This window comes from Gossypium hirsutum, chromosome D06 (genome assembly GCF_007990345.1).
Source record: "Gossypium hirsutum isolate 1008001.06 chromosome D06, Gossypium_hirsutum_v2.1, whole genome shotgun sequence".
Classification (NCBI taxonomy): domain Eukaryota; kingdom Viridiplantae; phylum Streptophyta; class Magnoliopsida; order Malvales; family Malvaceae; genus Gossypium; species Gossypium hirsutum.
The window spans coordinates 33,602,687-33,674,775 of NC_053442.1; the positions used below are offsets into that span (position 1 = coordinate 33,602,687).

At 34.5% G+C, this 72,089-nt stretch overlaps 1 protein-coding gene and 1 non-coding gene across 2 annotated transcripts; one reads left to right on the top strand and one right to left on the bottom strand.

Moving 5' to 3' along the window:
* The first annotated feature begins 9,698 nt into the window (after window positions 1–9,698).
* On the top strand, window positions 9,699–9,805 carry LOC121218905 (small nucleolar RNA R71). Its single transcript, XR_005915388.1, has one exon. It is a non-coding gene; the product is annotated as a small nucleolar RNA R71 (small nucleolar RNA).
* Window positions 9,806–25,217: 15,412 nt separating this feature from the next.
* On the bottom strand, window positions 25,218–30,148 carry LOC107901684 (ATPase 9, plasma membrane-type). The gene is made up of 15 exons (XM_016827768.2): window positions 29,525–30,148; window positions 29,301–29,420; window positions 29,118–29,216; window positions 28,893–29,030; window positions 28,450–28,764; window positions 28,018–28,344; window positions 27,811–27,930; window positions 27,612–27,734; window positions 27,415–27,519; window positions 27,008–27,317; window positions 26,408–26,922; window positions 26,153–26,326; window positions 25,879–26,061; window positions 25,624–25,793; window positions 25,218–25,523 (listed from the first exon to the last, which is right to left on the bottom strand). Exons 1-15 carry the CDS (start codon window positions 29,576–29,578, stop codon window positions 25,427–25,429), a joined length of 2,850 nt encoding a protein of 949 aa, XP_016683257.2. The 5' UTR covers window positions 29,579–30,148; the 3' UTR covers window positions 25,218–25,426.
* Between the last annotated feature and the right edge of the window lie 41,941 nt (window positions 30,149–72,089).

Genomic DNA, 72,089 nt, shown 5'->3' on the forward strand with positions numbered 1-72,089 from the left:
TTACCGCGTATCGATGATTTGTTTGATCAACTAAAGGGGGCCTCAGTGTTCTCAAAAATAGATTTGAGATCGGGTTATTATCAGTTGCGGATTCGAGATTCAGACGTACCCAAAACTGCTTTCAGAACGAGGTACGGTCACTACGAATTCTTAGTGATGCCGTTTGGGCTCACTAATGCCCCGGCAGTATTTATGGATTTGATGAATCGGATCTTCAGACCATATTTGGATCGGTTCGTAGTTGTGTTCATTGATGACATCTTGGTCTATTCAAGAGATGAGACCTTACATGCTGAGCACCTGAGACTAGTGTTGCAAATTTTACGGGATAAGCAGTTATATGCTAAGTTCAGTAAGTGTGAGTTCTGGTTAAGAGAGGTTAGCTTCTTGGGTCATGTGGTATCCGCATCGGGTATTCGAGTTGACCCGAACAAAATTTCAGCCATACTTGACTAGAAACCTCCGAGAAATGTTACTGAAGTTCGGAGCTTTTTGGGGCTCGCCGGTTATTACCGACGATTTGTGAAGGGTTTCTCGATGATAGCCACACCAATGACGAAGCTACTTCAAAAGGATGTTAGGTTCGAGTGGACGGAGAAATGTCAGAAAAGTTTCGACCAACTGAAAACTCATTTGACTGAAGCTCCAATTTTGGTGCAACCCGAATCAGGTAAAGAGTTTGTCATTTATAGTGACGCATCCCTACTTGGGTTGGGTTGCGTATTGATGCAAGAAGGTCGAGTCGTGGCCTATGCGTCGAGACAATTGAAGCCACACGAGAGGAATTATCCGACCCATGATCTCGAACTAGCTGCCATCGTATTTGCTTTAAAAATATGGCGACATTATCTGTTTGGTGAGAAGTGCCATGTATTTTCAGACCACAAAAGTCTCAAATATTTGATGACTCAACGAGACTTGAATCTGCGACAAAGACGTTGGCTTGAGTTGTTGAAAGATTACGAGCTTGTCATTGATTACCACCCGGGAAAGGCTAACGTGGTTGCGGACGCCTTAAGCCGGAAGTCATTGTTTGCTTTGCGAGCGATGAACGTGCATTTGTCTGTTCTACCAGACAATGTGTTAGTAGCTGAATTAAAAGCTAAACCATTATTGACTCACCAAATTCGTGAAGCTCAGAAAGTCGATGATGAATTGGTTGCAAAACGGGCTAAGTGTTTTCCGAACGAGGGATCAGAGTTTCAAATTGATGACGATGATTGTTTGAGGTTCAGAAATCGGTTGTGTGTTCTAAGGAATTCGGAACTCATTTCGATGATTCTGAACGAAGCCCATTGTAGCCGAATGTCAATTCACCCGGGGAGTACGAAAATGTACAACGATTTGAAACGTCAATTTTGGTGGCATGGTATGAAACGGGACATCTCCGACTTTGTTTCGAGATGTTTAATATGTCAACAAGTGAAAGCGGAACATCAAGTGCCTTCAGGATTACTCCAGCCGATCATGATACCCGAGTGGAAATGGGATCGAATCACAATGGACTTTGTGTCCGGACTGCCCTTGTCAGCAAGTAAGAAGGATGCGATATGGGTTGTTGTTGATAGACTGACTAAGTCGGCTCATTTCATCCCCGTACGTACGGATTTTTCATTGGATAAACTAGCTGAATTGTACGTTTATCAAATTGTGAGATTACACGGGGTACCTGTTTCTATCGTGTCGGATAGAGATCCGAGATTCACCTCACGATTTTGGAAGAAATTGCAAGAAGCTCTGGGTACCAAGCTGCATTTTAGCACTGCTTTTCACCCCCAAACCGATGGTCAATCCGAGCGGATAATTCAGATACTTGAGGATATGTTGAGATGTTGCATCCTCGAGTTCAGTAGTTCATGGGAACGGTACTTACCTTTGATTGAATTCGCTTACAACAATAGTTTTCAATCAAGTATTAAGATGGCACCCTACGAGGCTTTGTACGGTCGTAAATGCCGTACACCATTGTTTTGGACCGAGCTCGGTGAAAGTAAAATTTTCGGAGTTGATTTGATTAAAGATGCCGAGCAGAAAGTAAAGGTAATCCGTGAAAGTCTGAAGGTAGCCACAGATCGTCAAAAGTCGTATGCGGATTTGAAAAGAAAAGACATTGAATATCAGGTTGGAGATAAAGTGTTTCTTAAGGTTTCGCCTTGGAAAAAGGTACTCAGATTCGGCCGTAAGGGCAAATTGAGTCCGAGGTTCATTGGGCCGTATGAAATATCCGAAAGAATTGGTCCAGTGGCATATAGATTGATTTTACCCCCTGAACTTGAAAGGATTCACAATGTTTTTCATGTTTCGATGCTTCGACGTTATAGATCCGATCCGTCACATGTGATTAATCCCTCGGAAGTTGAAATTCAATCTGACTTGAGTTATGAAGAAGAACCGATTCGTATCCTAGCTCGTGAAGTGAAAGAGTTGCGAAACAGAAGGGTTCCGTTAGTTAAGGTGTTATGGCTCAAACACGGGATCGAGGAAGCTACTTGGGAAACTGAGAGCTCGTTGAAAGAACGATACCCAAACCTATTCACCGGTAAGATTTTCGGGGACGAAAATTTCTTAAGTGGGGGAGAGTTGTGACAGCCCAAAACTGACCCTAGTCGGGAAGTGGTTTCGGGACTGCTAAACCGAGTCTTATAAATAATTAAAAGTTATATTCTGTGTTTATGATGTGAGTAAATGCATGTGTGAAAGTTTCATGCATTAATTTGATCATCTTTATGTGAATTTATTAATATGGACTTATATGAAACTTTGTTGGAAAGTGAGAGGTTAATTTTACAATGGTCTAATAGTACATGCATTGAAAGGAGTGGTTTTGCATGTCAATTTACCCATGATAAACATGGTGGCCGGCCAAGGAAGGAATATGCTCCACTAATTCAAAAATTAAAATAATTTTGTATTAACAAATGATTTAATAATTGAAATTAAAGGAAATAAAATATGAGAAGTGGGAGGAGAAACCAAAGTGTTCATCTTTACTTCTCCATTGCCGAAACTAGAAGAAAGAAAGAAGAAAAACTCTTGTTGAATTTCGGCTAAGGTGTTTTGATACAAAAAGGTATGTTTTATGCCACTCTTGAAAATGTATGCATAATTTGGAGGATTGGTTTAAATTTTACTTGAATCTTGGATTGAAATTAGGTTATTTATGAGGGTTGAATTGCGGCCTAGGAACTTAAAATTTTTAGTAGAAGTTTTGATGACATTAGATGGATAGTTAGGTTGGATGTGTTAAATTGTTAATTGTTTTAGCTTGAAAGTTAAGGTTAATATGGTTTATGGGATTGCCGAATCTAATGTAGGGAGAAAGAAAAATATGTATTCGGTTATGCTATTGATTCTTGGGGAGATAATGTTTAATGTATTTTTGTTTATGTTTTATAAAAGCACTAGTAATTGAATTTGAGAAATTTTAACTTGTTGATGGGAGGTGTTGAACGTGATATTCGGATGGGTTTCAAGGAATGACATTAGGGTAGCTAGAGTCTAAGAACTTTCGGTCAAGGACTATTGTGTGAGCAAATTCGGTATAAAGGTTTAAATGTTAATTGCATTGTATTTAATGTTTAAAGAATAGGTAGTAGCTAATTAAAGTTAAGAAGGCTAGAATTTCTTTTAAGGGAGGTGTGACCTTAATATGAACAAAATAGAATCAGCCTTAAGCTTGACTAAATGGTTCGGTTATTATTAGCTTAGAAGAAACCTATATGAAATTGTTGTATTAAGTCATAATATATAATTACATATGAAGGCTAAGTTTAAGTAGTAAGGCCGAATAGGTTATAAATTAATTATAGACGGTTCATATACATAGGAGTATGTATGTATTTGTGTGTGCGGCATTGTTGATAAATGGTGAATTGGTGATAATCTACTTGGGACAGCAGTAGTAAGGTGATTTTCGAAAATCGCCATAATTTGTAGGAGTTGAATTAGAAGCTGAGTGAATTATGTCATTAAAGCTTCAAGGGTCTATTTTCTTACAAAAGAAACTATAGAAACAAAAGAGTTACCGATCTAGAGATATTTGAAGTATTGTGGGGCTGAGTCAAAATGACTGCTGGATTCCCTGTTCTATTTTTAGAAAATCATTATAAATTTTACAAAAATGGTTATAAGATAAAATTTATATGCTTAGACTCCTTAATGAGTCTAGTTTCAAATGAGATTAAATACAACACATTTGGAATTCTGTAAAGTGAGAAATTGGATTCGTAGTGAAGAGTGGTCAGAATAGTCAAACAGTGAAACAGGGGAAACTTTAAGAAAAATCTGGTATTGATTGGCCAAGCCTAAAATTCTGAAAATTTTATGGGTGGAAGATATACGAGTCTATATTCAGGGAAAATTAACGGCAAGTGATTTGGAGTCTAGTAGCTCCAGTTATAAGTAATTTAGTAACTACTGCTCAGGAAAACAGCTCGTAGTGAATATGTGATTTTGTTGTAAACATTAATGAAGGTTTGCCGATGAATTATTTATTGATTAATATAAAGCTTACTATAATCTATGTGTGTGAAAGTCGGATCAATATATATATTATTCTGAAAGTAATACTTGAATAGTCGATTAATGACTATTTTAAATTTTGTTGAACTTAAGCTCAAGAGCAAGGGGGAACTAGATCCGATAAAGGGAAGGAAAAAGTAATTGAATAGCCGTTGAAGTCGTTCGACGACATTTGAGGTAAGTCTTCGAGTAATGACCCTACTTGAATTATATTGAAATGAATAGTCATACTATGACGGATAGTCGAATGTGCTTAGAGACTATCTTATAAAGCCAATTGAAATCATGCTCTTTGTGTGTGGCTACTGAGCCGAAATTTGAAAGGTTTAATAAATGTTTCGTGTTTGAGCCTTAGTAACGAAGAAATGATATGGATGTGTTATGATTATTGATATATGTGTGCGTGAACATTGGATTATATCCGGGCTAAGACCCGAAGGCAATTATGCGAGTTGATATATCCGGGCTAAGACCCGAAGGCAATTATGCGAGTTGATATATCCGGGCTAAGACCCGAAGGCAATTATGCGAGTTGACATATCCGGGCTGAGACCCGAAGGCAATTATGCGAGTTGATATATCCGGGCTATGACCCGAAGGCAATTATGCGGGATGATATATCCGGGCTAAGACCCGAAGGCAATTATGCGAGTTGATATGTCCGGGTTAAGACCCGAAGGCAAATGTGTTTGCGGCTGTATTCGGTTAAATACCGAAGAAACTTGGGTTTGAATGTGAGCGTTTTGTGCTGTAACTAATTTAATAAATATGCTCGACCAACCCGAACGATACGGTATGTTTGCATGTGCATTGGAAAAGTCGATTCGTTTTAAATAGTATTCGTGTGATCGGCTAACGAATTTTTTTGGCTTTTAGAAAGGTTGATACCTTGTGTAAATATGTTGATGAAGTGTGAAGTAAGTATGATTATGAGAATGTGTGTTAATAAAGTGACTTAGTTAGCTATGAGAATGTAATACTGTAGTCAAAGCCGATTTCATTACTTGAGACTTACTAAGCTTAAAATGCTTACCCGGTTGCTTTGGCTCTCTGTTTTATAGATTTTGTTCGTCAGCTATCGGATTCGGGATCAGCGAAGTCGAAGTCATCTACACTATCAAAGCTCTTTTGGTACTCTTTTAGTTGAACTCTGGATATGGCATGTATAGGACTACCCCATGTTGTTTAAGTTCTTATTGTGATGTATGTGTGTAAAGCCATGCGAAAATGGCTCGTAGAAGTGGAGTATGGCATTAGACCATTTGTGTTTATGTATGTATATATGGTTTCACGATGTGACTATGGTTTGAAATGGAAGTGTTGGGCTAATGATCAGCCATTGGAATGGCTAATTATGATCACATGTGGACCTATGTATGGCAAAACCCTAGTTGGTCCATGGTAACCACAGAATAGGTAAAGTTTACCTTGAAAACAGATGCTGACAGCAACAGTGGTGTAGATTTGAAAAATCACAACAATTAGTAGGAGTGGAATTAAATAGTGAATAAATTATGTAATCGAACCTTGATGAACCTACTTTCATATGGAAGTAACGAAACAATCATATGAATAGTACAGTATGAGATATTCGGGTTCTTGTGGAATGGGGCCAGAACAGTTTCTGGATTCTCTGTTCCGCCTTTGGAAATTCACTATAAATTGACCAGAGATAATTAGGGGTCATACCATATATGCATGGTTTCCTCTCTGAGTCTAGTTTCCATAGAAACAAACGGCATCAGTATTGAAGCTCAGTGCAGAGAGATATCCAGGTCGTAATGAGAAGAGGTCAGTGTAGTCGACCCCTGTAACTTGGGAGACTTTGACTAATAAACTGTACTAATTGGCCTGACCAAAAATTCTAGAAAAAAATACATAGGTGGGGACATGAGTCTAGTTTCGGGGAAAAATCACAAAACTGATTTTCGAGTTGTGAAACTCAAGATATGATTTTTGAAGCGACTAGTACTCAGACTGGGCAGTGTCTGGAAAAATTTTTAAAAGTCTGTCAACACCTCGTATTCGACTCCGGTGACGGTCTCGGGTTCGGGGTGTTACACTAAGTCAATTCTAGAGACTTAAACTTTCATGCTTGCCTAACTTTCCTAAGGAACTAAAATTTTATGGTATGATTTACACACTTTATTAAGAGTACATTTGTGTCATACTTCAGCTAGCAACAATTATTGGAATAATTGAACTTTATTCATACTAAAGTTTAGCATACTTAACAAAATTTCAACTTTTTCGGTCCCCCTACTTAAGATGAACAATGTCCTCATTGTTAGAAGTGAATAGATAATATACACCAGGTAAGACTCTAGAAAAGAGGAGGTGAGTCAAATTAACTACTTAAGTAGCAAGCTTTCTTTAGATCCAATCCTAAACATGTATTTATCTATTACCACACTTTGTACTTTGCAAAATGTTCATTTTTATTTATAATTTCCACCTCTTATTTTATTATGCGAAAAATAAAATCCTAATAGAACCTAATCCTAAAACATTAAATAACCTAGGAAAGAAAATGAAATAAAGTAAATATCCCTCCTTTTTATTTGTTTGCAGATCCCTCAGAATTTGACTCATCGTTTTCCTTCCTCGACATTGGATTTCATGGTTCGAGTATAAAGTCTAGAAATTCAGGCACAAAAACAAATGGGTTATGAAATATATATTTAAATGCATCTTTGATTGAGTCATCCCTTATTTTTTAGTATCTCCAGTAATCTTATTGCTGTAACTACATGTGTTGCAGCATAGCTATTATACCAAACTGTTCACTTCGTGAAATGGTGCTAGATAAATGGACTCTTAGTGTCGAATTTAGGAAATCTGTTAAGGGTGGTTTTACTTTTGGACAAGTGGGTGAGTAGCTGAGGGTAAGGTTTAGAGTTGAAGAGGGTGGCAGTTTTAAGGATAGTTTAGGTGCGGTAGTTGGTGACTTCGAATGGATATGTCTAGCGTGGTGAATCAGAGAGTTAAGGGCTGCAACATTAAACGGATAAGTGAGATGCACTATTGGGCTACTTGGGAGTGGCGGTGGAGCAAGGTAAGGGCTATAGGTTTGTGTAGAAAAGGGTTGAATATTTCCCTTCTTAGTAGTGTCTTAAGCCCAATGGCAGCTCCTTTTTGGATCCTAAGCTCCTGTACCGAAAATAAACTTAAAAAACTCAAAGAAATTAGTGCTTGGGTTAAAAGTTGATCCTTTATTTAACAAAAGAAATACTTAAATTCTTTGGGCTACTTAGAATTTTTTTTTTTGAAAAATTACATTAAATTAAACTCTCAGGAAAGACTCGAGGGGTCACGGATGGTCCCCCTTAAGTCCCAATCTCTTAGACATAGTTTTAATTAATGTAATGAACCAAAGAAAATTTTATCTAAGTCTATCATTTTATTCAAATGAAAAAAAATTAAAATATAAAATAACGATAGAGAAAATGAATAGAACTCCCACCATTTTATTTAGGATCGTTATTAACCATAGTGATGTCAAATGGCCATTTGTCATACCAACCATAACCATTTAGGAAAAAATCATATTCTTTCCCATCAAATCTATCCAACATCTTATTAGGGAAAGAAAACCTGGAATGATCTTTCCTGGTGGCCTTGTTTAACTTTTTGTAATTCCTACAAATCCTCCAACCCTTGAATCGAATATCTGCTATAATCCATCCGACACCCTTTTTGTGCTTTTCCAAAACAAAAAATGACTCTTCTTCTTGATTCTTGGTGAACTCAACTCAAATCATGATAGGTAAAAATGGAGATAAACCCAAATAATCATATTTCAAATGAAGAGGCAATGTCTTCTGTTCCAATTAGACTGGCTCTTCAACACTTTTGGTTGTGTGTACTCCCGAGATAATAACTCTAATGATTCCAATGGAACTTCCTGTGTGAATCCCTTCGGTTTAGCTTCTAACAAAGCCAAACATTCCTCGTCTTTATCATCATTTAGCGAATCCGCTATTAGAATACATTCTAACAGATCATCTACAGCATTGAGCTCCAGCTCTATAGAAGCTAGCGATTCCATCTTCGAAATAGTACAACAGACTTCAACTACATCTGGGGATTTAGCAGCATCGAAGTCATTAAAAGTCACCTCTTCATCAAATATTTCTTTCAACTGAGTATCATTTTGCTACTTCTGGAATCGTTGAGTATATGGCAGTGGTGGAATCTTAGCTTTAACCAGACAACTCATCTATGGAAATTTTTCTATATCTGACAAGGGTGTTAGGTAATCACAACTAACAGGATTAGAGTTTACCTCATCAAGGATCACCGTATCTGACTTTTGTGGAATAGGAGTTTCAACACTCAGTTGAACTTCCTCTTTGCCTTGAGCTACAATAGGCTTATCTTCAACCTCGACAACTTTGGGTTCCCATGTCTTCCCACTTTGTAAAGTGTCGATTTTCCAATGCTCTTTGCCCATGCTTCTCAGATTTTTTGTATCACTTGGCCAAATACCTTGGGGCTTATTTCGAAGTTCTTTGGTTAGCTAACCCATTTGATTCTCTAGATTTCTTAAAGTGGTATCATTCTTCGCTATGTATTCCTTCAGCAGATTCTCAATATCACTTGAAGATTCAGTAGGTGGGGGTTGTTGGACTTGTTGAGAATATTCCAACATATAATTTGGTCGAAATGGCATAACAGAGTCGCTATGGTCCACCCATTGGTTACTTCATGGAGAAATTGAATGATTATGCCATGAACAATTGTAAAAATTTGATTTCAGACCATTCTAATTCTGATTTCCCATGTAATAATTTGACTCTTGTTTCAATGGGCAAGTTTCAAAGAAATGGCCATCTCCACACTATGCACAAGAAATATTCTCGAACTGGTTCAGCTTCTGACCTGACAGATTACCATTGAAACCACTAACAATTATGTTTTTAAGCATAGAAGACATAGAGGATACTTGGGCTGCCAAAGAAGCAAGTGTGTCCGCTTCATGTACCTCTGCTCCTCATCTTTTTGAGGCTATTCGGTTGGTTGGCCACTGATAGTTATTGTTGGAAATTCTTTCAATAATCTCGTAATCATCGTTATAAGACTTAGAAAGAAGGGCTCCATTTGCCGAAACATCCACCATCATTCTAGTATGAATATTGAGACCAATATAGAAAGTTTAGATTTGAACGTAGCAAGGAATGCCATGATGAGGGCACTTTCATATTAACTCATTAAACTGCTCCCATGCCTCATATAAAGATTCTTCATCAAGTTGCTAAAAGGAAATGATTTCATTTTGGATCCTGGCGGTTAAAGATGGAGGGAAATATTTCATTAAGAAACGTTCAACCAACTCTTGGCATGTAGTTATGGAATCGAACGGTAGGGAGTTCAACCATGCTTGTGCTCTATCTCTTAAGGAGTATGGAAATAATCTCAGTCTCAAGGCATCCTCAGTCACCCCGACAAGTTTAAATAAGTCACTCACTTCCATGAATAGCCGAAGATGAAGATGTGGATCTTCAGTAGTAATCCCACTAAATTGACACATATTTTGCAACATTTGGAACATGATCGGCTTCAGCTCAAATTGTTATGCCTCGATTTCGGGTCTCCTAATACTCGGATTGAGCCTGTGCAATAGAGGAATGGCATATTGTTGAATGGCACAGTTTCTATCATCGACAATATTAATCGGATTATGAGTATTATAAGCGAATATTCCTCTTGGATTTTGGTTTGGATTTTCAAAAAACATATATGCAGTCCTTCTTTGGTTCGCTTGTTTTCTCCTTTGTCAGAAAGTTCTTTCAATTTTAGGGTCTATGGGGAGTAAGTCAATAATTTGATCAATACTCAAAAACACCTTAAACAAATATAAAAAAATGGAATTAAAATTTAACAAAAAAAATAGACCAAAATGCAAAATTAACAATTTCACAATTTAAAACAGTCCCCGTCAACGGCACCAAAAACTTGGAACGACAGAAATGTGCAAGTGTACACAATCGCAACAAGTAATAAAGTGACAAGTAAATGTCAAGTTATTGTACCCACAGGTACTGTGAAAAGAATTATTTATGAATGCAATTTTAAGATCACTTTGGTGAAGAAAAATATTTTGATTTGAGGAGGTGATTAAAAACTAGGATTTTAACTAATTAAAATAAAATAAATAAAATAAAAGTTCCAATGAACTATTTCAAAAGATGATTTTAATCAAGATGACATAATTGTGCTAGATTAATTACATTTCTTAACTTAGAATTATTAAACTAATGTTCATGTCGTTACGAATAAATTTACGGGAACTCGGTAATTTGCTGACTTATGAACATACTTACCTACCAAAATCCATTTATCTCTTGACTATATCTCTATGTCAATTCAACCGATTAAACAAGTTTTATTAAGAAAATGTATTAATGCACATACATACTTATGAAATTAAAATAATCTCTTGTACATATCTCTATGCCAATTCAAACAATTAATTCAATCTCATAAGCACATAAAAGATTACGTGAGGTAACAATGTATTTCTACCTTCAAACAATTTAATCACAATAATCTTGCAAGTTATGCAAGGCTAATGTATCGTTAGATACCGTTGCTAATTTAACCCTCAACTACCTTAGATGATTAAACATGCACTGATTAAGTATTGTGTCAATTAATTACAATTTCAATCCGTTTAAATAATTAATTCATTAGTTACCTTACAATTGTAATGCAAGAATAACCTAGTTATGGTTTTACTTAATCAAACATCTTACCGAGGCATATAACAACACAAACACAATTTTAATAACTCAATTAAAAGAAATGCAATCAACCTAGCACAAATTAAATTTAATTCATATTAATTAAATTAAACATATCAACATCACCAATATTCATAGACATATTCATAACAACAACAATAAAATTAAAAGGATAAGGAACAAGAATCAAATCCGGTGTTTCTCCGAGGCTTGACTAGTTTGCTTCGCTCCTCCTTCTCCGCTTGTTCTTGTTGAACCGTGGCTTCCACGAACACTTGAATGCTGCTCCAAATGGTGGTTGAATGAATTTCTTGCAAGGGGTGAAACTGGCAAGGGAATGGGGAAGAAAATAAAGAACAACGAAGAGGGAAAAGTGAGAGAGAAGTGAAGAATGAATGGTTTATAGATGTGTTTGAAGTGAGAAGCCAAAGGGGTATTTATAGGTTGAGAAGGCTGCTAAAAATAGCCAAAATCAGTAGCCAAAGTCTCCCCCATGGCCGGCCACACATGTGGCATGTTTGAAGATTTCAAACATGTTATTTTTAGGTAGGGGCAAATCTTGAAAGGCATGAATAGTAGAGGGGTTTGAATGCAAATTATAGGAGTCTTCAAGGGCCATTTTGGAAGCCAAATAATCAGCCAAACAAGCTGATTAGGTCAGAATGTGGGATGATTTTGGGCTGCCCAGTGCTCAGTTGGATCGATTTTCTCGGTTCAACTCAACTGGGCCACTTTTCATAATTAATTAATAATAATTTATTTAACCCAAAATAAATTGGATTAACTTTTAAAATTAATTATATTATGAATTAATATTCATAATTTGATATTGTCTTCAGCTGAAAAATTAATTTGCCTCGATGCTTCAAAAATCACTTCTCGATTTTATGCTTCTAACAGTGTTTATCGAGCCAATTTTCGCCCTATGTGAAAATCTGTCAAAAATGATCAAAATCAATCAAAATTTACTATAAAATTAATTAAAATTTAACATGTTAATCATTTAAGTACAATTTAATTATTTTATAATTATTATCTTTTTTCGACAAGAATTTTATCAAAACTACATGAATTTGAGTTAAAAAGGGCATGAAAAAGTGTTCATATTTTTGTGTTTCAAACTAACCACCAAAGTGTGCCAAAACAGATAACCTTCAAACTATTTGCCTTTCTCTTGGATTCACCAGATTTGGGATGTTACAAATGTGATCCATGAATTATTTTATTCATCAATCTATTCAAAAAAATTACAAGTTTATAAACGAATATGCTACACTTAGAGTACTAAATCCAACACATATAACCACAAGCACATAGCATATTCATTCACTTGGAAAGCGAGAAACAACTCCATTATAAGTATAACAAGACCAATTTTGCAAGTGACAATATCTCACTAAAGGTATACAAATACTTATCATCAAACACATATATCAACATGCTCAAAAGTAAACCTCTCCATCATATGTATCAAAATTACAACTTGGTCCTTACTAAGGACCAATTTAAGGGTTAGGTACATGACAATTGTAACTAACACGCAAAAATGTACAAACTTTTTGAGTCAAGAGTTGGTTCTGGATGCTGCCAAACACTTTGAAAGTTTGAGATCTATGGTATTGGTGTATGGAAATAAACAAATTGTATGCTGAGTAATAGGGCTCACTGGTGCTAACATGATTTGAATCAATAATTCAAATAGAAACAAGATAATTAAGACAATCAACTTGTGATCTAATTTTATCTAGTATCAATTTTACATTCCATATCTCATGTGCACAATCTTATACCACATTTCATTTTGCATGTCATATATAAACATATAATCTCATTTATCATCATATCACAACTACGTATGAACCATAGCATATCATCAAGTAAATTTCTTTTTCTCATTTCCATCACAAATTTATTGATTTGTTTTGTATCCATATCAACCCTCAGGGCTCGTTTTAGTTGGTTCGCATGATCTTTCACATGCCATCTTTTGTTACTTTGTTAATATCTACAGAAAGTTGAAAGAAAATAGAATATGTATAGAATGATTTTTGTATTGTTATATTTTTTAACCAGTACATCAATAGTATTTATAAAATGTGTATGAGTAACTGCTGCTAACAATTTCACTTAATAGCATAACTTCTTTGTATAACAAACTAACAACTAATTGACTAATAGAGTCAGTATCTATACTCTAACATTCACTCATCTTCACGACAAGCAAAACTCGAACAAGACTGTGAAATTTAGCAAAGGGCAAAATATATAGTGGCTTGGTAAGAATGTCGGCAACCTAATCACAAGCAGGCACCTCATCAACAACAACAGAACCATCAGCTACCTTTTCGCGGACAAAGAATAGGTCAAGCTCAACATGCTTGAACTTAGATGTAAGACGGGATTAGCAGCAACTGCTACGGCACTAGACTTGTCACACCAAATAGTAGGTGGATCATTAGAGAAAAGTTGTAATTCCTTTAGTAAAGAGACTAACCAAGTAATATCACTGGTAGCCGCAGCGAGACTCTGATATTCTACCTCAATCGTAGAACACGAAAAAGCTTGTTGTTTCTTAGAACACTAGGAGATGGTTGTGTGCCTATATACAAACAGTAGCCCGTTGTAGACCGGCGATCATCAAAATCCAGCCCGCAGTTGGCATCGGAATAACTGACTAAAGAAAGCTTATCAGATGGATGGAAGACTATCTCATAATCAAGAGTGCCACTTAAATACCGCAAGATTCATTTTAATGAAACCAAATGTACAGTTGTAGGCGCATACATGAACTGACATATACGATTTACCACGTATGCAATATCAGGTCGAGTCAGGACCACATACTGGAATGCACCAGCTAGACTCCTATATTCAGTAGGATCACTAAGACGATCCTCATCATCTTCAGACAAGACAGACGATTTGATCATCAAAGTGTGAGCACTCTTTGCATTAGTCATGGAACTCCTGTTAAGCAGATCGTGGATGTACTTTTGTTGGCAGAGATGAAGACACTCGGTGGACGAACGAGTAACCTCAATCCCTAGAAAATAATAAAGATCACCCATGTCTTTAAGGGAAAACTCATGATGCAACTGCTGAACAAAATTACTTATACAGTTAGGCATACTCCCAGTAATGATAATATCATCCACATAAACGAGAACATAAAAAGTGGAGCCAGGCGTAACCCGAACAAACAGAGATGCATCAAACTTTGATAGGAGAAAACTAACCGAAATGAGAAAACATTTCAATTTATCAAACCAGCCACGTGGAGCTTGACATAGCCCATACAAAGCTTTCTTCAAATGACAAACCAAAGATTCGCCATTCAGACCACACTGAACATATCCTGGACGTTGTTGTATAAACACTTCATCAGCAAGATTGCCATTTAAAAACGCATTATTCACATCGACCTGACAAAGCTGCCAACCCTTGGAAACAACAACAGACAATATGGTTTGAATAGTAGCAGGTTTTACTACTGGACTAAATGTTTCCTTGAAATGACACTCGGGTACCTGAGAATAACCTTTCACCACCAACCAACCCTTACAACGAGCAACAGTCCCATCAGGATTTTACTTTACTTTGAAAAGCCATTTACATCTGATCACCTTTTGACCATTTGGTAACGGAACAAGTTCTCGAATGGAATTATTAATCACGGCATCATACTCAACTTGTGCTACTGCATGCCACTCCGCAGTAGAAAAAACCTCCTCAATTGTGTGTGGTTCATAATAGACAGGTTCAACAAACATGGTCTTGGGTTTAAAAATGCCGGTCTTAGACCGAGTAACCAGTGGATAAGTATTCCCCATTGGTAGAGAAGAAGACTGAATATTGGAAGTAATTGTGGTTGGACTGGGAAAACTGTCTCTTGTGGGAGAAAAAGAGAGATGATGTGGCCCACGATCAGAGCCCAAATCAACCTGTGGAACTTCCGAGGCAGAGGGCGTGGGACAGAAGCCAGGAGTAGGAGATGATGACTCAGCATATTGAGCGGACGAGGACTTCGTGAGGTGACAAGGCAGAGGCTAAATAATAGGAACATATGTTGAGACACACTTACATGACTGAGATGCTAAACTCTTAGTAGACACAGGGAACAGAAACCTTTGTTCATCAAACACAAGGTGAAGAATAAGTTAAAAATGTTAGAAATAAATCAAATTGGAAATAAATAATTTCATGAAAAAAATGACTATGGCAACAGTTGACAATCCCCGGCAACGGCACCAAAAACTTGTAACGCATAGGTTTGTGCAAGTGTACATAGTCGTTATCAAGTAATAAGTAAGTATCGAGTTATCGTCTCCACAGGGATTGTACTTGTGCTAAATCACTTAATTTGTAAAATTATATTAACAATTTGGTAAAATAAAAACACAATATAGTTGAGAAGTGGTGATTAAAATATATTAAACTAAATGAAATTATTCCTAATGCAAATTATCCTAAGTACGCAAACTATGTGAATGAAATAGATTTTACTAAAATTAAACACAATTTACAACAATTATAACATAAATAAACTAGGACAATTACTTTAATTAAACTCAATTTATTATCAACATGCTTAATAACACTCGAAAAAACATTCCATGGCAGCTCGATCTTTCATGAGTTTGGAAACCACATTAGGTCCTTTTGGAATCCTTTACTTAGTAAATACGCATTTTACTGATCCTTATTTACTAAGGGTTTCTTAGCATTCATTTGAGATAACAGAGACATGTTAGGCTTGAAACAATTTAATCACACAAATCTAAAAACTATGCAAATAACAGAGCTTGGTTAGAGTTGTTATGCAACCTACAATTTAATCGGGTTAGGATCTAAATTGAGCATGCACATTTCAATTATGCATCCATTAGCCGTCGTCTGGTTAGGATCGCTCAGCTAATTCAGGTTCATTTTATTCACGTATGAACGAAATACAGACTTGATTTTAATTGAAAACATGATTGATTGAGGCACAAACATTATAAGCATGAATCAAATAAATATTATTTAATCAAAGCAATCATCCTAGCTTAAATAAAATTAAGCTAACATTTTTGTAAACAATAACAAAGAACACATGGCAATCATCGTTAAATTAAATTAAAGAAAAGAAAGATTAAACCCAATTCAGAGTGGTTGTCACCCAAGACTCTGACGACGAGATTCCTTCGTTCCTTTGCTTTGCTCCTTTGCTGATGTTCTCCAAGGTGGCCGACCAAGGGTTCTTCCAGAGGCTTAATTGCTAAAATCTCTATGAAGAGATGATGTTAGGCTTGGGAATGGAAAAGGCTAAGAGAGAATGATGCTTAAAGGATGATTGAAGAATGATTGTGGGATGCTTGAAGAATGAATGAGAGGGTCTTATTTATAGGTGAGGAGGAGGGGATAGTTTACTAAAAATAGGAGTTTTCATCCTTTGAAGAATCTTCCATGGGTGGTCGGCCATAAATCAAGCAAAATAAGCTGATTTTCCTTGATTTTTGGTCCATTTGAGTGCCACAACAACTCAGGACTGAGACTCGGTCAAGTGCAAATCTTTTGGTAAATCTCTAATTTTTTCAACTCTCAAGGACCTTGTGCAATTAAACCAAATAGTGGTTTATGGACAGCCATGTGCAGTCAAATTTTGGGTTGACTTGGTCTCTAATTTGGAAGGTTTCGAATCCGAAAAAGCCATCAGACCTGTCCAGAATAAATCAACAAGTTAGAGGACCAAAGAATAAAATTTATCCAATTTAATTAATTAATTAAAACCCAAATTTATTAATGAAATATTTAAAAATGAATTATTAAATATAATTTTATATTTTATTATTTAATTTAGTCATACATGACCTACTTTATGTCTTAAAAAATATAATATATTCAAATTATATAAAATAAGCCATTTATTGCATGAAAACTATATAATAATGCATAAAATCACATTTTAATAATTTCTATGTCCTAATTTCATATTTTCACATATTTCATTAATTTATTAAACAATTACTTAGTTTTGACAACGAATTTAAGTAAAAAGGTGATCATTTACATAGGAAAAATCTTAACCTTTAACTTTGTCTTGGTTTTCTCGTAATACAACCTTTTCCTTTTCCTTTAAGTGAACCTTTGGAACACCCCCAAACTTATTTTGGACTTAAGCTCATACATATTTCCTTTTTGGAGACTGAGCAAACTTTTCTTCACTTTTTTTTTAAGCATGAGCACATACATCTTTATGAAAATTTCCTCAAATGTTGATTCACAGGACAACTTTAGTTAAGATAGGTGCACAAGATTAGGATAATTTTAAAAAAAATGGTAACTAGCTTATAATGTAGGTTTATTGCAAAAACAGGTCTTTAAGCTCAAAATTACAGTTTCAAGGGTCTAATCTCATAGGGTTGGCTCGAAAAGGCTCAAACGATCCAAAGAAATAGTGCCTATATCATTTTAGATTTTTATGTCCCCTAGGATTTCGCCTCAAGAAAGTTACTAAGTCAATTCTAAAGATATAAACCTTCATGCATGTCTAATCTCAAAAGAAACTAAGTTTTCATGGCAAACATTACTAAGGCTAAGATCATACAAGCATTCCATTCTTCATGATAACATACTTTCACTTAGACAAAATCATCATTCATACTTGCATACAAACAATCTCAGTAACAAGAATATCTCTAAACATTCATTTATTAAAACATACTTATGAAATAAATGATTAAAACATATTAAAACATACTTATGAAAGAAATGATTAAAATATACTTGAAAAAAATTTAAAAGTTTGAGCAATTTATTTGCCTTACCTCCCTTTTAAAAAGAAGCAATGTACAAAGTAATGAATGAAAACTGAGCAGCAGGTAGGGTTGTAAAGAAAGAGGGGTGAGTCATTAAGACTGTTTAAATACCAAGTCTTCCCAATAACCCAATCCTAGACATGTTCATTCTCATTACCACGTCACTTAGTCTTTATTCTTTTTAAAGAAGTGTTAAGTTGTTCATGCTTGCTATGTTTTATTTTGCAGAAATTAAATCCTAATTACGAAAGAAATAAATTCCTAAAGACCTAGAAATAATTAAATAAATAACAGGACAAGAATCCCCCCTTTTATTTTTCTGACTCATTCCCCTTGTCTTCTTTAGCTCCGTCTCCACTTGCATCGTCAGTATTTTCCGTCATGTCTCAAAGATAGCATTTGGGAACTCAGGAACAAAATTACTAGAGATATTCTTAAAGGTATTTTGAATTGAATCATCTCTAATTTTTGCATATTTCTAGTAAGTTTGTTATTGATTGTGCATGAACTTGCACATATCCATCAAAATTGACTACTCTGATTTCCTTGAAGTACTTGCAGAAGTCGGCATAGGAGTTGTATATTCAGGTTCAACACTTAGCTTGACTGGTTCTGTAATACCTCGAAAATTACTACAGTAAGAAAGTAGGTATCCTTGATAGTAAAATAAGAAAATAAAGTAACAAAACGGGAAATTTTGAGTTATGGAAACATTAGGAATTATATTATGACATATTAATTCAAGAAAGGATTAAATAGCAAAAGTGAGAAAAGTTTTGTTGCCCAAGAATAAATACTCAAAATTTGAGGAATTAAAGTGTACATACGAAAAAGTTGAAGGACCAATAGTGTAAATATTTTAAGGGCGGAATAATCTAGAAACTAAGGAAAATGGATGAATTAGGACCAAATTGAAAAGATAAAGAATTTTGAGGGACTAAATCACAATTTTACCAAATTAAGTGATAACTCAATGATGAAATTTTTAAAGATTATAAAGGTCAAAATGGTCAATTAAAAGATAGAGAAATCTAGAAGATAATGATGATGTTGGAGATATTTTATATTAATTAATTAATTAATTATTAGTTTATTAATATTTTAATTTGATTTTTAAATGATATTTTATTATTTTATTAGTATTTTATTTAGTATATATAAGAAAATGAAGATGAAGAATCATCCATTCCACCATATTTCCATGAAACTAACGTGATAAGAGAGGAGAAGAAAGAAAGTTTTGCTTTCTTTACAATTTAGTCCTTCCACCAAAAATTTACCATTTTTACCTAGAAATCAAAAGAATTTCCATAGCTTTCAAGAGAGAAGAATAACATGGAGACAATGGGGAGCTAGAATATCAAGTTAGATTTAGGAAATAGAAACTGGAGGAGAGAGAAAATCAAGTTAAAGATTGAAATCAATAGCACAAGGTAAGAACATCAAGATTTCAATATAGTTTTAAGTTTGATATTATTGAAAAAGCATGGAAATAATGTTATAGTAGAGTTTTCTTATATAAAGTCTTATGTTCTTGATATATTAGTGAAGAGAAATAAGTGAAAGTGATGGGAAATATTATAGAGAAAGGGAACAAGGGAGTTATACACCTAATAATCAACATTTTGCACTAAAACAGTTTTGGACAGCAGCAGTAGGTTAACTTCGAAAAATCACCATAAATTGTGGAAATAGAATTAGAGTATGAATAAAATATTTAAATAAATCTTCTTGAGTCTAGTTTCTCATAAAAAAAACGGTGTAAGCAATGGAATTGTAAATCATGAGATATAATAAATTTTGTAAGATTAGGTCAGAATGAATTCGGGTTCCCCTATTCTGACTTGGAAAAATAATTAAAAATTGTAAAAAAATAATTATGGGTTATAATTTATATGATTAAAATATTTAATTAGTATATTTTCAATATAAAAAAATGGGAACATCATCCGAATTCTGTACGAAGAGATAATTAATTTTTAGTGAAGAGGGGTCGGAACTGTCAAATAGTGAAATAGGGGAAACTCTAAAGAATAAACTGTACTTATTGACTAAACCAAAAATTCTAAAAATTTTATGGTAAGAATATATTTGAGTCTAGTTTCAAATAAAATTTTCGGATCTCAATTCGGAGTTCTGTAGATTAATATATAATTAATTTAGTGACCATGACTCAAGTGAACAGCTTGTTATGAGTAAACAAGTTAATAGTGGTATTATGTATATATCAAGGATGTGGAATGAAGTGGAGGAGGAGGAAAAATATATGTGAATATTCAGCTAATATGATTTTATTTTAAAATAGCTAATTTACATGTTTTAGGTTCAGGGACTAAATTGAATAAAAGTAAAATTTTAAGGGTAATTTTGTAAAAATATAAAAAAGTGACCAAATTGCATGAAATGAATTGTTTTATTATTTAAATTAATAAATTGAATGAAATATTGATTTATATCAAGATTGGGTGGAAATTCGAGAAAAATAGAAAATTACCAAAATGTCCCTAAATTTTGGTATTTCTGCAATTTAGCCTGGTAAGTTCGTGTAACTTGAATTTTATTCTTAGATGATTGAAATATATATATTGGATCGAGAAATTGATTTGAATTGTGATGAGAAATTGTGAATTGAATGGAATGGAAATGAAGCTTTGAATTACATGAGTAAATATCGGGTCTCGTAGGCCCTATTTGTTATGAATATAATATTTCGAGGATATGTTGTAAAAAATTATAAAAGCACGTTAAAAATTTGAAAGTTTTAATTCAGATGAAATTTTGTAACTCGGTTTAATACGTATGCAAACGTATGTCTTCTAGTAATGCCTCGTACCCTATTTCGGCGTTGAATACGGGTAAAGGGTGCTACAATGTGACATCGCCAGATTCGGTCATAACGTTTAGACCGGGTTTAGGGTGTTATAGGTTCTTCTTCTGGCTCAACCCTTGATTCAGGAATGTTCGGTTCCTTATCAGATTCTTCCTCTTCAGTGTCTATAACTGAATTAGCTTCAGTTTCAGTTCCATCTGTTGACTCCTCTATATCTGACTCAGTTGGCTCTTCTTGCTCACCTTGATTCAGCTCATGCACCGTCTTTACTAATCTTTCAAGATCATAATTTGTAATGCATCCTTGAACATATCACCACTTCAAATTTGCTTGTGTTTTAACACGGGCCCTGAAGCAAAGTGAAGTGATTAATGATGGGAAATAAGCACTTCCTGCCTTCTTTTTAGCACAATCGTGAATCTCCTTGAGGATAATTTTCCCAACATTAATGGACTTTTCTATCAAAATTGCGTATAACAAAAGCATCCGTTCCATCGAGATGATGGAACTATGTGAGATAGGCATAAAACTGTAGCGAACAAAATAAAATCGTACCTTTGCTACTGGTTTTAAGTATTCTCTTCGACAAGAATGACTCCTATAGTTTCTTATAATCCATTGGGATCTCGGATTTGTCACAACATCAAGAAATTGTTGAAGAAAATCCCAATTGATATTGTTCATCATTGGGTAGTACTCATCTTCTTCAACATCAGGTAAATTAAACAAATCATTGATAGGCTTAGAAATAAGAGGTACCTTTTTCTTTCGAACAATGACTTCAGTAGCATCTTATGTAGTCAAACTAGCATAGAATTTTCGAACTAGGTCATCATTGGGAAGTGAACGAGCATCACAAAATCGTTCCCACTTGAGAGCATTGATCTTCTTTCTAATCGGTATAGGAACAACCATCAAATAGTTACTCTTCAATTCAAAACCTTTTTTCAGCATCATAGGTTGATGCTTAAAGATTGAGTCAAATCTCTCTTTCACTTCTTCATTGATCAAAATCGGGTTTTCAGGAGTAATCTTTGAAGATCTGGTTCTTTTGCGAGACATGGTATCTTTTCCTAAAAATTTGGCAGAGTTTCTGCACAAGAAAGAAAAGAAAAATCGAAAAAGTAGGTTCATCAACAACTAAGATCTGAGGAAGATTAACAAGCGAATGTGGGAGTAGTTAACGACTGCTTTAAGGTTTCTTGGCGGACAAGTTGGTTTGGGTTGAGAGAGCTTAAACCCTAGGCTTGACAATCCTATGAAGTTTATTTAGATAGATGAGATCGAAAGAATAGTCTATCGAGCATCACTTTGTCTGTCCCAATCTAAATGGTGAGGTTGAAAGATAAGTAGTTCTTATCAACTAGTTAGATTAGTTAAAGGCCGAGAGATAATAACTAGGTTAACTATTAGTTGATTGAATAAAACCCTAGATCAGGAGTTAGCTATGAACATTGAAGCGAATTGGTCTTCTGTTTCTATCGATAGATTTACAAATTATTTTATTTCTACTATTTAATGTCTTTTGCATCTTTTATTTATATTTAATTCTTATCATGAATTATCATATTATGGTTTCGAATTAGTACTGCTTAGACTTGTTGGTGTATGAATTAAAAGTAATCTAATCAAGCTTCCTTTGGGTACAATTCTCGAAATACTTTCATGTTCCATTGTAACAATATGTATTACAATATGACTCGTATAGTTGTGGACACAGACTAATTCCACATTTTTATAGCAGTATTCTCACTCTAGACATTCGCATATCGGGAGGTGGTCAAACGTTCCAACAAAACTAGCCCTTACGCTTCTTAGTGGATTATAGTAATTGTGGTCCTTAATTTCTTTTCTTTTTTCTTTTTGGATTTATTTTACAATTTTTTATTTTTTTAGTTTTAATTATTTCTTAAACATAAATTATTATAATTTTCATTATTATAATTATAATTTTTTATTTTTTATTTTTTATTTTTAGACATTTCAAAAGTTTTATTTTATTTTTTAGGAAATTATCCTACATAATTTACATTTTGCGCATGTGGTGCTTTCCCAATGTTTTTTTTTAATAGAGGAAAAGGTTAGATTAATTGGTATAACAACATGCAACTTTAGGTATCAAATCGAATAAATAATTTTTTTAATTATTAAAGTGACAATTAAAATATAACTTTGAGAGCTAAATAAACATTTAAATTGTTTTCTTTAATGAGTTTACAATTACAATTACACTATAAATTACAAATAATATATATTCGATCAATTATAACTAAAAATAACTCAATTTAAAAATATAACGAATTGAAAATCAAAATACATCTAAATTTAGACCAAAATATATTTAGAAAGACACACGTACTGTGGGACTTGAAATAATTTAAAGAAAGACTTACATATGATATTTACCTATAGTAATACTCAAACTTAGGTGATTAAAATCCCTATTCCTCAATCCTTAGCGTGAAACACAAGGTGCATAGTGCCAATGGATTAAAAAAAAAAAGAAACTAGATTTGTGTCAAACTGGTAATACCTCTAGATTATACGTCCAAATAGTTTAACCAATTTATTAAATTATATTAAAAATTCAATTATCAAAAATATTATTTTAATATTAAATAATTATTAAATAAAGTAATTTATCTGTAAAAATATGCACAAGGATCACTAGTTTTTTTTTTTAAAAAAATTAATGATATTATCTTCAATTTTTTAAAGATGGGTTAAAATATGAACAAAATGGTTACAGTTTTTCAATTGTCAAAATAATTTTAATAAAAAAATTAAAATTTTGTTTTTTTAGTTTACAACTAGAGTGCAATTATAATAGAATTACAAATACACATTTAAATAATTCTAATGTACAATCAATTATTACAACATAAATGGATTATTTGATTAATTACAAAATAGAATTAAATTTTTAAATTACAAATATACTAAAAATTGAAACAATCCAAATTAAGATTAATTAACTAAATTAAAACTCACACAGAATGACAATGTTATTTAAATCGAATCAGACTGATTGATCGAACCGAAAACCGATCAATATACCGATTTGAAGTAAGGAAAAAATCTTTTGCACCGAAAACTACTTTGAACCACCAACAGTGGACCGGACATATCGGTAAAAATCACGTAAACCGATTTTTTATATTTTATTTTTTGCCAAAATTTTTAACTCAACCCGAAATAGAAACCATATCCATTTAAAAACATCAACCTTGATCCCTTAAAAGTCACTGAATACAACGACCAACCCAGTCCAAAAAGTTTAATAACAAATTTGGTTATTAAAGTTTACATGTTTTTATTAAAATGACCTTAATTATATTTTTAAGCTTTTTTTTTAACCATCAACTTTTATTCTTTTTTTTAAATTATTTTTTTAACAAATTTGATGAAAATGCCGTTAAAAAAGTTATTGGGATGATGTAGAATTTCATAAGTGAAATATTTTAAATGAGATGTAATTTATTATTTGTATAACTTAATAAAATAATTACATGTGAAAATAATAAAATAAATAATTCATGAAGCTAAAAAATAACTCTTAATTTAAAGAAAATAAACATATTTTTTTAGATAATTACATTTATTTTCTTTAAATTTAGAGTTATTTTTTAATTTTATATATAATTTATTTATTTTATTATTTTTACATGTAAATTAGTTATCAAATCCAAAAAAGCAAATAGACAAAAATTTAGCCTTTATGCCTTGTTGCCGTTCGTCTCTGCTTTGATTCTGTCTAGTCTTCTCAAGTCTCAAGCAAAGCTTGCCCATCGTCATCGTATCCAGTTGCTGCTGTCGTCGAGGTGAGGTCTCAGCTGCGCCTCGGGTCTGGGTTGTTAAGGGGTGAAAAGAAGAGTACAAGGGTGGGAGACATCTGGTAAATAAATTTAGGTAGAAGAGACGCCTGAGATCTTGATGAATAAAGTACAAGGAGATAAACAGACAGAGATGCAATGGTGCTTATGCTTTTCATTTTTGAAGATGTAAAAGGAAAGTAGACAGTAGGCCAAGAAGCTTCTGTTTGCTTGGGTTTACTTTGAAATTGTCATGGGAAGCAAAGGCTAGATGACATCCATTATTATTGGTTTTCTGTATTGAGTGTTGTTAAGTTGTAACAGTTGTTAATATTTTTTGAAGCGGTTAAATTAAAAATCTATAATTTGACTATTCGATTGGTCTTAAATATGCCAAACAAAAATTGGTTTGCATTACCAGTTCAACGATCTTCTATTATTAAAGAATATTTTGAAGTGATTGGATTGTTTTCATCGCTGCGGTTGGAGTTTTGAAGAAAACACAATTATCATGTACCAAAATCTTAGGGATACTTGGATTATTCAAAACATTATTCCAATACCATGCGTTGGCCTACTACCAAAAAGAAAAATGAAATACATAGGATAGATGCTGATTTAAGAAAAAAGTTCAGCCTAATTTCTACCCCAATCTCTTCCGGCCTTCATGGCATTAATAATAATTAGCTTACAACAACCCCTGTTCCACATATTCTTTGTTTCTCAAACAGTGTAGTGTTGTTGAATGGTATCAATGTCGAGTCCTTTGAGCTTCACTACGGATTCAACGTGTCCTTTGAGTGTGTGAAGCTCCCTCAACCTGGTCAAACCCAGAAATAGTGATTATGAATATGGGTTGTAAACCCTAGAAAAATGTGATTATATTATAGCGGAGTGGAGTCAAAGTAAAGAATTATCACCTTGCAACTTCGGCACGCTTCCTGGCTTGCTCAGCAATCTCCGACAGTTCTATATAGTTGCTCTTCTCGGTAATTTCAGGAGGTGTCAAGCCATGAAGGGTGCGTTGAGCCAATGCCCATTGTGCTTCCCTCTCTCCTTTTCCGTAATCCTTCTTTGTTGTGAAGGCAGTCTGCAAATTTTGATTGTGAGATTAAACATCCAATAGGATCACAGGGAAATTAATTACCACTTCTTATCCTTCACATTGGGTTTACCTTGTTTTGAAGCAAACTATTCCAAGCTTTTCCACTCATGGCATAGCGGATCAAGAACTTGATTACATCAAGTGGGAAGTAAAAGACAACACTGTAGATCCAGATTACACCCGCCCAACCCCATCCTATGCCTTTGATTCTTGCAAACCCCCAGTTTGCATAAACTGCAATTACAGTAGCCACCTACATGGTTGAATAAAAACAACAATTATATTCCACCAATTTTAAGTGGAATTTTTTTCTTTATTCATTTTTTGGGGGTTAGGGAACTCACGAGTTGTGCCAAAATGAAGGCAATCACGAGCAAGAACCCGGGACGTTCGATGAAAGACCAGCTTCGAGAACGAGTGACGAAGATGAGTGCTTGACTCACTATGCTCACTTGGAGGTAAACAGCTGCTGTAAGCTCGTCTTGATTGTGTCTAATGGATCTTACACCAAATTTATCCTGCAATGAATATCATCCTTTAGTTTAGCTTCGCAATTCGATTATGCTGGTTTAAGGAGGCAATAAAGGGTTTTTGCATACCGAAAAGAAGTTCGAGTCATTCGCAGCCCAGAAGAAAACAACAGTCATGCAAGCTAGATAGGTGCCGAGGACAATGCCAGTGCCAAAAATCTCCTTGAGCTTCCATGAGTCAGGCATGGGAGATGGCTTAACCCTGTCCTTGGAAATGGTCATAATTGTTCCATCATTGAGTATGGCTATGATCAAAACCATGAAAGGTGAAAAATCGAACTTCCAAATAAGTGCAAGGAGCATAAATCCTAACACTATCCGGATAGTAATGGAGACAGCATAGATGGTATAGTTTTTCATTCTCTGGAAAATTGCTCTACTTGTCAGAACAGCACTCACAATCACACTTAGTCCTGGTTCTGTTAATACTATGTCTGACGCACTACGAGCTGCATCGGTTGCATCATCGACTGCAATCCCAATATCTGCCTTCTTAAGAGCTGGTGCATCATTCACACCGTCTCCGGTCATGCCACATATGTGCTTTCTTTGTTGTAGCCTCTTCACAATTTCATACTTGTGCTCTGAGTGGTAGCCATTAGTTAAAACAATAGTGATAGATTTCTTTAAAGCCTCGAATTAATACCGGAATGTATTCAATAAACTCACCAGGAAAAACGCCTGCAAAACCATCAGCCTTCTCGATAAGCTCATCAACACCAATTGTATCTAATGCATCACCCTTATTTTCACCAAGGAGAACTGATGATGGATACATGTTGGTTCCCATGCCGAGCCGGCGACCAGTTTCCTTTCCAATGGCTAGTTGATCACCTGTGATCATCTTGACATTGACACCAAGACTTAGAGCACGGCGAATTGTCTCTGCACTATCATGCCTTGGGGGATCAAATAGAGGCAATAAACCCACAAATTGCCATGGATCTCCTTGGCCATCCTTGGTTTTCTCAGGCACTTTCTACAATATCAAAATGTTTATTTCATAATAAGATTTTCTTTCCATTTACTTGAGAATTCCATATATGATTAAGGAGAAAAGTAGCATAGAAAGTTACTTGTTTTGCCACTGCAAGAGAGCGAAGCCCACGATCAGCAAACTTAGTAATGATATCATGAGCTCTCCTCTTCGCATCATTTCGGAGGTTACATAGTTCAATAATCTGATAGGGATGTCAAACCCTAGGTATCAACATAAGAAAATAACTTTGTTGATAAGAAAAGCATTGGTACGATGGTAAACCAATCCATTTACCTGTTCTGGAGCACCTTTGCTGGCTCGGTGCCAACTACCATCAGCCTCGATATATGTCATGGCTGTACGCTTATCAACAGGGTTGAAGGGAAAGAAATGAACCTCTGTAACCCCTGCTCTGGCCTGCAAAATAAATTTCATGTTACCAGTTGATGTATAATGATGAATAGGATTTATTTTTGTCAATCTTGACACTCACCTCCTTGGGATCACCTAGCATTCCAACAATGCAGGCATCAATGGCATCTTGATTCTCAACCCGGGAGGCCCTTGCCGCTAGTAGAAGAACCATTTCCTTGTCAATATTGTCCATGAACACCTGAAATTTAACATGATCATTATGTGATATGATCAATGCAAAATCAATATGCCATAGTAATTTTTAAGTTTTAATTCAAGAAATAACCTCAATCATGCTCTTGTCCACTGTAAGCTTGTTAAGAGTGAGTGTCCCTGTCTTATCACTGCAAAGTACGTCCATTCCAGCCATTTCTTCAATTGCTGTCATTCTCTTAGTGATGGCTCCTTGTTGTGAAAGCCGGTGAGATCCGATAGCCATGGTCACAGATAAAACTGTTGGCATGGCAATTGGAATCCCTCCAATGAGAAGCACCAATAGATTATCGATTCCATCTCTGTACTTACGGCGCTGGATTGGATACATCACAACAATCTCGATAAGCATCCCTACTCCAATTGAGCATATGCAGAAGTTCCCAATTGCTGTCAGCACCTAATAAAACAACCGGCATCCATTGCACATCATCAGGTAACAAGTAAAGAACAAGTGCAAGTTCCAAACTTGGAAATACTGCTAAGTACATTAAATCTTCTTTACCTGCTGGAAGTGCCCTACGTTATTGGTGCTATCAACAAGGTGAGCAGCTTTTCCAAAGAAGGTGTGGACGCCGGTGGCAATAACGACAGCCTCAATCTCACCTTGCTTTACAGTCGAACCAGAGAATACCTCATCACCTGAGTGCTTATTTACAGGCAAAGACTCACCGGTAAGAGCAGACTGATCAATCTTGAGTGCATCACCTTCAAGGAGACGTGCATCTGCAGGGACAATATCTCCCAATTTAATACTGATGATGTCTCCCGGTACCAAAATCGCTGCTTCTTGCTCATTCCATTTTCCATCTCTTAGGACCTTCAATCATTGAAACAAGTAAAAAGGGTTAGAAAGGCCTTGCCCCCCTTTTCTTGCAACACAAGCAATTTCGACATTAAAGTTTTGAATATGGTGTTTGCAAGTTATTTTTTGGGATCCTTAAGCACCTTGGTTTTGGGAGCAAGACCAGCCATAAGTGCAGCAGCAGCATTGCCTGCATTATTTTCTTCGATGAAGCTAATAGTTGAGTTGATGAAGAGCAATGAGACAATTCCAATAAAATCTTGCCAATCTGGGGGTTTGCCCTGTCATTTTATCATACAAATACAATAAGAGATTGCTTATTTAAGCCTATTAGTTCAAGTAAAAGAGAGAGATGAGTGTAAACATACTCCTCCATTAGCCAAAGCAATGGCCATAATAGCAGCAAACTCCATGACCCATGAAAGAGGATTCCACATAAATCCCAAGAACTTCAAAAGCTTGTTTTCCTGTTTAATGTTAGAAGATTTTTTTTCCTTTTAGTTTTATACATTAATCTATAAGCAAAAAGGTATAAATTAGAAAACTTTTGCCTTTTTCTCTTCAAGTTTGTTGGGACCAAAGATTTGAAGCCTTTTTTGGCCTTCTTCACTTGTCAGGCCGTTCCTGGTGCATTTCAACTGTTGAAACACTTCTTCAACGGGAATTCGCTCCTACAATCACCACGTTCGAGTTTATATATATATGTATGTATAAAAGATTAGCCTTTTTACACGGAACACTTTACTGGCTGAATACAAGGGAAAGAAATACTGACAAGATCAACAGTCTCATTCTTGATTTCTTCCAAGCTGATGCTCTTATCCGCCATGTTTCTCTCTGATTAGTTTCCCAGGACCATATAATTAAATTAAAAGAAAAAGAAGGAAATACAGTCTCTTTATTTATCTTTCCATGCAAACCAAAAGTACGTTATAAGTTATAAAGTGGGAGCTGAAACTACTCTCATAGAAACCCACATCTTTTCTTTATATATGTTGAGCTTTGTGCGGCTTGTTTTTATCTTCTACCTCAAAAAGAAAAATAATTAAGAACAACTTAATAACTAGGTATTATTGTGTTAATTTATGGGGGAATTTTAAAGTTTATTACGGTTAAAGCAATAGTACAAAATATACAAAGTGGAAACTCAAAGTTAAAGTGGTGTGTTAGTTGGGTTATCTATATAACTGAGCTTTGGGAAAATTCGGGACCGTAAATGAGCGAAGGAGCGGGAGAGTCCCTTGGTCGACGCTGGCCAAGTCATTAGGCTATAAGATATTTCACTACGTATTTCTTTTTTTTCCCCTTTCTTTCTCTCTCAAACCATAAAACTTGCCAATTTGTTGGTTCAATAGTTTGAGATGTAAACATTTACGGGAATGGTGGAAACAACCTAGGGGCCACTTGTCATGTCATTTTATGCATGACAAAAAAGGGAGGATTTTTGGGGTCTCTTCGAATTCCGAATTACAATAAATAACATAACATGTTTAAATGCTTGACACTCTCTTCAACTGTTTCATGATCATTCCCAACGAATGACTGCATAATTCTTTTTTATTTTATTATTCCCTAAACTATAACCTTATTCTAGTTTTATAAAAATGCTTATTTTAATAATATTACTCAATAACAATAACAAAAACAAAAAACAAATTAAAATTTTTAATTTTTAATTTTTAAATAAAAATAACATGTATTTTAAGTGTTTTTTTTTAAATAATATGGACAAACCAAAACAAATTTGAGTTAACTATTTATAAATATGAATAAACTCAAATAAAATTTGCAATTCATACTCTTAGCTTAACAAAGTTGTGAGGAACTTTGACTATCTATTCCATATAGTTCCCCATTTGAATAGTAATTAGGGCAACAAATTGGGACAGTCGAAGTGTTTATATATTTGTTGGTATTTTTTACTTGTATAACTTATGTAATTAGATTAAAAGTGTTTTTAGTCAAAAAAAAATTAAGAAAATTTTGTGTAGAAAGGGATCTAGATATAATGAGATTTTAATATTATCTTTTGGATAATATTCTTGAAGAGAAAAAGGAGAGTGATTTGTCATAATTTAGTACATCAAATCAGGCTCTTTCGAACACTTGATTAGTTTGTCTCAAGCAATTTACGAATTTTTTTATGTTTTTTTTGTTTTTTTAGTTTTTAGTATTAATGATTGTTTTTCTTTTGTTTCAATCCTTTTGAGATCCGATTTGGCAAATTTATGCCATTGGGAGTTTATTGGTGTATTTGAGTTTGTGTAGGGAGACATCTATGACCAAACTGTGAGGAAAATTGCAAGTGATGTGGGTGCCATAACATTGATGCCTGGATGTCGTGACATTGACCCTCAATCACATTAGAGGAGCAAAACTTCAATGAGAAACTAATCTCCCACGAATTACACTATTATTTACATTCCTTTTTCACATAAATTTAGCTTGTTTAATAGTTAAATCAAGTCATTTTAGTATATATATATATATGTTTTTATACTTTGATTAGTAACTAATGTCTTTTAGTAGTTGTTATTACATCTTAGGTATCTAAATAAGGTTGTGTGGTTATGTAGCTCAAATCGGGAGCTAAAGATGCACATTTGGGTCGAAACTGCTGCCCATGTCGCAACACCATGACACTGATGTTGCAACACCGAAGACAGAAGCAAAAACAAGTCATGGAATGAAACTATCTACCGTGTCATGACACGCCTCCTGCTATGTTGCGACACGATTCCTATGTTGCAACACGACAGGTGGATGTTGCAACACAACTTCTGAGTGGCCCAAAAATCTCTGCACGTGATGGTTGCAATTTTGAGGGCAATTAGGGTTCTTTTGCCAACATAAAACCCTAATTGACATTAAACGAAAAGGCACTTTAGTCTTTTGGATTTTTGCTTATATAAACAACATTATAACCAGATTCAATGGGGGATTGAACATAAATTATTATTTAGTTTTCATATTTGATTTCGCTCTTAGTTTTCATATTTGATTTCGCTCTTAGTTTTTTACCTAGTTATTTTTATGTTCGTGTAATTGGAAGATCCTATTCCAAAGTGAGACTTTCACGAGCGAAGATTTTTCCGGAACCGTGCTTTTACATTGATTAATCTAAGAGCTTTCTTCATCTCTTTTTCTATTTTATTATTTATATATCTTTCTTTAACTTGGTTAATTGATTGTTTGTGTAAAAATTAGAATAAGTTTATAATTTATATAAGATCACACATGTTTCAACTGTTTAACCTAATTAATTGATTAAGTAATTAATAACCTAAAATTGGATTTTTTTCAAGAGTACTTAGTATACAAGGAAGTGACGCTCCTAGTAGAAGATCTAGACAGGTGAGATCGAAAGGGTATCCTATTGAGTAAAACTTGTGCCAAGCGATGAAACAAAAAAGGGTATATGTGTGCCTAGGTGGGACCGAGAGAGTATCTTAGGTGGTAATCCTTAGTGAAAATGATACCGAGAGGGTATTCGTAGCTAAGGGTGGTAAGTATTTAATTAAGAGTAATTATTGACTTAATTAATAATTGGGCAACATATTCTAGACTAAGAAGCTCGTGTAGTTGAAACAAAGAATAGGAGAAATCCAAGTAACTTAACCTAGGGTTAGATTTAGTGTTCGTTGACTCTAATTAGTTTTTATTAGTTTTATTATCTTTAATTGGAATTGACACTACTAATTCATAACTCAACTAGATTAGTAATTATTTTAATAGCAATTTTCTCTTATCTGCAATCCATTGGGTATGATCATCAGAATACTTACCAAGCGTTCTTGTGTAACACATCTATATTACAATTTGATCTGTAGACTTGAAGAAACCGCACTTAACACTTATCTTTATATTTTTTTCATGATTTTACACTCTCAACATTCGCACATCAAGAGGCGGTTAGAAAGAAACCTGGAGCAGTCTTCTGTGGATGTTGCGACACTAAGTGTGTTGTGTCGTGACACCGAGCCTGAGGTCTTGACTTCAAGCCTTTGAGGTCGTAACTCAAGATTGTGCCACTGTTTGCGGTGCCGTGACACAAGATAGGATGTTTCACGACATCGAGAACCCCCAAAGCCAAGATTGTACCACTGTCAAGGATGTCGCGACACTAAATCTTAGGTGTTGCAACATTAAAGTCTAACAATATGAATAATACTACAAGGGCAATTTTGTGTCCAACACCAACTCAAGTCAACTCATGTACTCTAAGGGCATTTTTGTCAAAATATTAGGGTTGTAACTTTGCTATATTAAAGGCACACTTGATGCCAAACATAAAGGAGCCACATTTATCATCTTTTTAGCTTCTCTTTTATTTTTCTTTCATCTTTTTAGGTTTTGAGTTCTTTCCTTTCTTAACTTAGTTGGTGGCTGTCAGTTTCTTTAGTTTTACTGTAGCTTTAACTTTCTTACAATTGGATACAAAAACTCTTGCTATTTTGATTTCTCTTTAAAAGCATCCTGATACGAGCTCGTTTCGGATGTAAAGACGAGTCGTAATCTTTCCCGATCGAAATTAGGTAGTGTCGGAATTGAATCAAATTCAAGTCTTGGTGTTTGAAGTTGGATGGCTTTAGGAACAAAGGAGTTTGATGGGTTGTTGTTTGCTGGGTAATTCGATGAAACAAGATCGAACCCTTATTATCAAATAAGGACCCGGGCTTAAGGTTTCAAAGAAAGAAATGGAAATAGGATAAAAACCGAGACCCTCTATTTAGCAAAATAGGAACCTACGGTATGAAGAACGCCACACCAATGGGTGAAAGTTCGAACAAAGTCAGATTGACGCCACTCGTTGAAGATAAGTCAATTTGAGCTTTGGAGAATAAAGAGAGTGAATTTCTCACTAAAATTATATTTCATTCAGAAATTTGGCAAAAAGTCCTTTTACAAGAAATTCAGCAACTATTTATAGCTTGAGTGACTAGTAGCCGAATAGACAAGTTCAAGACTTAATATCTAAGCAAACATTGAAATAAATTCAGCTTAAATCCATGTATATTGGCCAATGTAGATTCGGCTGAATGGTGACCAAAAATTAAAGCTTCCAAATTGATCAAATGAATTTCGGAGATTCATGTAGCAGCCAAGTTCACCTAATGAGTTTAATTGACTCATTCATTAGGCAACTCTTGATGAAAAACGACCAGCATTAAAAGAGGAATTGAGCAGCCTTTTTGGGGTGTGAATGGAAGGTTTTGAAGAGTCCCCATGGTGTGAACATGGCTGAACCGAACAGCCATGGTGTGAATAGCCTTTATGCTCCCTTGAGAAGAGAATCGGCCAAGCTTGGAGGGATGAACAACTTGGACACTTTTGGCCGAATAGTTGCCTTGAAAAACACTAAAATTAATCAACTTTAATGCATTAAACCAGCTGCACATGCACCTTCACATTCATTGAATCTACATGCATGAATCTGCCCAATGTATCTTCAAATTCGGGTGCACCTACATAACACAAATGAACTTAATTAAAAACATAATGTGAACATCCTAATTATCATTGTGACAACTTGAATATTAATAAACATGACACATAAATTCGGCTGGACAGATTTAATGCATGTATAAATTTAGACAAACTAAATAAAATCAAGACATCTTTAATTTAACTAGATCAAGACAAATTAATTAACTCAACTTATTAATGCCGAAAATAATAAGACACATTAAATGACTTAAAGGCACAATTAACACCTAGTTAAATTAGTTAATTAGCTTAAACTAAATTAACTAAAATTTATTCCAGCAAAATAAAAAAAAATGCAAAACTAAAAGAAACTAAAATGAGTTTATTGAGCTAGTTCGAGCTCATTGAGGTTGTAAAGAGCTGGAAATAAGCTAATTGAAGCTCCACAAAATAAAATTGAGCTACGTCCAGCTTGCAAACACGATGAGCCTCGCTTGTAGGCTGAAACAATAGCCGTTCCCGGGGGCGGGTCGTATCACATCCAATAGATTTCAGCTTTGTGAATTTTCAAAAGTGTAAAAATCTCAATTTTGGTTGTGCTTTCATCACCATTAATGTTGCTATCATCTCGAACAATGACTCTCTCAAGAGTCACTAAGACTTTCTCAACTTTAATTTTTATGTCTTCTTTAATGAATTATTCAAGCATGAATTTGACTGATATTTGTATTTTGATGATGTGTAGTCACTAAATCTTATGGCGGTTGGTTGATTGAAAAGTTGCATGGTTAGTTTTAGGGTCAGTGACTAAATCATAAAAAATGGACTAAATTGAATAGACTTCAAAACCTAGAATTTAAACCTCTAGGTGACCATTTAGATGCGTGATCAAGAAGAGAGCCTATTACGAACCAGTTAGATTGTCCCGATTTAGTTTAGTGAGACTAAGAGATAATCCAGACTAAATCATTTAATTGGGTAAAATGGTAACCGAAAGGTAAAATTAGACCAATTAGGAGTTTGAACAATTTAGATCCCTAATTCAAGAATTGACTAGCAACATAAAAATCAATTGACCACTTTATTCCAATGATTGATTTTTTTCACTTTTGACTGTTATGCAATTTAGTCCTTCTAGGTGTTGTTTAGTGTAATTAACCTTTGTTGACAATTTGTCGTAATATAATACTTAGGATTAGCTGGCTAGACTTCTTAGTTGCATGCATGATCATTGTTAGTCACCTTATTACCTAATATATCTTGGGTTCGTTCCTTAGAATACTCCAAAGTGTTCTATTGTAACACTTACAAAAATTACAACTAACCTGCCACACTTGCAGTTAAGCCACCTTAATTCTTGATTTTTTGTGTTGATTCTCTGCTCAACATTTGTATGTCGTGACATGGTCAAGTTGTCTTTGTCGAGATCTGTGTGTGATAAGTTGATTTGTGTGATTGTTTTATGCTTTTCTAGGAAGATAATTGGTTAAAGCTAGGTGTATAGATTTTATGCTTTTCCAGGAAGATAATTGGTTAAAGCTAGGTGTATAGATATGACGCTTTACTTTTTTGTAGTTATTTTTGTGTTTGTTTGATTTATTATTTTATTTATTTGTGTCTCTTTTAGTATCTCCTATTGTATGACTCAAAGCTTCCCTGGGATACTTCCAATTGATCTCGAGTAAAAAGAGCCAGACAGCACATAGACCGAAGGCCAACTCTCATTGAGGTCTACCTATCAAAGCTCTTCTCTTTAGAGGTCCAAGGTCCATGTATGACATTGTTGTATTTTGAATTGTTAAGTTTCATATCCTTTCATGCTCCCATATAGAAGTTCTTATTTTACTTACATTGCCTATTATAATGATTTCCCAATTGTGATCATTGGTTGTGAATGTGGTGGTTGTGGATAACTAGGATTGTTAGTTGTGGATATTTAGGATTGTATGTCTGTCGTGCATTTTTTACTTGCAAAATGACATCGTTACTCGACATAATGTTGTACGACTGGACTTGGCTACACCTTAGTGTTACCACGCTGCACATTAATATTCCTCATTTTGAACTCAATCCTTCATTGATAAAATGGGTGGTGTCTAACCTACAATTCAGTGATGCCAAGTCTAAAGACCTAGTAAGATTTCTTTGCCAATTTGAACATGTATGTAGTACTGCCTGTTAGAAAATCAAGTTTGGAAAATGCAACGAAAAATAAGTTTCAGGGAAAAACCAGAGTTTCAAATTTTTTTTCCAAAAACAAGAACTTGGTTGTGCTATCTAAAGTAATAAACACTTAATCAAAATTGTACATTTTCGATTTGTCTAGAATGAAAGCTTCGATTAAGAAGTCTTCTCCGCTATCCTCAAGCTCACGTGTGCCAAGTGTGGGCTCACTTCGAATCAAAAAATTTTCCACAAATTACTAGTGGGGTAATTTCATAATTTCTCTAAACTTTGAGGCAAGTTGTAAATAAGAAAAATAACTTTAGAATTCTTCTGATAAAATTTCTTTAGGGAATTTTCTCTATACAACTTTCTATTGAATTCAAGTGTGTGAAAAATAATGACCTATGGCTTTATTTATATAGAGAGAGTTTAGAGAGTTTAACTATGATTAAACTTAATCACTTTAATATTTAATTATTATAATAATTATCAAGGTAAATATTAGATTTAATTTAATATTAAATCTATTAAATTAATATATTATTTATCTACAAGATAAATATTAAATTTAATTTAATATTAAGTTAATAATATACTATCAAGATAAGAATTAAATTAAATTTCATGTTCAATTTATTAAAATAATATTATTTTTGAAATAGTTATTCTGGAATCAAATTATCTAGTAGAGTCCTATTAAGAGTCTAATTCTTTCATTACTCAACCATCGAGGAACTACCACCATCGACCACCCGACAGCCACTAAAATGCCATCATTGCAGCCGCCGACACCGCAGTGGCCGGTGGTGTAGGCACGACACCCTTACAGCACCCTAAGCCAATTTGACTGTTGTTAGTTTAGTCTGTGTCAATGATGGCCCAACTAATTTGGTCCAGCCACAGGTTAGACTATCGGTTCAGTTTCACATACCGAGCCTAGTTCGACCAGCTTTGGATCTCAATCTCAATTTTTGGTTCTTGGGCCCAATTTTGATCTCAAGTCCAATTTTCAAGTTTAATTACCTATTGAGCCAATTGTCTAACTTAAAGATTTATTTCCAAAAATGTCATATTTATTTTAATGAATTTGATTAGTTTAATTTTACTTGATCAAAATTAATTTTCCTAAAAATCACTGAGATTTTCCAAAATTAAAATTTCAAGAAAATTCTTTAGTCAAATTCTCTAGTTGAATGATTCTCATGACTGCCTAATTTAATTCCACATCAAATAAATCGACTCAATTAAATTATTTCCAAAGTCATAGAATTTTCTTCTAATTCAAATGCAGTCCGATTGAGCTTTGTTAAGGTAGTAGAGGGACCAATCAGACATATACAATTAGGCTTGAGTAAGTGAAATTATGTCCAGAAGCATCATTCCAATAATTCGCAATTTACTTAATCACGGAGTTATCCAAAAGAAGTATCATGATTCAAAACTCCTTATTATATACTCTTTACGAAAGTAATTCATCCAACTATTTTGCCCAATGACCTCGTCATGTGTGTGTTACTCCCATATGATATCCTTGATTCCTTTAAGTTAAATCTATTCACTCAGTAAAATCTTATTTTATCCCATTGTCACCATTGTGTCTTTTTAATGATTAATATGATCACTATCAATAAATGGTCGTGATAAATTGTTTGTTCAAGAACAAGCAACCCATCACTACATTTCATATTTATCAATCGGCACAATGCCAATGAGAGGATATCGTTAACTTTTTAATTGAGTTATGAGTTCCATTGTTGCTAGTAAAGTGATGTCATACACAAGTCATGTACCCGACATACTGACATGAGCTCAATCATCTTTAGAGCATAAGCCTCCACTTATATCAAAGCACATGAGTAACATACACATTGTCAGTGATTAACTCAGGATTAGGTAAATAGCACCATGAACGTCACAAGTGAATTAATTCACAAACGAGCTTAGAATTAATTCATCTTGGGTCCAGTCCAATGTATCACCCTTCCAATGAATATATCTATGTATCTACCCGTGGAGTCAACTGCTCCAACAGCCAAGACTAGCCATCTCCCCAATTGAAATTGTAGACGACATAATAATCTTTCTAAGTATTTAAATAAAATACTCGCTTTGATTCTTTTACGAGATTACAAACTCGTTTAGATTATCTACCGAAGTAAGTTGTCTTTCTCGCAATGTAAATGTTCTTATAATGCCACTTATCATCAATTTTAACTTAGACAATCAATGAGTTAATATTTTCTTGTCATAATTTATTTATTCATCGTTCAAATACATAAAAAAAACAATTACATTTTTAATACAATATGAACACATTTCACAACAATCTTTCACTTACCCTAATGAATTAAATGTGCCATGTTTCGCATTCTCATATCCTCGATGTGTTTGTTAAAACTCCAAGTTACAATAATTTTAGCAAGTAAATCCGCAAAGATATATTCAGAAGCTACTTTCACCACATTTATTATTTCTTCAGCTAAACAGATATCTAGACATGTGCAAAGCATTGCATACATAAGGCTTCCAACTATCAAAGTATATGCAACCTTACTCATATGCTCTTTTTCTTCTGTTGTCTTTGGACAGTCATCCAAAGAAATATGAAAACCTGATGCATTCAGTTGAGCACTTGCCTTCACATCGATCATTGCAAACTATTCCAATACCATATCGATGTATGAAGCTTGTGATAGAGCTATCATTTTATTCTTTCGATCTTTAAGGATTCTAATTTCAAAAATATAATTAGCTTCACCAAATTCCTTCATGCTAAAATGTTGAGCTAACCACAGTTTAACTGATGATAATTCTTCTACATCATTTCTGATAAGTAAAATATCATCGACATACAAAAAGAGGAAGACCACTTTTTTTTTTCCTTTATACGCTTATAAACACAATGTTCATCAGCATTTTGCTCAAGCCCAAAAGTCTTGATTGTTTGATCAAATCTTTTATTCCATGATCGGGACGTCTGCTTAAGTCCATAAATGGATCTTAGTAGTTTGCAAACTTTATGCTCTTTTCCTTTGACAACATAACCAGTGGGTTGAGCCATGTAAATGGTCTCATCAATATAGCCATTCAAGAATGATGTCTTGACATCCATCTCCAAATCTCGTAACTGAGAGCAAAAACAATGTATAAAAGTATGTAGATAGACTTGAGTATGGCTACCGGAGAGAAGGTCTCATCGTAATTGATACATTCTTTCTATGTGTAGCATTTCCTTACAAGTCTAGCTTTATGTGTTTCCACTTTCCCTTATGTATTTCTCTTCTTGTAGATCCACTTACACCTTATGGGTTTAATCTTAACCGATAAGTCTACAAGTTCCCATATCGTATTGGATTTCATAAAATCCATCTCAACATCCATAACCTGTTTCAAGAGCTTGGAATCAACGTCCTATATAGCCTCAACGTAAATGAGTGGATGATTATCCTTATGATTGAATTTTGTATTATAAATACTACCATAAAAGGTGAAGAAGTTTGGGTTCTTAGAAACCCACCCACTATGATGGATTCCTCTATGTTGTTGATCATTTGTAGCGTTGGAAAAAAATTTGATTTGAAAACAGTTTTCTTGCACAGCGAAAAATAAAAATTTTGAAAACCGACTTGGTTTGTGATATTTATAGCAATAAACCTTAGACTAAAATCGTACCTATGTTTTTAGATAGGCAGATCTTTGATGTTTTCCAGCTTTCAACCAAACGATCTTCTTCACTATTCTCGTACCATGAACTACTTCGAGGGTGGGCTCAAACCATTAGAATCAAAACATAGAACTAGAAAAAGTTTTTCCTTATGGGTGAAAACGAAAATTCTCTCTTCTATAATAGAAATCGGTAAAATTAGTATTCTAAAAAATATATTTATCAGTTGAGAATAAATTCTCTTTATTTTTTGAAAGAATAATAGTCTCTCAAAAGTTCTCTAAATAACTTTATTGGTGCCATCTATTTATAAGAAGAGAACTTAGAACCCTTATAGAGTTGTAGAAATTTATTTCCACTAGGAAAACAATATCCTAGTCTATCTAGGATATAGGGGACAGCAACCCTAGTTACCCTAGTTAATGGTACTAGGTTTTTGTCGTCCCACCTCCTTATATGAGAGGATTTGGGCCTCTCTCATATCGGGCCCATTCGAGTAATTCTTGGGCCTTTTTGATCCAGTACTCTATAATATAATCCAACTCGATTTATTTTTTTGTTTCCCAAAATAAACTTTAATATCTACATATTAAAAATTTTCTCACCCCAATTTTACCCTAATAAAATTTTGACAATTTTACTCTTGGTAAAATTTTGACGATTTTAAACCCTGATAAAATTTTGAGAAAATTCATTCAATATGTCACAACTCAACATGTTAACTATGACCAAATGATTTATTTTCATTTTCGAGCTTCAAAACATTCCCAAAAAGATAACTCATTCTTCTATCTTTTTTTATGTAATAATATATAGAATTGCAAGTTTCCATTTTCATCTTCATTTCCATTTCTAGTTTTGGAAACCTAGATTCATTTCCAAATGATTCCACTTCTCTATTTCAGAGAAAACCATAATAATTTCTGAATGTTTTTCATTTCTCTTTTTCTATTCATTCTATTCATTTCTATTCAAACACGCAATCATTTCTGGTTTCAACGAGCTAGCAAATATTGGACATATGTGGTTGAGGCTCAAATGATTTATAATTAAGTTTCGAATTTTCTCCTATTAATTATAAACTCATTCAGTCACAAATTCATTCCATTATAGTATTGTGATTGAGCTCTCATCAATGACATACCATTACGAAAGTAACTATTTAATGCTCATCCAATGACCTTGCTATAAGTATGTTACCCTCATAAGATATCCATGATCTCTTTAGAATAATATCTACTCTCTCAATATGATCCAATTTTATCTCATGGTAACCATTACATCTTTCTTCATGAAATCTCAACCACTATCAAATAGTGATCACGTCATCCATCACAAAGACGGACGACCCTGTGGCTACGTTTACTTTTCATCAGCAATGTAATGCCAAGGAGAGGATATCATTTGCCCATGTATTGGGCTATGAATACCACTATTATGAATGACACTACATACTACAGAAGTCGTACAGCCAATGGATTAGCTCTCGGTTCATTATCTATTTGAACTCAGGCGTTTACTTGTATCAAAGTGTAGGAGTTACACATACATAGTCTGCCATCCAATCAGAACTTAGGTATGCCACACTATTAATATCACAACTGAATAAATCCATAAACAGATTCAAGATCTATTCTGCTTGGGTCTTGTTTGATGTACTGTCAGTCCATTCAGTTACATCTATGTCTCTATCTTCTGTGAGTCATACGCTCCGACGCCCAAGACAATGCATCCCCCCAATTGGACTTGATAGATGACATATTAGTCTTTCAACCTATTTGCTCATTTTCGATTAAACTAAGGACATTTTTAGGTTCATCTACTAATACAACCTATCTTTCTTACTACTATAACAACTCGTTTTTCAGTGGTGTCAGAAACAATGGTTTCAGGCCACTAAATTCAATGAGTAAGTTCCTAAATATTATTATTTAATATTTACGAGTCAAATATGGTTTAAAAAGGTTTTTGATTTGATAATTTACGTTATATAAGTGAGTTATTACGTTTAAGTGGTAAGACCCTAAGTTCAAGTGCTTTTAGAAAATGAGATATCGATACATTATTTCTATAAACCGAGTTGTAAATATTTTTATAAAAATGAGGTATCGAGATCTCGTTTCTATAAACCTCATTTCATTTAAAAATTGTAACGTTTCGATAGTTAATTAAGCGAAAATGACTAAATCGTAAAAGTTGAAAAAGTCAATCGCTATTAGTTTAAAGGTGTTAATGGATTAAAGAATCATAATTGGATGGCCTTAATGGGTAAATTACCCATTCTTAAGATGGTGGAAGGTTTAATTTTTAATTTCCTTTAATTTTATATATGTTTTATACATTATTTTTAATATTAAAAATAATATAATAATGTAAAAATAAGAAAACATAAGGTTTTCTTCTTCATTTTGGTTTTGTTCACCACTGAATTCACCATGGAAATTCTTCAAGGTTGGGCTATGGCTATACCTTTGCATCGTAAACCATTTTTCATCCATTTCTTTTAATTTTTACGTTTTTGAGATCGTTGCAACTAGGTTCAACTAGCCCGTAGCTTTGATTTTGAAACTGTTAAAGATTTTGAATGATGCCATTGATGAATCTAGTGACTTATGATGTTAAATGATGAATTTGAGATATTTTTTTATTTAAAAGTATTTTTTAAGTGGTTTTTGATGAATTTATTGATTAGGGACTAAATTACTGAAATAGTAAAAATACAAGGATTTGTTGTCAAATTGTTGCAAATATGGGCTGTATTGGAAGCTAAAAATATTTGGTTAACATGAATTTGCAATAAAAATGGTTAATTTTCATGTTTTAGGCTCAGGGACTAAATTGAATAAAAGTAAAATATTAGGGGTAGTTTTGTAAAAATGTCAAAATGACTAAATTGCATAAAATGGAGTGATTTTGTTGTCTAAATTAATAAATTTAATGAAATTATTAATTTAGATCAAGATCGAGTGGAAAATCGAGGAGAATAGAAAATTACTAAAATATCCCTATACTTTATCATTTCTGCAATCTAGCCAGGTAAGTTCATACATTTAAATAGCATTTTAAATTGTTGTTTTAAATGTTATCATGTTATATTATAATATCATGTCTCAACAGAAAAATCCAACGAAATATCGACGCCCATCGAATATGAAAAGGGATGGTTTCGACCATCAAATATGAAAAGGGATGCTGACGACCATCAAATAAGAAAAGGGGTAGTTTCGACCATCAAGTATGAAAAGGGATGGTTTCTACCATCGAATATGAAAAAGGATGGTGACGACCATCGAATATGAAAAGGGATGGTTTCGACCATTGATTAAAGAAAATGGATGGTTTCGACCATCGTTTAGCACACTTGTGCGAGCTCCGGTAAGGGTTCCAATTGACTTCACTAAGATAAATATGAAAAGGTATGATTTACCAATTATCAATGTATGAATATTCATGGTTATGAAAGGTATGATTTGAATGATGCTATGTTTATGTACCATATCTTACCATGTGATGATATTTCTAAGTTATGTGTTTAATCACTAGTTTGTGACTATGGTAAATGTTATGTTCATGTCTTTTGTGTTATGCGAATGAAATGGTAAGTGTTCAATATGAACCAAGGCATGTGTGTATGAAACTTATTGAAATGATGCTACATGGAAAATATGATATGTTATGAAGGATGATAAATCCAATTGGATCATGCTCAAGTATAATGGTTATCTATGTTAAGTTCACATAAATTATATTCAATTATGCTAACATGTGTTATTGTTGGTGCTTAGGCTTGTGCCAAGTTTCTGATTGAATTATATTATGTTTAATCTTAATCAAATACATTGAAACGATAAGTGCTCAATTGATAACATGTTTATGTCCATGAAAAGGTGGAATAAATCAAAGCATGTAATTTCTTATGCAATGGTTGATTATGTAGTTGATTTCTAAATAGCTATATTTAAATGCACTAGTTTGTAGTCATGGTTGATATTATGCATATATCTTGTGTGTTATGCGTAAGAAATGGGTGAGGAAAGAAAATGAAATTGTAAATTCATAGTTGAAATAAAATTTAATGAAATATGAGTAATGAGTTTGAATGATGTACTATATGTGAGAAATTTACGTATGTTATGGATGAATATACCTATATCATGGATAAATACACTAAGTCAGGAATTGATAATGTTGTTTAGGCTTATGATAAACATTGGGAACAGAATGAAAAGAAAGTAGATTGAATAGTGTATAATCTTATAGAAAATTTGATGATTATCTATTAAGTCCCATAAAATCCTATCATGTTATGAATGATAAATGTATGTGACATTAATGAACTTACTCATTTGTGAGTTGATGATCATATCGATTTATAAATCTTATGGCATTGGCATAGATTTATGTTTATTCTATAAAGTTAATTATTAAAATGGAATATTATGCTTAAAGTTTATACAAACTTACTACGCATACATTGCTTACGTAGTTATTTTCTTTTACCTTACAGGTTATCAAAAGCTCGATCGGGTTGGAAACTAGTTGGAGATCTATCACACTATCCATCAAATTTATCGATAATTTTGATGTTTTAATCGTAGTTATAGTGACATGTGTAGGTGGACTATGTCTAATGTTTAATTGATGAGTTTGGCATGTTTATGTTTTGATTGATGATTATAACATGATATGTGGCCTTGGATTTGAGGTACTTAAGGTAATATTGATGTCTTGTTGGTTATGGTTAATATGGTCAAGTAGATGTATGTTTTTAATGATCAATTTGGTATATTTTGTTGAGGTTTGAAATATGGTCAATTGTGCTATGTCTTGGCATGATAATTTATGGTTGTGTATATTGATTTATGCCAAAACATTTATGTGTTTAGGTTAATTTTAAGATTTATGTTTGAGGTGCCTTTTGGGCATATTGGCTGTATGCATTTTGGTATATTATGCATGTTTTAGATACATTTTTGAATGTTTGAAATAGGTGTAAATGGCTTATATGTATGAACATGTTTTGGGTGAGAGAAATTGCTTGAAAATGACCTATTTCTTGTCCACATGGCCTGAGACACGAGCGTACGAGCGTGTGTCTCAGTCGTGTGAGTCACACGGCCATGCAACACGATCGTGTGTCCCTTGTAGTTTTTTAAAGGTTGCATTTTGAGAGTTACACGGCCTAATACACGAGCGTGTGGCTTGGCCATATGAACCAAGTTAGAGAGTTAGACGGGCACAGACACGGGTTGAGACATGGCCGTGTGTCCCTACTTCGAAGTCCATATGGCCTGAGACACGGGCGTGAATTTTTCCATTTTTTTCAAGAAGTTTTAAATGTTTCTGATTTAGTTCTGGATCGTTTCTAAAGTGTTTCTAAGGCTTTGAAGGCTCGAATTAGGGACTTTATGCATATGATTGATTGGATTTTTCCAATGATTGTGAAACGTTTGAAATGAATGATTTGAGTTACGTTTTCACGGTAATGCTTCGTAACCCAATTTTTGTGATGGATAAGGAGTTAGGGGTTTTAGAACTACGATCCAACAACGTAATACCACTTAGTATTAGTTAAACGTTTAGACAACCAATAAGAAACATTTGCTTCTATTTTGCATTGCGTGCAAAAACCATGTTAAGACAATAATACAAAGTATATTAATTTAATTCATGAATAATTTTATTAATCAATCTATTTGGAAAAATTATAAGTTTACAAACGAATATACTACAATTAGGGCACTAGATCCAATAGTCCCCCACTTGGTATAGTGAAGTAGATGAGCCATATTCAGCATTCCCATGCTATCCACTTGTCTTTAAAAACTCCTAACTAATAGAGTCTTGGTAAACGTGTAGGCAAGATTGTCCTCAGATACGACCTTAACTACATCCACGATTTCATCTGCAATTGCCTCCCTTATGATATGGTGCTTTCGATCAATATGTTTCGTCTTCTTGTGCTCTCTCGTCTCTTTGTTATTAGCTACTTTCGCACTATTGTTACAATATAGTGTGATAACTTTTTCATACCAGGAACGACTTCAAGATCCGTGAGGAACTTTCGAAGCCATATTACTTCTTTGGTAGCCTCAGAAGCAGCCACATATTTGGCCTCTATAATGGAGTCAGTAGTAAAACTCTGGTCTACATTTCTCCACACAATGGACCACCATTTAGGACAAAAACACAATCCGATGTCAATTATCTCAAACCTTAACATGTTTGGAAGTTAGAATCAATAGATTCGATAGGAGTGAGATCTTCTCTGAAATACACAAAAATATAATCCATCATTCTCCCTAAATACATGATTATATGCTTAACTGATTGCCAGTGCCTTGGTCCTGCATTCACCTGAGATCAACTTATGTACCCCGTTACAAAGTAGATATGTAATAGCCCAATTTTGACCCTAATCAGACAAAGTGGTTTCGAGACCACAAACCTGAGTCAAAAAAATATTTTAATATTATTTTTAGTATTTGCAGTATGTGAATTAATATGTGTGAAAATTTCGTACGAAAATTTGGTCATTTGAGTGCTTAATTTGATAAATGACTTAATCACATAAAATAAAAATTTAGGGGTCAAATCTAAAAGCACTTAATTGTTGTTTTCTTTTAAAAATAGGGGTCTTAAATGGCAATTAGGTCATTTAAATGATAGTGGGTGACTATGGACAACTTTGTCCTTATGTTATATGAAATATAAGTTATTTAATAAAGGTTAATAAGGTAAATAAATAAAATACTAATATATGTTAATTAAAAACAAAGTAAAAATTCAATTTTTATCATCCATGTTTAGCCGAAACTAGAGAAAAGAAAGAAGAGAGAAACACAAGCATAGATTCGGCAATATTCAAGCTTGATATAATTTTTACGTTTTTGAGATCGTTGCTTTGAATACTTCAAAACCCATGTCTTAATTTTGTGAATTGTTGATGATTTTGAAATGTGTCATTTATGAATTCTTGAGCTTTGTGATAGTTGATGATGAAAAATGAAAGATATGTGAAAGATTAACATGTTTTGTCCGTGAATTTTTGGTGAAATTGAGTAATTAGGGCTAAATTGTGGAATTAAATTTTTGAGGGACTAAAATGTGAAATAAATGAAATGTGTGGACTTGTATGAGCACTAGGTACATTCGACCCTTGTATAGTGTGGACAAATTTTGTGTATTTTGTGTTTTATGTAATAGAGACTAAATTACAAAAAGTGTAAATGTCAGGGGCAAAATGGTAATTTGCTCATTTATGTGTTTTTGGACTAAATTGAATGTGATAATATTTAAACTAGCTCATTTTGAATATATTTATATCAAGAACCAAAGAAATCGGAGTTGGATTGAGGAAAAGCTAAAGTCATCGACTAATCGTCCAGTTTCGATTTTACATTGTCCGAGGTAAGTCTATTAGCAATTAAAAGTTATGAAGTTAACATTTATACATGTATACTAATTGTATTTTGTGTTGAGCTATGATTAAAATTATGTTGATTGAATAAATTTTGAAGTATGGATGATATTTATATATATAGCATGTTCGAATATACAAGTATAATCTTGTATAGATTTATGGGTTGAAATAAAGGTAAGAAATGTATATAAATATAGTTGATATTCGAATAAGCATGTGTATATATATATGTAAATTTCTTGTATTGAATTTAGGTAAGAAAGTTATATATGCATATGTTAGATTCGGATATATATGTAAATACATGAACAAGTGTTGAATTTAGATAAAGGTATGAGTATGTATATATGTATATGTATATGTATATAAGGCTCGAATATATATACATATATATATAAGTTTTTGAATTTAGTTAAAGTATGAATGTTGTATATGTATAAATTCTTGATTTTAATCAAAGGTATGTATAACATATATATATTAGGTTCGAATATATATATAGGTATATACATGTATAAACTCTTGGATTTGATTAAAGATATGTAACTCATGATTGTATATGTAGTTTCGAATAGGTATGTATATGTGAGTTGTAATTTATATGTATATGCTATATTTGAATGAGCATGCTTACATATATGTATATGTTCTTTTATTGAATTTAGGAAGGACATTTATATAAGTTTATATGAGATTTGATTATGCAGGTATACATGTATATGTTCTTGTAATGAATTTAAGTATGAAATTTATATATGTATAAGGAAGATTCGATTATGCATATATATTCATGTAAAAGTTTTTGAATGGAATTGAAGGTATGAAATTATTAGTTTGGATCATTATAAGGTGATCAAATGTTTCAGATTTACGTCTAGCAGGTTTGATGCCGGTGAAATATTTAAGACTTTATGTCTAGCAGGCTTAATGCCAGTGAAACAATTTGGACTATAAGTCTAACAGGCTAAAAGCCGATGTACTGAATCAGGTTTTAAAACCTAGCAGGCTAAGTGCCGGTGAATCTGTTTATATTATGTCTTTAAATATGATGGATATGCATATGAATTATGTTATATGTATTTGAAGAATATGTATACACATTCGGTGATAATACTTGTTAGGCATATTTATATATGTATTTAGCTATTCATGTTTAAAGTGTATATACATTCGGTGATAATATTTGTTATGTGTATAAGCATTCGGCTATTCATGTTTAAAGTGTGTATACATTCGATGATAATATTTGTTAAGCATATATGTATATACACATTCAGCTATTCATGTTTTAAATTGTATATGCATTTGACTATATGTAAACGAAATGTAAATGTATTTGGTTATAAGATTTTGATGAGTATTTATATATACAATTGGTTGTATGCATGTTGTTTATATTTATATGTACTCATTGATATGAATTCTATGATTTCATATATTTGGTTATAAATAAGATGATTATGAATAGCAATTATTCAAATCATAACATATATGGTATATTGCGAATTCATTAAGTGTACCAGGAAATTATATAATTATTTATATATATTTTAGTTATGCTATAGACTTACTAAGCTATAAAAGCTTACTTTGTTTGTTTATGTCTTTCTGTTTTTTTTAGACTTAAAGATTAAGCTTCAAGTTCGGGGATCGTCAGCAAGATCATCACTCTATCTACTGTGTCGGTATTAAAATGTTTAAATTTTAACTTATGGCCTGTACAGGCTAGATAATGTTTTGAAGGTTGTACTTCTATATGTATTGTATATGAGATTAATAGCCCTACGAAAATGGCTTATTTTCTTATGGTTTATTTGTATTGTAATGTCTTTTTTTTGTTCAAAATGGTCAAAAGAGAAGCTTAAAATTTTGCATGTTTAATATTAAAAAAATAAAAAAAATTAAACTTTAATGAATGTCTGTTTTGATTTTTGTTTTGATTAGTAATGCCTCTTAACCCTAATTCAGCGAATATTACGGGTTAGGGGTGTTACAAGATATTTGGGTGTGTGCATAGCATAGCATACATGACACTTCCTACTGTCTAAGCATAAGGAACATCTCTCATGTTCTCTGTTTCTTCCTCTTTCTTAAGACAGTCCTCTAAAGAGAGATGAAATCCCGATATAAAGGGTTGATTTCTCTTCTTCGAATTAGTCATTGCATAATGTTCCAATATCTTGTCTATGTATGAAGCCTGAGATATTGATATCAATTATATTTTTTTTATCCCTTAGGATTCGAACACTTAGAACAAAATTAGTTTCTCCCAAAATCCTTCATGCTAAACTGTTGAGCTAACTACAGTTTAATAGATGACAATGCCCTTACATCATTTCCAATGAGTAGAATGTCATCGATATATAGAACGAGAAAGACCACCTTTCATCCCCTAAACATTTCTAAACACAAGGTTCATCTACCTCTTGCTCAAATCCAAAAGTCTTGATCGCTTGATCAAATATTTGATTCCATTATTGGGATGTTTACTTAAGTCCATAAATGGACCTAAGCAGTTTCCAAACTTTATGCCTGTTTTCTTTAGCTATATATTTGGTAGGTTACATCATGTAGATGCTATCTTCAATATAGTCATTCAAAATGTTGTCTTGACATTCAATTGCCAGATCTTGTGATCAAGAGCTATCGTAATGGACAGTAGTAATATACGGATTGACTTGAGCATGACAACTAGAGAGAAGGTTTCTTTGTAATCGATACCTTCTTTTTGAATATAACATTTTGCTACAAGTTTAGCCTTATAAGTTTCCACTTTTTTATCCGTGTTTTTTCCTCTTATAGATCCACTTATACCCTATGGGTTTTATCCCTTCCGGTAAGTCTACAAGTTCCTGCACTAACTTGGAATACATACAGTCCATCTTAGCTTTCATAGCTATTTCCTAAAGCTTAGATTCAACATTTTACATTGCTTCGTCATATGTGAGTGGGTCATCATCTTACTGTTCGACAGACTCACTGTTAAAAACAATTTCGCTAGATTGGAAGAGCTTAAGCCTACGAGAGACCCTCTCACTACAACGAATCTTTTTATGTTTGTGATTGTTTGCAGGTCTACTATTAGAAGTTGGTTTTGGAATCGTTTCTGTGGGGTTTTGTATATTTTCGAAAGCTTCTTGAGTATCTCTTTACTCCAAGGCTTTAAGTCATTCATGTAACTTTCTTCAAGGAAAGTAGCATGAGTTAACACTATTTTATTTTGCTTTTTCGAGTTATAAAACAAACCACCCTTTGTTCCCTTTGGATATCCTACAAATATACATAACTTTGTCTGTGAGTCCAACTTCTTTGCATCTTTATCTAATACGTGGGTTGAGCATCCCCAAATCCTTAAATGTTTTAGACTTGACTTTCTGTCATACAACAATTTATATAGAGTTTTCGATGCTGAATTAGTGATGCTAGCACGGTCGCATCATGTCATGATACAATTCGACAACATCAGAATTGACCCAAGTACGAGGGGCCTAAGTGCAAAATGAATTTTTAATTTCAGTTTGTTAATTTGGTTGCTGGAAAATAGAATGTTATCCATTTTAGTTACTTTAGCTAATTTAGTTTGAGTCTTTAATTATGTCATAATTTGAACATCATTAATATGAGATTTTAATTATGTCATAATCTGAACAACATTAGTAGGGGTTTTAATTATGTCATAGTTTAGGACATCTTTAATACATGTTTTAAGTATGTTTAAATTCAGACATCTTTAATGTTTGTTTAATTTCCTATATATTTAAAGCGTGTCAAACTTTGCTTAATATGGCATTTACCCATCTGTTTAATGTGTAACAGGTTGTTCATATTGGCTGCTGCTAGGAAGTTTCCTTCAAGCTGTTCATTTGGAACAAATACATTTAAGGAGCTTCATGCATCACAAGCATCAATAATGAACTACATGCACATTCGGGTAATATTCAAGGTGGCTGTTTGAATGGGCTAGGCTTGGCTTTTCAAGCTCCATCCATCAAACCGAATTCATGTATTCATGTAAGTCATAAATTGGAGAGATTCATAGACATTCATAAAGTGCATGGACGGATGGAAGCAAAGGGAGGAGTTCCACATTTAATTGATAGCATTAAATTTTATTCATACATGCAATTATTCAATAAGGTCAAATCTGCCCATTCATGCACTCCAAAAGGGGCTTGTACGGTTTAAATGTCACGCATTGAATCCACAAGATACATGCTTCAAGTTCATCAACAAGCAGCTCATTAATTCAGCCAATGTACCAGTACATACATGCATCAAAATTAGAGGATGAATCAGCTAAATACAAACTCCCTAGTCATGTGTTCAAAATGCATTAAAGCTTCAATTAAAGGAGATGCATGTCTCATGCATCTATCATTCAGCCAAGGGGGATTGAAGGGGAATTAAAGGCTGAACATCATGGAGGATGAATCTGCAAGATGCATGTAACTAGTTCATGAACCTACATGCAATTAAAGCGCCTAATTATGAGAATGCATGGTCCATGCAAGTGCATGGATGATCCAAGGAAATGAATGAGACTTTTGGTGATCATACAAGGCACTTGAAGCTTTCTTCTATGCTAAGAATTCATGCACAACAAAGGGAGGAAGAATGTGACTCTTCAAGTTAAAGTTCATGCATGAATATCATTCAATGAGGTGCATGAATGTCCAAATGCATGCCAATACAAGGGATGAATGTCCATAAACCAACAAAGGGGAGTGAACAACCTTTTATATGCATTTAAAGGAGTTCATGAATCATTCGGTTCATTGTATGGTTTGTGTACATGAACTACATTAATGGCTAAATGTTGGCCATTCATCTTCTTTTATATTTTCCTATAAATAGTTGTTTTGTAAACATTTGGAGAAGCTTTTGAACCTTTGATGAATTTTAATCTATTTGTGATTGTTTAACTCTCTTTGTTCTTTTGTGACATGAATTGACTTATCAAGTTAACCTTGTCACATCAATATGATTCATGTTGAACTTATCACTTCTAGCAAGTGTGGAGTTCAACTACTATATCGATTGGTTCTTATCTTTCTAGATAGAGGGTCACGATTTGTTATCTTTAGCATATCCAATACTAAGTGTTGACATAAGAATCAGGTCAATATTCTTTTATAATATTGGTTCATTCTTCAACCTTAACTTGAAACACAACTTAGCCATTTCCATCAATCTAAACACCCCTTGCAAACCTGCCATTTTTTTGAAACCATTCATACTTAGCCCTACAACTTTGATATTACTTAATTTACGATAGGTAACATTTGCAACTCGTAATCAACCAGAATACAAGATCACATCATTTGGTATTAGAACTAGCCAAATTAAGTAAGTATCCACATTTTTAAAGCTTTCGGGATTGAAATCTTTTTAAAAAAAGAAATCAGCATTGCAATTCAAGTTTGAAAATACAAAGAAAAAAAGGGGGCAAAAAAACAAAGAGGCTAGCTTGAAAGTATTTATGTTGCCCAAGCTCAAAATTTTCTTTTGCCAAAACGAATTTCAACCACACTTCAATTAACTTTGTTTTCTTTCAAGCCTTCCCTATTTGTCAACATTAACTCCCACATTTACATTACTTTTGAAGCCGACTCCACAAAGATTTGCTGCTAAGTCTAAAGTAGTCATCAAAGAACTTAGAGAAGTGAGGAAGAGTGGAAAAAAGGCAAGAGAGTGTGAGGAAATTACAGAGTTAAAAGCTAAAAATTGAGTGAAACACGAGCAGAGTGTATTTTTTTTTAGTGAATTAGTGAGGTTTGCTGTAAGGTAACACCATGTCTCGTAGTCCTGAAAGAAATTTTGCTGAAGGCGATGGTGTACACCTTGTAAGAAACATTGTTGGTGGTGGTGGTGTACTGGACTTAACATATCAAGCCCTAATCCTCGAGATGGACCGGATGCTCTAACGACGTATAGAGCCCGTACAAGAGCATTTGGAATAGTTGGAAGAACGAGTCTTATGTCTATTGACTCCACAAAATCCAAGGAGGGAGCGGGGCCGTCCTAGGCTAAACCAAGATGATTTCTATGAGCCTAGTGATATGGAAAGTGATTATGCCTCAGATCATAGCGAGAGGCAACGAGGTCAAAAGAATCGAGGACTGAGGGACCAAACCTAAGTGGACGATGACCTCAAAAATATCAAGATGGCGATTCCTCCATTTCAAGGAAAAATCGAACCCGAAGCATATCTGAAGTGGGAGAAGAAAATCAAACTTGTCTTCGAGTGCCGCAATTACTCAAAGAGCAAGAAAGTTAATCTTGTCACCATAAATTTTTTTTATTATGCTATCACTTGGTGGGATCAGCTTACTATGAGCTAGAGGAGGAATGGAGAACGACCCGTGTCTACATGGGTCGAAATGAAAGAAATCATGAGGAAGAGATTCATTCCGGCCTATTACAACCACGAGTTGTACCAAAAGTTGCAAAATATCACTCAAGGAAACCGGAGCGTAGAAGACTACTTCAAAGAGATGGAGGTAGCCATGATTCGAGCTGACGTTGAGGAGGATCGAGAGGCTACCATGGCAAGGTTCCTTACTGGTCTCAATCGAGATATTGCGAATGTGGTGGAATTGCAACACTATGTCGAAATCATTGACATGGTTTATATGGCAATTAAAGTGGAGAAGTAATTGAAGCTAAAGGGAGCCACCTGAACCTTTCCTAACTCAGCTTCTACATCGAGATTGTTAAGGAGTCAAACGTCCACTGATTTGTTAAGAAGAGATCCATATCGTGATTCCCATTCATCAAGGAATTTGGGTCGGTATAAAGTAAGCCATAAGTTTGAAGCCTTTCAAGTGACAAACGAGAAGGCACAAGTAATTCTTCGTATGCAGCAAAGTACTCATCCATGGAGGTTCACTTACGAAGGGCTGATCGTGTCTCAAATGTAAATCCTTCCAATTTTACTCCATGCCCATCTTGTAAAGAAAGAATGAGACAAAAGGAAATTGGAAGAAAAAGAGAGCTTGAACGAAAAGAGCAAGAAAAAGAGTGCGAGCAAGAAAAGAACTTTGAAAAAGAAAAAAAAGAGTGAAAGAAAAGAAAATGCAAAAAATGAATGTTTCATTGAGATTGAAGAAATAAAAGAAAGTGTGAATAAAATTAGTGACGTTGAAAAAGAAAGTGAAATGAAGAGTGAAAGTGAGTTTTCAAAAATAAAATAGACTGAGGAAAAAGAAAGAGAGATTGAAAAAGAAATGAGTGAAAAAGATGAAAGTGATCAAGAAAAAGTGAGGAATGTCCTAACTAACCCACATGCGAGTTTGCCTTGTGAATTTTCTTCTTTTCAAGTCACTAAAGATTCATTTGAAAAAATCCAACTTCACAATACCTTCCCGATGAGAGACGATTTCGATTGATCGAGAGGGATAAGATCGAAATGAAATTAATTCAAAAGTGCTTAAAGGTAAGCAAGGTAAGGAAACTTTAGCAATTTAATCATGGTAATCCAATTTGAATGTTGTTGAGAAAATTACCGATGACTTAGTTTTCGAAAGATCTCTGTACATTATTTCGATTAATTGTCATTCTTTGATTGTTGTTGATGATTTTGTCTCAAGAAGTGTTATGAAGATTTTTTCTCATGATGTGTATTGTGTTGGTAAGTCTGTTGATGTCGTTAGATTAAATCGACGTATACAAAATTTGATCGTATGTGATAAAGAATTTTCACGCAAAAAGCTTAATTTGTTTGATTTAGATTGTTATGTGAATTCTTTAAATCAATGTGAGAAAATTTTATAGATATCTATAACTGTTCGGATGAAATTTGAGAGGTATGGTTGTTTGAACATGAGTATGCCTAAATCTTGTTTGTTTGACATATCTGAATTGTTGCTCAAAGAAAAGTCTTTATTGTATTCGAAAATAAGTGATCAAAACCATGTGTTTAAACCCGGAGCATGTTTTCCTAAGTTATTGTTGAGAGAAAGTGAGCATCATAATTTTATTTTGTATAAATGTGTTGGCCACTTTCATTTGCTCCATGACTTATCATTATTTTCGAAAACAAAATATGTGAATTCTAATAACTTACAAATTCAACATCAAATCTTTGATCCCGAAATTGTTCTATATTATGGTTTAAAGGATTCATGCATGTTTTGCATGATTATAACTTTCAATTGATCCATGTTCCTTATATGTTGTTGGCCATGAAACTTTCAAGTCAGATTGAAATGGTAAGAGAAAAATTTGTTTTTGATCCCGGAGGTTATTGTTCTATATTATTGTTTAAGGGGTTTGAGCTAAGGAATTTTGTTTTCCAAGATTATAACTTTTGAATGCTTTGTGATTCTGGTTTGTTGCAATCAATGAAGCTTTTGATTCATTCTGAAAAGGTAAGACCAACTTGTAACTTTTATTCTGGCATTGGTTTATGCATTACATTTTTTAATAGGATACCAAAAAGTTATTTTGTGCCTATAATTTATAATGTCACTAATTTGTTTCATTCTTGTGTAGGTGACAATTTGAAATGGTACCCTTCTAAAGAGGGGGGCATCCAAATGACCTTCTTTCTTTTCGAACCATTTGTGGTTCTCACGTTTTTGTAAGCGACTTTGTCAGGTTCATAAACAAATGGGTTCGTATCTTGAAAGATTTTTTGCGAGCAAATGACCCAATTTGAGGATAAATCATTTTCAAGAAGGAGGGTATGATGCAAGCACGTCCGCATCATGTCATGATACAATTCAACGACATCGGAATTGACCCAAGCACGAGGGGCCCAAGTGCAAAATGAAGTTTTAATTTAAGTTTGTTAATTTTTTTTACTGGAAAATAAGGATGTTATCCATTTTAGTTTGTAACACCCCTTACCCGAGACCGTTGTCGGAGTCGAGATCGAGGCATTACTTTACTTAACTTAAAATTTTGGGCCATAAAATTTTACTTTTGAAATTAATTTCACTATTCACAACAAAGCTGTCCACCTGCGCTGATACGAGATCAAAGGCCCGACAAATGCATTCCAAACTAAATGGGACCATTCAGGAGTTTGTTAGCAAGGCCTTAGATGCATACATGAAAGAACGGGAAAATCAAGATTTCAAATATTGGGAATCTTGGTCCAAGAAACCAAATCTTGCAGCCAAAGCGCATTGGATCTCCGTTACGAGCATCAACGATTCAATTTCAGTAGGAGATGGATCACAAGCCCAAATTCTTGAAGGAAAGGCCCAATAAGAAGATTCCAAGCCCAATCAAGAAATCCACCCATACTTAGTTGAAAATCAGGCCAAATTGTCAAAGTGGCCCAAGTTGTAAAGTTTTATTTTTATTTATTTATTTTTACTTAGTTTAATTTTTATGTAAATATTCAGTCCCAGAGTCCCAAATAAAGACCCTTGGCTGAATTCCCATATTAAAATAATTAGGAGTTTTTTTATTTTAGTTTTCTAATTAGATTAGGACTAGTTATAAGGCCTATTTAAAGGCATGGCTAGCCACCTTGTAAACAACTTCTCAAATATATCAAAAATATCAGTTTTGTTTAAGTGCAGAATTCTCTTTGAGTTTTTCTCCAAGAATTCTGTCTTGAGTTTTCTTTAGAAGTTGTTTTAACAATCTTTTGATTGTGGGAGCCATCTTCAGCCTTCTTCTTGCCATTGATATTCTTTGGAGGGGAGATTAGAGCCGTTTGAAGGGAGTTGTGAGATCTTTCGGGATTTCAAGGCTTCTTAGGACTTATCTTTTAATTTCTTGCTGTCAATTCTTTCTTTATTTCTGCTTGTGCTGAATTTTTATCTAATTTATTTTTTGTTCTTATTGTGTTTTCAGCCTTTTTCTATCTTAAGGAATCAACCCAAAAATCTCCAATTTCTAGGGTTCTTCCATACTCTTTTTGGGTGAAATTAGATTGTCGAAATTTGGGGAAAACTATCTTGGTGTTCAATTGGGCAGAATCACAATCTCTTTTAGGGTTTCAAGAACCCTTATTAACACTTATTTCTATTCTCAATTTGATTCTTTGCTGTTTTGGGGATTTTATTTCAGATTTGAAAATTCAAAATTCTAATCTTTTAATTTTCTGTTTCGTTTCAGATCTGATTGTTTAGGGTTTTTCGTAGGAGTTTCCCGTGACTTGGCAACTCGATCTTGGTCCGCGCGCAACCCCTCTATCATTTGGTATCAGATTTTGGGTGTTTTGGGTGTTCTTGGTTGATTTCTAAACTGATCTCAATTTTTTTTAAAGCATAAACAACAGTTTTACCCAGAAAAAATTTTTGAAAAAAATTCATTTGAGTGGGTAAACATTGTCCGATTAATCTGAAATTTTACATACATATTTGTCGCACTGTTATTGAATAGAAAAAAATATTTCCCGCAAAAAAATTAGTCGAAAAAGTCAAAAAATTGAAAAAATACGAAATCCAATAAAAATTTTACAAAATATTCAGCGGGTTGAATTTGGTGCTCAAACTTTCCAGATCAAGATTTCAATATATAAGGACATTCCAGATTTAATTTCGTGATTTTTAGAGATCGGGAACACCTCTAACGAAGTTGTCAAGTTACTCCGCAGTTTTTCGGGTTTTCTGTTTTCGGCATTTTTTATTGATTCTTAGCTGTAGGTTTTCATTTGTTTGCCTTTATTCTTCCTTTACGCTATCTAACACCTTCTTGTTTCTTGTGTTAGTAGGATTAAAATGTGTGCCCAATTCTTCCTCGGTGCAACACGAATCAATTGGTGTCTCATCAGTTTTTGGCATCCTAGTGCACATTAGGATTCTTTGGTAGATCGGTTCATCCACTCTCTAATTGGTTGATATAAACTCTCCTAAAGGACTCACAAGACTGAATTCTACCTCATTGAGAATTTGAATTTTCTTTTTGAGTAATTAACGGTGAGGTTTGCTAACTTTTATTTTTGAGTGTTGAGTGTTTATTTTCGCAGGTTTTTGGAAAATGTCTAAAGGTGATATTGACCATAATGATGTCTATGACATGTTTCAAAAACTCCAACAACAATTAGATGAACACGCTGCCACACTTCGGACCTTGAGTACTGGTTTCAATAAGGTGAGATAGAATCAAGATCCTCATTATCGGGATCCAATTACAGAAGATAGGATAACCCACCTCCTACTCATAGACGCGGTCCTCGACGTGTCCCTAGAACTGATGCTGATTTTCATGATCGTGGGCAACCCTCCTTGGCAAAACCGAAGTTCACAATTCCCCAATTTCGTGGTAAGAATGATCCAGAAGCTTATTGTGAATGGGAATCTAAGATTGAACTAATGTTTAGGTATTATAAATGTCCAGATGATGAGAAAGTTGCGTTAGCAACGCTGGAATTTTCAGATTATGCATTAAGTTGGTGGACTCAACTTGGGGTAAATCGTCATCGGAATTATGAAGGTGAGATTTCGACATGGGAGGAGTTGAAACAAATTATGCGAAAAAGGTTTGTTCGACCTTACTACTATAGGGAGATTAAAACAAAGCTTAGAAGACTTATTCAAGGTAGTAGGACAGTGGATGAATATTTTAAGGAGATGGAGATGCTCATTCAGAGAGCTAATGTGGAGGAGGATAAGGAAACAACTATGGTTCGATTTATTGATGGTTTGAATAGGCCGATAGCTAATACATTGAGGCTACAAACTTACATTGATTTGGAAGAAGCAGTTCATAAAGCCATTGAGATCGAGCAACAACTAAAGGAACAAAGGTTTGGTTCCTTCTCGACTTCACAATATTACCGAGGTAACAACTCCAATTCTGATTTTAAGAGTTCGAAATCCCCTTTTGTTACTAACAAGTCTTCTTTGAGTAATGGAAGTAAGCAATCAGATTGGAAAAAAGGGGCTCCTGCTAAAACGCAAACACCTTCTAAGCAGCCCAATTTAGGTGATTCGAGTGCGAAGAGGACTTGTGAGATTGAATGCTTTAAGTGCAAAGGGCGTGGTCATTATAGTAGAGAATGCCCTAACACGAGATTACTTCTTCTAAAAGATAACGGTGAGTACACTTCCGACTCTGATAATATAGATCCAGATATGCCAGAACTTGTGGATGACAGTGATAATGGCGACGAGTTGGTCGAACCACCAAAGGAAGGAGACTTTGCTGATTTCCATTGCTTTGTAGTTCGCCGAACCCTTAACATTCAGATAAAAGATGATGATAGCCAAAGAACCAATATTTTCCATTCTCAGTGTTTTATTAAAGGTAACTTATGTTCACTCATTATTGATAGTGGGAGTTGCTCGAATGTAGTGAGTAGCTATTTGGTGGGTTCTTTAAAGTTGCCTTGTACCAAACACCCTAAGCCATATCACCTTCAATGGCTTAATGAATGTTCCGAAGTAAAAGTTACAAAACAGTCCTTGGTCACTTTTAAGCTTGGCAATTACGAAGATGAAGTTTGGTGTGATGTGGTCCCAATGCATGCGGCACACTTGCTCCTTGGATGACCTTGCCAATTTGATCGTGATGTTACACACCAAGGTAAACTTAATCGATACTCCCTTGTATTTAAAGGTAAGAAATTCACTTTTGCTCCTTTAAATCCCACTGATGTATACAAAGATCAACAGAGGATGATGAAATTTTGTGAGGGGGTAAGGGAGAAAGGGCAAGTACAAAAGACAGAGAGAAAAGAGGCTAATAGTGAAAAAAGTCACAATTTAAAAAGCCCAAAGGTGAGTGAATCCTCAAGAGGTAAAATGAGCGAAAAAAATCTTTTAGCAACAAAAAAAGATGTGCGGAGAGCCCTACTCAACAAACAGCCTTGTATCCTTGTGAGGTTTAGGCAAAATTATTTATCTTTATCTAACGTTAACGAAAATTTTCCTAGTGTGTTTCAGTCTCTTTTGTAGGATTATGAGGATGTTTTTAGTGAGGCCCCTAAAGGTTTACAACCTTTACGAGGGATTGAACATCAAATTGACTTAGTACCCGGAGCTTCGATTCCAAATCGACCAGCCTATAGATGCAATCTCGAGGAGACAAAGGAATTGCAAAGACAAGTTGAGGAGTTACTAGATAAAGGGTACATTCGTGAAAGCCTAAGCCCTTGTGCTGTTCCTGTCTTATTGGTACCAAAGAAAAATGGTACGTTTAGTATGTGTGTTGATTGTAGCCCAATCAACAAGATAACGGTAAAATATCAACATCCAATTCCTAGACTTGATGATATGCTTGATGAATTACATGGTTCAATAATATTTACAAAAATTGATTTAAAAAGCGGTTATCATCAAATTCGAATGAGGGAAGGGGATGAATGGAAAACAACCTTTAAAACAAAATTTGGATTGTATGAATGGTTAGTTATGCCTTTCGGCCTTACTAATGCACCTAGTACATTTATGAGATTGATCATGTTTTAAGGCTATACTTGGGTAAATTTGTAGTAGTTTACTTTGATGATATCTTAATTTATTCCAAGACTTTAGATGATCATGTTTTCCATGTTCGAACCGTTTTGGATATTCTGCGAGCTGAAAAAATATTTGCCAACCTTGATAAATGCACATTCTATTGTGATAAACTAATATTCTTAGGTTTCATAGTTAGTGCTCAAGGTATTCATGTCGACGAGGACAAAGTCAAGGCAATTAAGGAGTGACCGACTCCTAAATCGGTAACTGAGGTGAGATCTTTCCATGGTTTAGCTAGTTTTTATAGACGATTTGTGAAAGATTTCTCTACTATTGCTGCCCCATTGACAGAGGTTATAAAGAAATCAGTGGGTTTCAAATGGGGTGAAACCCAAGGAAAGGCCTTTCAAACTCTAAAAGCTAAGTTATGTTCTGCTCATTTGCTTAAATTACCTGATTTTGGTAAAACTTTTGAACTTGAGTGTGATGCTTCAGGAATTGGAATCGGCACCGTTTTAATGCAAGATAAGCAACCTATTGCTTATTTTAGTGAGAAATTGAATGGTGCACAGTTAAACTATTCAACTTATGACAAAGAACTCTTGGCATTGGTTCGTGCACTTCAAGTATGGCAACATTATTTACTGCCTAATGAGTTTGTCATACACACAGATCATGAATCCCTTAAATGGTTAAATGGACAAGGTAAGTTAAGTAAAAGACATGCCCGATGGGTAGAATTCATTGAAACATTCCCTTATGTGATACAATATAAAACAGGTAAAGATAATGTAGTTGCAGATGCTTTGTCTAGAAGATATACTTTAATAACTACATTGAATGCTAAAGTCTTAGGGTTTGAACATATTAAGGGGCTATATGATGATGATGCTGATTTCGGCCATATCTATAGGAATTGTGGACATACTACTTTTGAAAAATTTTATCTTGTAGATGGCTTTCTTTTTTGTATAAACAGGTTATGCATACCAAAGTGTTCCATGAGAGACTTATTTATTCATGAGGCCCATAGTGGGGGTTTGATGGGACATTTTGGAGTGGCTAAAACACTAAACATCTTGCAAGAACACTTCCATTGGCCACATATGAAAAAGGATGTCGAAAAGGTATGTTCCAAGTGCATTACATGCAAACAAGCAAAATCTAAGGTAATGCCTCATGGCCTTTACACTCCTTTACCGATTCCTACTTCACCTTGGGTAGATTTATCCATGGATTTTATTCTAGGTTTGCCTCGAAATAAGAAAGGAAGAGATAGTATATTTGTTGTTGTTGACAGGTTTTCAAAGATGGCACATTTTATTTCTTGTCACAAAATAGATGATGCTACACATGTGGCAGACTTATTCTTTAAAGAGGTGGTAAGACTTCATGGCATCCCTAAAACAATTGTTTCTGACAGAGATGTCAAATTCCTTAGCCACTTTTGGAAGGTATTGTGGGGTAAGCTTGGTACTAAATTACTTTATTCCACTACATGTCACCCCCAAACTGATGGCCATACCGAAGTAGTTAATCGGATCTTAAGGACTTTATTACGATCTGTTGTGGGAAAGAACATTAGAAATTGGGAAGAATGCCTACCGTTTGTTGAATTTGCATATAATAGATCTATTTATTCTACAACTGGTTATTCTCCATTTGAACTTGTTTATGGTTTTAACCCACTAACAGTACTTGATCTTGCGCCATTACCACTTGAACACATTGTTAATTTAGATGGTGAACAGAAAGATGAGTTGGTGAAATCCTTACATGAGAAGGCTAGGCAACGAATAGCCAAAACAAATGATGCCAACACCAACAAAGCAAACAAGGGGCACAAACGGGTTGTCCTAGAACCCGGAGATTGGGTTTGGGTCCATATGAGGAATGAACGATTTCCTGCAAAAAGAAAGACCAAGTTGGACCCAAGGGGCGATGGGCCTTTCCAAGTACTCGAGAGGATCAACGATAATGCCTATAAAATTGATCTACCTGGTGAGTACAATGTAAGTTTTTAATGATTTTCTAAACTCAGAATAGAGGACTCCAAAAATAGTTCTGACCCTGTCTCACTAAAATTCACATATCTTAAAATATAAAATTAATTTTGCTACACCATTATTTTTCTATGAAAGTAGGCTTAATAAGCTTTAATTATATATATCATTCACCTTCTAATTCATTTTATACTATCCTAGGTGATTTTTCAAATTCACATTACTGTTGCTGCTTGAAATCTGTTTCTTTGCGAATTTTACTCTTTCATGATTTCTATGCATAATTTATCACCTAAACATTTGTAACAGCAAACACCTTCATCCTTAGCCATTTTAACAACCATTCATCATCAAATACTTACATATCATTCTTTAGAAAAATCATAAATACAAACATTCAAAATAACTAAGTCTCTATACATGCCATAACCCCAAACATGGTTCATTATAAAATACCGAGCTGTTGTCGTTGATAGTGTGGACAATCTCTGACGTCTTTAAGTTCCCAAAAGTAGCTTTACAATACTATAAGAGAAATAAAAATAAAAGAAGTAAGCATAAGCTTAGTAAGTTTACTAGCAAATAAATAACAACATTTAACACAAATAATTAAACTCAAATGTCAAGATCTCTAGTTTACTCTTTATTTAATCTCATTCTCGTTCTCTTGTTGGTTTACTTAGTTAACTCATGATCGTAACTTATTCTTCTCTTGCTGAAACATTGAGTATCAATTGATAATATAGTAAGTTCTTAACTCTTATAACTCATCTGAGCTTGCCATTTATGCTTTTAAATGAACTTTCATTAACATGATTCGTTTACTAGCCCATTGAGCCACGTTGGAATAATAAGAATACTTGGGTCTTTTCTGATAATAACATGCCAAAGCCATGTCCCAGACATGGTCTTACATAGGATGTTCTCATATCGGTGCCCATGCCATGGTCTTATGGGGGACCTGTCATCTCGGTGCCAATGTCATGTCCCAGACATTGTCTTACATGGGACCTCTTTACCCAAATGTCATGACATTTGTATCCAATACATTCCTCATGTTTCAACGGGGCTTTTTAACACCGATTCTCTGTCATATCATACTTGAGTCAACATTAAATAAATTCATAAAATAAATGCATAATTTCTAGAAAATAACAATATTAATAATAATTATTGAAATATTATATTTATTTACCATAAACTTACCTCGGTACAAAATATAGCCAAATTCACCAACTTAGCCTTCAACTTTATTCTTTCCTTTGTCTAACCTCGAGTTTCATTCTTCTTGATCTAAAATAGCAAATTTAACTCATTTAATACTCACATTTATCAAAATATCCATCGACTCTAACTTTGACAAAATTACAATTTTACCCCTAAACTTTTACATAATTATGCTTTTGCCCCAAAGTTCGAAAATTAAACTTCATCTCATACTATTATGTTATATAACATGCTGAAAATTTTTCTCTTCTATGACAACATCAAATTCTCACTCTAACACTTACTTATGTACATTAGAGATTTTTACTGATTATGTCAACTTACTCGTTTTCGCTTAAAATTGGTTAGCAAAAGTTGTTTAACATAATTTCTAGCTTCATATTCTATCATAAGACATCAAAATAAACACTTTTCACCTATGGGTATTTTTCCAAATATAAACCCTAGGTTAAATTATTGTTAGAATAAGCTAAATTAAGCCACCGGGATCTCAAAAATGTAAAGAGCATTAAAAACGGGGCTTGAGATCACTTACTATGGAACTTGGAAGCTTGAAAACCCTAACTATGGCTTCTCCCCTTGCTAAATTCGACCTAATGAAGAAGATGATCAAAAATTGGCTTTTAATTTTGTTTTTAATTCATTTTAATAACTAAATGACTAAAATACCCTTAATGAAAAACTTTGGAAACATGCCTAACCATGTCCATTTTTGTCCACCAACTTAACCAATGGTCTAATTACCATATAAATACCTTCAATTTAAAATTTCATAACAATTGGACACCTCTAACATATAGAACTCAACTTTTGCACTTTTTACAATTTAGCCTTTTTGACTAAATTGAGTGCCCAAACGTCAAAATTTTTGAACGAAATTTTCACGAAATATTTCCACGAAATTTTAGGCCATATAAATATAATAAAAATAATTTTTTCCTCATCGAATTTGTGGTCCCGAAACCACTGTTCCAATAACCTTAAATTTGGGCCATTACATAGTTACTTTAGTTAATTTAGTTTGAATATTCAATTATGTCATAATTTGAACATCATTAATATGAATTTTTAATTATGTCATAATCTGAACAACATTAATAAGGGTTTTAATTATGTCATAGTTTAGGACATCTTTAATACATGTTTTAAGTATGTTTAAATTCAAACATCTTTAATGTTTGTTTAATTTCCCACATATTTAAAGTGTGTCAAACTTTGCTTAATGTGGCATTTACCCGTCTCTTTAATGTGTAACAGGTTGTTCACATTGGCTGCTGCTAGGAAGCTTCCTTCAAGTTGTTCGTGTGGCATAAACACAGTTAAGGAGCTTCATGCGTCACAAGCATCAATAATGAACTACTTGTACATTCAAGTAATATTCAAGGTGGCTGTTTGAATGGGCAAGGCTTGGCTTTTCAAGCTCCATTCATCAAATCGAATTCATGTATTCATGCAAGTCATAAATTGGAGAGATTCATAGCCATTCACAAAGTGCATGGATGGATGGAAGTAAAGGGAGGAGTTCCACATCTAATTGGAAATGTTAAATTATGTTCATAATTCAAGAGGGTCGAATCTGCCTATTCATGCACTCTGAAAAGGGCTTGTACGGTTTAAATGTCCCACATTGAATCCACAATATACATGCCTCAAGTTCATCAACAAGCAGCTCATTAATTCAGCCAATGTACTAGCATATACGTGCACCGAAATTAGGGGATGAATCAACTAAATACAAACTGCCATTCATGTGTTTAAGACGCATTAAAGCTTCAATTAAAGGAGATGTATGTCCCATGCATTTATCATTCGGCCAAGGGGGATTGAAGTGGAATTAAAGGCTGAATATCATGGAAGATGAATCTGCAAGATGCATGTAGCTAGTTCATGAACCTACATGCCATTAAAGCGCCTATTTATGAGAATACATGTTCCATGCAAGTGCATGGACGATCCAAGGAGATGAATGAAACTTTTGGTGGTCATACAAGGCACTTGAAGCTTTCTTCTATGCTAAGAATTCATGCACAACAAAGGGAGGAAGAATGTGACTCTTCAAGTTAAAATTCATGCATGAATATCATTCAATGAGGTGCATGAACGTCCAAATACATGCCAATACAAAGGATGAACGTCCATAAACCAACAAAGAGGAGCGAACAACCATTTATATGCATTTAAGGGAGTTCATAAATCATTCGGTTCATTGTATGGTTTATGTACATGAACTACATTAATGGCTGAATGTTGGCCATTCATCTTCTTTTATATTTTCCTATAAATAGTTGTTTTGTAAACATTTGGAGAAACTTTTGAACCTTTGATGAATTTTAATCTATTTGTGAGTTGTTCAACTCTCTTTGTTCTTTTGTGACTCAAATTGACTTATATATATACCCATATCTAGAATATTCATCAATAAAGGTTACATAATACTCGTAACCACCTCTTACAGTATCGCTCATGAGGCCACATACGTTAGTGTGCACAAGTTCTAGGGGTTTTCTGGCCCTTGTTTGTGACAGCCCAAAATTGACCCTAGTCGGGAAGTGGTTTCGGGACCGCTAAACCGAGTCACCGAAAGGTTTGAATGTGATGTTTATTGTCTAGAATATGTAATCATGAATGTGGAAAATTTCAAGCTTCGATTTAGTCGATTGCATGTGAATTTAGTCAATAGGACTTATATGAGAAAATTTTAAAATGTGATAGGTCAATGCATGAGGACCTATTAGTGCATGTGGAAGAAAAAGGGGACTTGCATGTCAAATTCCCCCTCCCTAATATGTAGTGGCCGGCCATGCTATGGGTGGAAACATGTTGGGAACATGTTGGCCTAGTGAGGTATGTAGGATAAAATATAATAAGAAGTATGGGGAATAAAGAAATGGAAAAAGGAAAGGATGTGTGTAATTGTTTCTTCCCCTCCCCATTGCCGTGAAAGTAAGAAGGAAAAACAAAAAAAAAAAGTGTCCATCTTTCTTCATGTCCCCTTGGCCGAATGTTCTAAGGAAGAAAGAAAAATAAGTTGTGTTTTTTTTGGTTCTTCTTGGCCGAATTGAAAGGAAGAAGAAGGGAGTGAAGCAATCGGTCATCTTAGGTCACTATTAAGGTAAGAAAGTTTGTACTAGCTTTTGAAATTTTAGTTGATATTGAGTGAGTTATCAAGTGATTTTTGTAAACCATGTTGAAATTTCAATTTTGGGGGTGAGTATGGTTTTCGGCTATAAAAGATTAATAAGGGTGATGATTGTGTTTCATGCTAAACTTAGATGAATAATGGTAGTTGCTCACATCTCGATATCTATGAGTTCCTTTCTTGGTTCTACCATAGACCCCCAAAGTATATGTTTATTTGGTGTTGTTGGAGGTTTATGATAGAAGCTAATGAGTGAGAGTTTGATAGGTACCATGAGGTTAAACTTCATGAGATTGTAAGCTTGTAAGTTGGATGATGAAATTCATGCTTTGTGAAAGTAGAAGGAGCATTCGGCCATGAAGATAAAAAGGGGGAAATTTATGAGGAATTAAGTTGGAAGCTATTATAATGTACTTGTGCATTCGGGTATGGGATGAAAATATATGAGATGGCTATAATTAGCCTTGTGATTCGGCTCTTGTATATATATATATGCACATGATGTATTGGTATGATACATATATATATCACCCCAAAGTATATGTTTATATATGGTGGTGGTTTAGTTATGGACTAAATGATGGATACATATTGAGTTATAATATGTAATGCATTAGTTAGTAAAATGTATGTCATTTATATGTGGTACTAAGAATATAATTTGGCCTCAAAGCAGACATGCATATTCGGCCACATGAGATGGATTGGCGTTGCATGAATTCGGTTAGAGGCAAACATATTGATGCCTATATCTTGGTAAGGACAATCGGCTAAAGGGGAGTGTGGGTTAATATGTTGAGTTGATGCATGATTTCACATGTATGTGACTTTAAAGTCTAATGTATAAATATGGGCTAAGTGCCTTATGTTCCTCTTTTCGATGCTCAAATGATTAAATCAATTTATTTGTTTAATTAAGCTCAAGAGCATAGGCAAAGAAAAGATCACCGAGTAGCCGAGTTGGAACCGTCTTACCCAACACGAGGTAAGTCATTAAGCATGTAGTTGGCGTTATTTCAAATGGTCATAATGTTTATGTATTGATGCTGAATGGAATGAATAAATATACATATATATATGCATGTACGGATGTGATAATGAAATTGTTGAATGGAAAGAAAAGAGGTAAGATGTACTGAGTTGTTGATCTCGGCACTAAACGTGCGGGTATAACCATTTACGACCATGAGATTGGCGCTAAGTGCGCGGGATTAAATTGTACAGCACTAAGTGTGCGATTTGACTATGTTGCACTAAGTGTGCGAAATGAATATGATGCACTAAGTGTGCGAATTGACCATGCGGCACTAAGTGTGCGAGTTTGACTATGTAGCACTAAGTGTGCGATTTGATTACGTAGCACTAAGTGTGCGAGTTGATTATATAGCACTGAGTGTGCGGACTCAATATACATTCGTGAATCATTATGGACACTACGTGTGCGACACTATTGAGTCGATCGCGGACAGCGGATCGGGTAAGTGTCTTGAGTACATGGCTAATAGGTGCTATGCTTATACTTGGTGTTGAGCTCGGTAAGTTTGAACCTATGTGACAAATATACTTGAAGTCACGTACATAAAATTTATCGTAGGATGGGTGAAAGGCCGTTTAGTCGTTTGATTGTAATGAAAATAAATTGATTTATGAAAATGCTTCAATGTCCCATTGATGAGTATATGGAATGTGAATGCATGAATTGATATGAAATTGAATCGATAGGTTGGAGGAACTATGGTATGGTTCGGTATGGATGGAGTAAATTGTCTCGTTCCATTTTGTTTCCTCTTGTGATAATGTTATTGATGGATGGTAGTGCATTGCTTATGACTTACTGAGTTATAAACTCACTCGGTGTTTCCTTGTCACCCATTATAGGTTGCTTGGACTCATCTATTTTTGCGGGGTCAGGCCGTCATCGAAGTCATCACACCGGATAGCAAGTTTTGGTACTTTCTTCTTAGTTGGTTTAGAAGAACATTTTGGCATGTATAAGCTATTACGTTGTGTTTGAACTTTGGCATGTAAAATTTAAGCCATGCGAAAATGGCACGAATGTTCGATTGAGTTGGATCAAGGGTAGGCACGAAATGGACCTAGTTACTTTCGTAACAGATGCTGGCAGCAGCAGTGTCATGAGATTGAAAAATCACTAAAAATAGTAGGAGTGGGATTAATTGATGAATAAATTATGTAATCGAAGCTCGATGAGTTTGTTTTCATGAGGAAGTAACGAAAAGATCATATGGGCAGTATATTAAGAGATAATCAGATTTTTGTGGGACAGGGCCAGAACGGTTTCTGGATTCCCTGCTCCGACTTTGGAAATTCATTATAAATTAACCAGAGATAATTAGGGGTCGTACCATATATGTACAGATTCCTCTCTGAGTCTAGTTTTCATAGAAACAAACGGCATCAGTATTGAAGCCCCGTGCAGGGAGATATCCAAGTCGTAATGGGAAAAGGTCAGTGTAGTCGACCCCTGCAACTTGGGAGACTTTGACTAATAAACTGTACTAATTGGCCCGACCAAAAATTCTAGAAAAAAATAAATAGATGGGAACATGAGTCTAGTTTCTGGGAAAAATTACAAAACTGATTTTCGAGTTACGAAACTCAAGATATGATTTTTAAAACCACTAGTACACAGATTGGGCAATGTCTGGAAAATAAATTTTATAAGGGGTTAAAGTCAGTTAACACCTCGTGCTCGACTCCGGTGTCGGTTTCGGGTTCGGGGTGTTACATTTGATTGGTATCAGAGCTATGGTTTAGTCGGTTCTAGGACTACCATAGCGCGTATGAGTCTAGCTATACATGCCGAATGTTAATGTTTAAATGTGTGATGACTTCCGACAGTGGAAATGTTTTTGTTTTGATTAGTAAATGGATCCCGGTGTAGAAAGAACCCTAGCGGATGACGTTGAGAGCGTAGCGGCTGCTCCTGCACAAGGGACGCCGCCTGTTGAACCTCAGTCATCTGCGAATAATCAAGGTGAGGGGGCTAAACAAGCCTTCTTTACCATGATGAATGAGTGGGTCGCGCAATATGCCCGAACCAACCCGGCTGTCCAACAATTCCCAAATTTGAATAATCCACCCCAAGAGCCTGTAATGCCATCAGTCGCTGATCCTGTGAGGCTGAGTAAGCCACCTGTAGACTTGATTAGGAAGCGTGGGGCCGAGGAGTTCAAGGCCATAGTAACTGATGATGCCGAAAGGGCCGAGTTCTGGCTTGATAACACCATTCGGGTGTTCGATGAATTGTCATGCACACCCGACGAATGTCTAAAATGTGCTGTATCTTTGTTGCGAGACTCAGCCTACTATTGGTGGAGGACCTTGATTTCCATAGTCCCGAACGAGCGAGTAACTTGGGACTTCTTTCAAACGGAATTCCGAAAGAAATTTATTAGCCAACGGTTCATTAATCAGAAGTGTAAGGAGTTCTTGGAACTCAAGCAAGACCGTATGACTGTATCTGAATACGAACATGAATTCGTAAGACTCAGTAGGTATGCCCGGGAGTGTGTAGCTAATGAGGTTGCTATGTGCAAAAGATTCGAGGAAGGATCGAATGAAGATTTAAAGCTACTAATGGGTATTTTGGAAATAAAAGAATTCGTAACACTAGTCGAACGAGCCTGCAAGGCGGAAGAACTTGGAAAGGAGAAGAGGAAGGCTGAATTTGAAGCTAGAGATTATCGTAAAAGATCGACGGGTAAAGCTCCGTTCTCAGCTGTAAAGAAGTTCAGGGAGGACATTAATAAGTCGAGGGCGACTGCGGGAATTTCCATCATGGCAAGACCATCGATGGGCTCCCGAGCTACTTCGGTAGCTAGTGTGGGCAATAATCGTCACGAGAAACCTGAATGTCCCCAATGTGGAAGACGACACCTAGGTGAATGTTGGGGCAAGTCTACTAGCAGGGCCTGTTACGGATGCGGTTCGAAGGACCACTTTATTAGAGATTGCACGGAGCTGGATGAGAAGAATAAGATTCAAGGTGCAAGACCTAGTGGAGTGACATCTAGAGGTAGACCACCGAGAATTTTAGGAGGCAGGGGTGGTAGTCAGAGGGGGGCCTCTGATACGGCCGATCGAGCCGAGAACCGTACTCCTACTAGAGCATATGCCATTCGCGCACGAGAGGAGGCATCCTCCCCCGACGTCATCACTGGTACCTTCACTCTCTTTGATACTAATGTGATTGCATTGATTGACCCTGGTTCTACTCATTCATATGTATGCGAAACCTTAGCAACCAGTAAGACTCTACCTGTTGAGTCTACTGAGCTCGTAATTCGAGTATCAAACCCTTTGGATCAATGCGTACTTGTTGATAAAGTGTGTAAGAGATGCCCTCTAATAATCCGAGAATCCTGTTTTCCGGCCGATTTGATGCTTTTGCCGTTCGACGAGTTTGATGTTATTCTTGGTTTGGATTGGTTAACCGCGCATGATGCGGTTGTGAATTGCAAAAGCAAGACTATCGATTTGAGGTGTGCAAATAACGAAATAATCCGAGTTGAGTCTACGGACTTAAGGGGGTTGCCAGCTGTAATATCAGCAATGTTGGCCCAGAAATATGAAAGGAAAGGGTGCGAAGCATACCTCGCGTATGTACTTGATGACAAGGAGTTAGAAAAGAAACCCAAATCGGTGCCGGTGGTTTGTGAATACCCGGATGTTTTTCCTGAAGAGTTACCGGGTTTGCCACCTGTTCGGGAGGTAGAGTTTGGTATTGAGCTTGTACCTGGAACTACGCCAATTTCGATCGCTCCGTATCGTATGGCACTAACCGAGTTAAAAGAGTTGAAAGCTCAGTTGCAAGAATTGACGGATAGAGGTTTCGCTCGACCGAGTTTCTCACCTTGGAGTGCACCAGTATTGTTCGTGAAAAAGAAGGACGGAACCATGAGGTTGT

Coding starts and splice junctions, on each gene's coding strand:
- LOC107901684 (XM_016827768.2), bottom strand. CDS start 29,578: ATGGCGGATAAGAGCATCAGCTTGGAAGAAATCAAGAATGAGACTGTT. Junction 29,217..29,300: donor ACAAACTTGAAGAGAAAAAG/GCAAAAGTTTTC, acceptor AACATTAAACAG/GAAAACAAGCTTTTGAAGTT. Junction 27,931..28,017: donor TGGACAAGAGCATGATTGAG/GTTATTTCTTGA, acceptor GTTAAATTTCAG/GTGTTCATGGACAATATTGA.